This window comes from Sebastes fasciatus, chromosome 13 (genome assembly GCF_043250625.1).
Source record: "Sebastes fasciatus isolate fSebFas1 chromosome 13, fSebFas1.pri, whole genome shotgun sequence".
Lineage (NCBI taxonomy): Eukaryota > Metazoa > Chordata > Actinopteri > Perciformes > Sebastidae > Sebastes > Sebastes fasciatus.
In genome coordinates, this window is record NC_133807.1 from 5,979,166 (window position 1) to 6,040,914 (window position 61,749).

Sequence of the window (61,749 nt, forward strand, 5' to 3'; positions counted from 1 at the left end):
AGCCAACCGTTGGTACAGCACAGCAAGGTGTAGGACATGGTTTTTAGTTTTTTACATCACATTCATGTTCAGTGCTGCTTCGGTGGTTTTAAACAACCCTCATTGCACAGGAAAACCATGAAGGCACTCAATTACAGCAAGTACAGTAGGTAAGGTAAAGCAGGAGGTGCATCACTGCAAATATTGATATAAACAACATGTTTTAAATGCTTTAACGCAACACCTAAAACTGTTGTGGGAATGACATTTTTGCTAATATTGCAGATAAATGGCAGCTAGCCAGATCTGCTATGTTAGCTTTGACTTTTGGTATCTAATATACACACATGAATTCAAAAAAACACAATTACTAAGCTGAAAGGTGAGGACACAGAAGAAAAGGTGATCTTGACCTTGTTTTTCTTGATCTTAGGGGGTCACCTATGTGAAAGCAGATTTGTTTGGCTTTGAATAAAACCTTTATGTTCAGTGTTGCAGGAAGGACTCAGAAGGGTGGGATAGGCACATTTAGATACAAAAAATATTTTAATATGGTGTAAAGTAGGCAAATATATATATATATATATATATATATATATATATATAAACAGTATGCAATACACAAGATTGTCCATGATTAATCGCCATTAATCGCAAATTAATCACACATTTGTTCAAAATGTACCTTAAAGGGAGATTTGTGAAGTATTTAATACTAAGACAAATATGCTGCTTTATGCAAATGTATGTATATATATATATTATTGGAAATTAATTAACAACAGAAATTAATAACAGATATTGTCCAGAAACCCTCACAGGTACTGCATTTAGCATAAAAAATATGCTCAAATTGTAACACGGCAAACTGCAGCCCAACAGGCAACAACAGCTGTCAGTGTGTCAGTGTGCTGACTTGACTATGACTTGCCCAAAACTGCATGTGATTATCATAAAGTGGGCATGTCTGTAAAGGGGAGACTCGTGGGTACCCATAGAACCCATTTTCATTCACATATCTGGAGGTCAGAGGTCCTCCTTCGCTGTTGATACCAGTATCTTCACTGTAGCTTTAAAACTGACAGCCCTAGCTGTCTAGTTGGCAATTTGAATCCCTCACAAGAGTCTGCCACGGGTCCCTATTGATTTACACCTTATAGCATATAGATCTAATAATTTGGTGAGAGTAGGAAAGAATGGTAATGATAAAATCATTGAGCCAACAGATGGTCTGTGTTACAATCAGACATCTATATGTAAATACATTTCCTATTTGCAATATATATGTTCTGAAAAAAATAAAGATACAATGTTTATTTTTTTTAATTATTATTATCATCACAATTTAAGACTACACAACATAACAAAAAAAATACAAATAATATACAGTGCAGGAAGAGGCAAAAAAAACCCACAGGGCTTATCAGAAGCCTCCACCTGGAGACAAGATTAATATAACGAAATAATATGACTACATAATAGTGATAACAAACAATTAGAACAAGATATATATAATAACAACAATAACAATAAATATGTGTGTGTGCATGCGTGGAAGTGTATGGTTAGTGTTTGTGAGGGGGATATTGGTTTAAATATCTACAACGCCTTCTGGGAAATCGTAACCAAACATAACACTGGGAGTGGAAATAAAATAAATAAAAATAAAAATAAAAAAGATAAAAACAGATACATGGACAACATGGGGAATTTTTTTTACAAAACAGCAATTAAATGACCCTTTAAGCAACTTTTGAAACATTTAATAGATGAACAGTTTACTCATAAATGTGAGAAGCTACTCCATAATTTGGTTCCTCTAAATCTTATCGAAAATGTACCTCTACTAGTGAGGAATTTAGGAGGATGAAGATCTAGAGATTGATGGGTTGAGTATGAATGGACCTGACAATTTGTTTTATATAAATAAATAAATAAAATTAAATACATTTTATAAATAAAAACACATATTTGAGAAATATTGATATCATCAATAGTAAGAACAGAGGATTATGTATGTGGCCTATAATTTGAAAAATCTATCTAATGTTATAGCCTACAGTATATCTTTAAACGAAGGTTCAGTACATAGAAAATAAAGGCAATGTGAGCTGCTCTTCATCTCTTCTCTCACCCTCCTCTTCTCTCGCTGTATACGGCCAAAGGGGGAGGGAGGAGGCACACACACACACACACACACACACACACACACTGCTGATGTCAGACTCCAGTCATGTCGACCCTCCTCAGCACCATCAGCACCATCATCTTCGTGGCTTTTCTACAGAGACGTAAGTAAACCGGTTCTATGTGTCATTTTCCCAACTTCCCGTTGTGTTGTGTATCCGCCCGTTATCTACGGTTCTCTCTGCTCTAAACGTCGGTTACCGGTAAAAATAAATAAAAATAAAATAAAAACAGGTTTCGGTGTTTCTGAGCGGGTCAGGCTGGATGTTTTGGTCGCGCTGCGGTGGATGTGGATGCTGTCGGGGGTAAAAAGGCTCATCAGTGACGCTGATGGATGATAGAAGGATACTAGACAGATACAGGTCTACATGAATATCCCAGAGAGGATGTGACTGAGGGAAACATAACATGTCACCATGAGCTCCATAAAGGTTGATGGAAACTCTGCTCGGTCCCGTACTGGAGGAGGATTAGAAGGTACAGTGTGTACCAGTGTGTGCTTCAGGCTCTTCTGACTATAACATACAGACGGGGACATTTAGTATTCAGCAGCGAGGATTTAACACAAAGCTATTATATATAGAGAGAGAGTGTGGACGCACGTGTTGCGTTCAGGTGTTGTCGGTTTTTCTGGAACACATCTATACGCACTGTGGAAATGGTGGGATTTTTTTTTTAGGTCATGTAATTTGGAATGAGAGGAAATTGGCAGCTCAAATGTAACCTCCCCTTTACATGCTACAGCATTAGAGTTAGCATGCATTTGTTTCTCTCATGATGGCTATTCTCTAAAAGATAATTAACCTGAGAACCGGAGAAAAAAAAACCCAAATAGGCTATCGTTTAACAACTGAGATTATTTCAAGAATTCCCAAATCTCATCTAACCATCTGGATGACAAAATGTTCAGCCAAGCTGAATGATAAAAAAAAAGTTTCCCAAGTTGTTGTGATCGACTCTGTTTCCAGGTCGCCTAGCTGGCGGCTGCTATGGAAAGAGGAGCGACTTGGGAAATGGGTTAAAAAAAACAAACATCATTCAGCAGACAAAATATTTTGCCATCCGTATGGTTAGAAGAGAGTTTGGATTCTGTAAAAGCAGGCTAAGAACAGCAGTAAGTGTTTTTGTAAATTACATTCTGGGTTTTTCAAACATTGTCGGTCATTAAAGGTGCTCAATATACCCGACATCAGACCGGCATTATGTCATCCAGAGTAGGCTCTCGTGACCACGCCCCCTTTTGGGGGAAACAAAAAGGGGGCGTGGTTAACATAGTAAACGAAGAAGAAGTTGAAACATGTATCCAAACTTCTACTTTAAACAAACCGTTAATAGTAATAACGCTATGCTGAAGAGTTGCTGTGTAGTTGGTTGCACCAACAATAAATCCCAAAACGCTGATCTCTGATTTGTTCCCCTGCCATGTCCTAAAAAATATCAAACACAGGGGCTTTAGGCTCCAAGCTATACACCAGACCAGCATGGCGTCATCTCCGAGGCTGTGCTCCCTTTTGGTGGAAAGAAACTCGCTGTTGTGTAGCGGGTTAACCGAGGCTTTCACACTGACAATTGAAGAACATACGATACGTAAATATTCACTGTCAGTGTGCTAAATGGCTAAATGGTGCTGGTGACAGTGATTAGCGTGGCTAGCTAACGTTAGCTTGAGTAGGAGGTTGTTGCAGTAAAACAGTCATACATTAACGATATAGCAGCATCAGACTGTCGACTCCAAATAAATCTCAGCCTATAGATCAAACAGTTGGTTATTAACACGTTGGTTATTTACAGACAACACTTAGCCTAACGGGATTCAATCAGATATGTAAAGATGTCTGGATAAGTAATATCCAGCCACTGTGTTGGCCTTAATTTATTAAGGAATCGCGAACGCTCAGGTTCAAGCAAGGTCGCAAAATAATTATCAGACGTGTATAAAACAAACATTTGTATAATAAGAGATGAATGCATAAGAACTTGTCAAATGTACAATCAAAACATACGTCAGATTGCATTGAGGTCTTTGAGATCTTCGGTTTTCTTTCCCCCAAAAGGGACTTTTTGCAAAGTACCCGTATGTGCCGGTCTGATGTATATGGATTTCATAGCATATCTATTGCCTCCACACGGCTCTCAACATGGCAACAGCAGAGCCGGTGGCTATAGCAGCTAAACAGTGCTAAAAACACAAATAGTATCTTTACTTTGCAAATAGATCTGTTTGCGGCAATATTAATGTTCTAAATCCTGTATATTTAGAACCTTTAATCTTTTAGAGAAACCAATGGTCACCTCTGTGATCTGGATATATGCTAATACAAGAGAGGCACAAACTGGGGATAGCATTTAAGGATGAGGATCTCATTTTATGAAAATGAAATACACAGTGATGTTAGAAAAACCCGGCAGGTCTTACACAACACTTATCACTGCTCTGAGGGTTATCCAGAATCCTTAAAGACTTTTCTTACCATCTGGATGAAAATAATATTCCATCTGTGGCACAATAGAAAATATTTCTTACTCAATTTGTACAACATGAACCAAGATTTCAAAAAAATAAATGATTATCATGTAAATTGATATATGTTGACGTTTCTTTTCCAATATTTTAGAATTTCATACAAAACAATGTGTTAATATTTAGTTTGTGTTTTATAAAACGAACAAGGACATGTATTGTGCAGCAGACGGGAACACTGTTTCATCCAGATGGTTAGAGGAGTCTTTTAGGATTTTGCAAATACCTTCAGAACAGTAATACTGTAGGCGTTGTTAAACCAAATTCTGGGTTTTCAAGTATGTCAGGTATTTTTTTTTTTTTAAAAAGCACTTGAACTTAAATGATAAGAGCTTTATAAAGTGATGATTGCTAGCTAACCCTGTGGCCCTGTCTTGTAGAGGAGTCCTGTGTCAAAATATTAAATGACATGTCCCCCCTAACTTTTCAAAATCTTGTTTTTGTCCCCATCACTTATTGTTGAGGTGGATTTTGTTACTAAAATCTCTAAAAATGATTCTCTCTGCACACGGTTCTCTCACTGTTCAGCCAGCATACTCCAGATGAGAGAGGAGAAGAGCTGAGAGAAATGTTGATACGTTCATACACATCGACTCAGAGCACAGCAGATTTTCATAGTCAACCGTGGAATTACAACCTCTGAGTCACGTGATGCCATTGGGCCCAAAAATACTTTTCCCGTAGACTCACATTGGGAAAGAGACGTCTGTAGCTCAGCAGATAATTTGAGGTGAATCAACTTCCCAGTACAAAAACTCTAATAGCCTTTATTTAAATCATTAGGCCCTAAAAGTTATAAAATGCACTAATAGCTGTATCCAGAGTTATTTCCCTTCCTCCGTTCATGTGAATGAGACCCAGACCGAGGCTGGAGCGAGGGCTGGGAGGCGGAGTTAAAGGAAACGCTACTGCGCCTGCTCTATGGGCCCAATGGATGAGGAAGATCGCCGGATGATCCGGGTACTTTAGCACTCGGCAGTTGAGCCATTTTGGCTTCATGTGCCACTGAGCAACTTTATTAGGAATGAACGGGAGCCTCCAACGCTGTATCCAGTTCTCTTTATGCATCCATGTTGTTGGGGCCTTATGGACACTGAAGGGAAGACCTGCAGACACCACTCTGAGCCGAGAAAACTACCTCTCCACATCTGCATGTTTTTCAGGTCAAAAACCATACATTAATCTGTATTATAATTTTTAGTTATAGTTAATATTCTCCTAAAAATATGCTAGAATTGAACAGCCTAGATTTCAAGTTTAACATTGATATAAATGCAATTTTAACTATATTTTAGTGGCATACATATATATTTTTATCAATTAAAGTATTTAATGGCGATTTATCGCACATTTTTTATCTGTATCCCTAAAAGGGAGATTTTTTAAGTATTAATACTTATCAACATGGGAGTGGGCAAATATAATTTCTTTTTGCAAATGTATGTAGGAATTTATTATTGGAAAACAATTAACAACAGAAATTAATTACAAATATTGTCCAGAAACCCTCACAGGTACTGCATTTAGCATAAAACAATATGCTCAAATCATAACATGGCAAACTGCAGCCCAACAGGCAACAACAGCTGTCAGTGTGTCAGTGTTCTGACTTGACTATGACTTGCCCCAAACTGCATGTGATTATCATAAAGTGGGCATGTCTGTAAAAGGGAGGCTTGTGGGTACCCATAGAACCCAAATTTCATTCACTTATCTGGAGGTCAGAGGTCAGGGGACATCTTTGAAAACGTCCGTGCCATCTTTATGATAAGCTAGTATGACATGGTTGGTACCGATTCTTTAGGTTTTCTAGTTTCATATGATGCGTTAAAACTGAGCCTGCTACAAAAATCACAAGTTAATACGTTAAAGAAATTAGTGGCATTAAAACGAATTTGCCTTAATGCCCTATAAGGAAGGAAACTATAGAAATTTAGAATGAAGCTGCTGAGCTGAAATATTTTGTATGATTTCATGATTTTAAACTTGTAAATAATCCTCTGTTTTAAACACTATAGGACCTGTTATGTTACACTTCAGGGCAATGACAGACTACCAGTTTAGTATTTATAAAGTAAATATGCAATGAAACAACTCACACAGTATCAGACTGAATCAGATATGATTTTAATTAAACAGAGCAGCAGGACACACTGGACAACAGACCTCAGATACACTCTCTCTTTATCCCCTTCTGCTGTCGCTGACCTGGTCTGCCTCCTCTCTGTCCTCATCAGTGTTTAGTGGGATTAGTTGGGAGTGAGACAGATGACTTTGTGCAGTGACCTCCTAACCATACTGCTACCTTTGTGAACAGGACGCATCAGCACACACACACACACACACACACACACACACACACAGATCGATTAATGGGCTCTCTGTTAGTCACTGGCTTTCCAGACATTCTCTAACAGCTGCGAAAGATGCGATCGATTCAGCTGACCAAGCCAGTTCTCAATCTGTGTGTCTGTGTGTACGCTGTGTGTTGGATGAGGTCAGACTGTTTTTTATTTCAAAAAAACATTTTGAAACATTCCACAATTCAGACACCGTGTCCCCAATGGCAGCCATGTCGGAGATCCATAGCTCATTAAACAGCTCTTTTTTTTTTTGGCAGAACTGAGAACTGTTTCTAACTCAGTCTGCAACTGACCATTTCATCCCTGATCCATCTGACTGATGACTGACTTTGTGTTTCATGTTGTTATCTAGCTATCTGTAGCTTTTGCTAATTCAAAAGGCTTTACAGGGTTGGACCATGGAGGTATAAAGAGAACTGGATACAGCGTTGGAGGCGGGGCCCCGTTCATTCCTATGAAAGCTGCTCAGTGGTGCATGAAGCCTAAGTGGCTCGACTTCCGCCTGGAAAAGTACCCGGATCTTGGGCACATGGATCATGCGCAGTAGCGTCCGCTCGGTCACATGACTCGGTCACGGGGTCCCAATGTCACGCCGTCATCACGGCTTGGGCTCCAGCCTCGGTCTGGGTCTCATTCACATGAACGGAGGAAGGGAAATAACTCTGGATTCGGCTATTAGTGCGTTATACAACTTTAAAACCTAATGATTTAAATAAGGGTTATTAGAGTGTTCATACTGGGGAGTTGATTCACCTAAAAAAAAATTATCCGCTGAGTTACAGACGTCTCTTTCCCAATGTAAGTCTATGGGGAAAAGTCTTTTTGGGCCTAATGGCATCATGTGACGGACAGGGAAGTTGCAGTACCGCCGTTTGGCCACTATGAAAGTGGCCTGACCCACCTCTCGACCTGGGTCGCAAAGGCGAGTCGATCGACGCGGGTTAACCTTTTCATACACACAACCAACCCTGGTTCAACCCTGGTTTAGTCCTCGGTGTGAAAGGGGTGTACTCTATGTCAATCGTAAATTGCATTAAAATTTTGCAAAACATATACAGTAGCTTTGAGTTTTGGGTTTCTAATTTAACAGCACCCGTCAGGTTTAGTCAGGTTGAGTTTGGGTCTTCGTTTTAGGCCCTCGTAGAACTCTAGCAGCTAGTAGAACGGTTAACAATGACTATAGTCACGTGTTACATAACATTAGTAGATTTGATTAATTTACCTGAATTAGCCGACTACAGCAATTGGTTAATGATATAATGTCCCAGTTGACTGGACCTCAATTCAAGGGACCGTCATGTGCCCAAGATGTTAATAAATGTTAATAAATGTGATGTGTTAATAAATTAATGTTAAAGCTTAGATGCATAAATATTCCATTTTTAAAACACATGTTTTAACACTGCCAGCTGACTGCGTTTTTTTTTTTTAATCACTTCATAACTGAAATTAATATTACATTTTCTGTCAAACTCTGTCAGATGTCTGAAATAATCATAATAGCACAACTGATCTGAAGATTCTCTCTTATCCCCCAAATCCATCCGCAGTCCTCTTGGTTTTAAAGAGGCTGACTGAAACTCGTTTTTTCCTTACCTGTCATTGCTCCTCACTACTCTTTCCTCTCCTTCTGAAAAGCTAAAACTAGCTGGAGGTGGGTGGTCTGCTCAATCATTCTCCGGTACAGCAGCTGGATAAAGTCCAAAGGGGCCAAGAGTAGCAGAGAGCTTTGCTTTACATGTGGTTGTTCTGTAACAGCAGAACTGTTAGTTGAAGAAGGTACAGTAGAGGGAGATAAAAGGGGTTGGAGAGCATGTTTTAAATTGGTATGTGTGTGTACACGTGTGGGGGGGAGAAGGCACAGGATCACCTACTGTACAGTACAACACTACAACGTAGTACATAAAGTAAAGTAAAATAAGAAAAGAAAATCGGTGTCAATTGGCCTAAAATTCTCAGAGTGATGTAGTTGCTACCTATTTTGGGAAGGAGTGAAAGCATTTAAAGGTTGGGTTGGTAATGCTGAGAAACTAGCAAGAGAACAATATATTTTAAAAATGATCCAACCTATAAACTCAGCCCAGTGCTGTCAACTCTGTTCCAATGAAAGTAGCTAGTAGCGCCAGCTCCAAAAGTCCCTAAATCTAGAGAGAAAGTCGCCAAGTCAGCAACACTGACAGCCCGTCCCTTCAGGCCTGCCTCCAAAGACACTCCCCAAAAATGATCATTATGAATGTAACATAACATAATGAATGAATACTACGAATATGATACCAGATATTTATTTTTTTATTTTTTTGACAGAGCATTTGATTTATTGATTAGCGAGAAGAGAATTTCAACAAATATAACAAAAATGTATTTGAACAGCACCAACCCTTCCTTTAATCAAGTTTCTTAAACTTCAGAAATTATTCGTATTCTTTAAGTATTTAGGAGAGTTCCAGAGGTGTCCCGACTAGAGCTGAACCCATAGATATTTATGTACGTAGATGCCGCATTGACCTTTGGATCATAGGTCAATGTCGTCGTCATAGTGGGGGGGTCAGGACTGGCCTGTAAACACATACAAGTGAACGGGGGAGCTGCCGTTTTTCTGGATAAAAAGCACCATAACGTTTACATTTCTCAACCAATTTCAATGAGTCGTTTTATATTCAAGGATTTATCTACGTGGAGAACTGTAGGTTAGAATCCCCCCACAAAAGAAACTTTTGGTGAAAAGGTTCATGGATCACCGGCCGGTCTGTCTGTTGATACGGTATTAAAAAGTTGTACTCTCATAACACATCTTTAAACCCCCACAACAACGTAGTCAGTATATAGCGCTCCGCGCGTCCGTCCTTCCGTCCGTCCGTCCATCCGTCCGTTAGCGTGTCACACTTTCACAAATCAGAAACTATTTAACTTAGGAACTTCAAATTTGGTATGATGGTTGACAGTGCGGTCTAGTTGTGCCTTTTGGGGGTTAGAAGTCCAAAATGTTTGACATTTTGGCCCAAAACTGAGATTTTTTCTACTTCAATTTCGTTTCCGGAGCAGAACTCGGAAACTATTTCACTTTGAATATTCAAATTTGGTTTTGTGGTTGACTGTGTGGTCTAGTTGTGCCTTTTGGTGGTTACAAGTTGAGGGTGCCTAAAATTTTAAAAATTTTGGCCAAAAACTGTGATTTTTAATGTATACTTGAGGTCATTATGTTACCCGCTTGCTAGCTTGGTAAATTGTTAGCCTCTGTGGCTTCTAGACGCCGACCGTAACGTTAACATTGCCGTTGCTTAGCAGCGGTGTTCTCACGACTTAACCACTTGAACGCAAAGCATATCGTGTACACGACTTCCCATGTTGTAAACACGAGCTCACGAGTTTCATTTGAAGGCACCAACTACATATATATATAACAAATACAGTAAATGAAAGCTATGTGGTCAAGATGATGATGAGGCAGTCCACTGGGTTTTGTGTTTGACTGCAGGGGGTTGTGGGTAAAGCGGACCGTTAGTCCATTAATAAATGAAACAGCCATGTGATGAAGACATATGGCCCTGCTCTGATCTGCCCTTGGCTGGCACTGTGTGTGTGTGTGTATGTGTGTGTGCGTGTGTGTGTGTATGTGTGCTCCTGCAATAAAAAGTCAATAGAAGTGAGAGGGAGATAGGCTACAGAGGAAGAGGTGGATAAATAGACGATAGACACAAGCAGTGTGTGGGCTGAATGTGTGTGCGTGTGTGTGTGTGTGTGTGTGTGTGAGAGAGGCTGAGTCTGTGGGCTGTAAGTGTGGGAGTTATCTACAGAGAGATGCTTTGACCTCTCCCTCTCTGTTCCTGCAGCTGCCTTTAGGCCTTCACACACAGAACATGGGAGTAATAGTGTATTAGTGAAGGAGAGAGAGCGAGAGTTAGAGAGTTAGATTTGTGTGTTGCTTCTGTTAAAATGATAGTGTCAATTGTATTATTCTAATCTACTGTACTATGCTCTTCCCTTAACCAAGTCACTGGCCTCAGAACTGGAGGTGCCTTCGAGTACTGCACTGTGGCAGCTGCTTAAGAGGTTTTGTGGTGCACAACAACGTCACACAACGCTCTCATCATTCTGCTGAAGATGGTCGTCACTTAAGTTATTCTGTTATATGGAAAAAAAAATTGCTTAATTACGTGATTATTAAACGCTGTATACTGTTGTAGGGAAGATGTATATGGCCTGTTTTGAACCCATGCTCATGTATGAAATATTAATGTACTGCAGAGCTGCACGTTCCATCCTGCTCAGATCTCCTCCGGCTCAGCATCTGAAGACTATCTACAGTACATGAGGTCTTGCAGATAGGCCAGATGCAGTTTTAATCTTAAATATGTTTACATGCTCACTAATGTTCCACTATTAATCCAAATATGACAATATTCCAAATTTGATAAGGTTCATGTAATCGAATTAGGCCTTAGTCCGAATGGGGCATGTGGGATATGCCGTTATTATTTGGGTTTTAGGAGCATTCTTTGTACATTTGGAATATGTGTGTCTCAGTTGGGGTTTTTAAGGCAGTTTACGACAGGCGGCCCCACAGCCTTTTGCCTGTTTACGGCCAGCTCTGTGCATTGTCATTGTGGTTGTGCGTTGTGGTTGTGTAACCGCAAAATTGTGAAAACTTGCAAAAAGCTCTTGCGAGACTCACGACGACCCATCCTAACCTTAACCATTCAAGATCAATGCCTAACCTTAACTATTTGAGATCAATGCCTAGCCTTAACTATTTGAGGTCAATGCCTAACCTTAACCATATCGTGAGAGTTTCATAATTTGCATGTTACCTTCGAGCCACGACCGTGCGTTGTACACTGGTTGAACACAAACCAACTAGCCGACAGTTTGCAACATGTGCAAAAGAAAAGCCCACATTTCTGGTCAGATTGAGAAACACACCTACTTTTTTAAACATTATGAAAGACTTGGATATCAACAGGTTTTTGGATATGCGCAAATATCGCAACGCCGAAATTTTCAAGAAGTTGGTTGAAGGAATGAAAAAGGGAAGCTGTGTTTGCACGGTCGAAAAAGTCCGTAGCTGGTTACGTTAATCAGAGTATGCACGACTGCATGTAAATGGGAATATTAGTGGAATATTAATTTTCATTACATAGAGATGAAATGTAATCACAGTCCACTGTGTTGTCAACAGAATGCTCAACCTCATTATGATCAAAAAGAAAAATGTACCTATAGGAAAACATTTAATAGGATGCCTGACTGGGCCAATTTAAATTACGAAATTAAAAAGTAGTATGACAAAAATTATTGTTAATTTTATTATTCTGAATGCACTTTGCCTATATGTAATAATATTCACTTGCTACTCGATAATATGACACATTGTCAACAAAATAAAAACTGAAATAAAACCTGCTGCTATGAATGACACACACACACACACACACACACACACACACACATCCCTCTGTGTGTGATGTGTGGATCTCGCTCTCTCTGGTTGACCTGCTGTGGCTCTGTCTAATGGGCTGCAGGTGAGACGCTCTGATTGGCCGGCTGTGTGACTGATTGTGTGAATGGGTGGTTCCAGGCTAGCAGCTTCATTAAGCTGCAGTCAGACCACGTGGTGTGGCCAAAAGCAAGAGAGGACAGAAAATAGCGTGGGAAGGTTGTAAACAAACTCTGGGAGCTGGCACAGCTAACAGCCGTCCACAAAGTAGTAGATTACACAGCCTTTAACACTGTGTTTTCATTAACCTCTGTCATTGCCCTTGTACTCACTGCAGCCAGGCAGAATCCCTCCTTCTCTGCTGTTTGTATTATTCTTATTTCCTGCTACACCAAGGTTACCCTATAGGTCGGAGTGTAACACCCACACACCAGGGATTGCAGTGTTGTAGTTACTGTGGCAGCCAAATTTGTGTTTTTAGGAGTTAAAGGCCCACTCCACTCAAAAATGTGTTCTGCTTATATTTACACTATTTTTGATTGATTGCATTATTGATTAATATTGATTTACACTATTGTTCTCAGTGTTGATTTGATTTGATTTGATTTGATTATATTCAGTAGTCCAAAAAAATTAAATAATATCAACACTATTATTCTCAGTGTTGATATTATTTTTTATTTTTTACACAATAGTCCAAATAAAATAAAATAAAATAATATCAACACTGTTATTCTCAGTATTGATATTATTTTATTTTATTACACTCAGTAGTCCAAAAAAAATAAATAATATCAACTCTATAATTCTCAGTGTTGATTTTATTTTATTTTATTTTATTTTATTTTATTTTATTTTATTTTATTTCACGCAGTTGTCTAAAAAAATAACATAATATCAACACTATTATTCTCAGTGTTGATATTATTAATTTTTTTGGACTATTGAGTGTAATAGGAGATATCTCGTGTTCAGCAGTTACATTTGATATTTTTTAACGAGGTAATTGAACTTTTTTGTGAAAAAAACATATCAGGCACATATTATTGTCCTGTACCTGCTGTGCCTCTAATTTACAACTCGTATATCATCATTTGTAAATAAACACAACAGTTTTATTTTTACTAAAACATCCCTATTTGCACGGCTTGATAACATTCACAATCCATATATTCATATATATATATGATCAGATATAGATAGACATTTACAAATATTTTTTTTACTATTTTCATCATTTAAAAAGAACAAAAAAGACTACAGTTCCATTGAGACCATTTTCAGGAAGTGACATATTTTTTTGAGAGGGAAATCAAAGGAGTCAAGTAGGGTGAACATAAACTGTCACTCATGTGTTGTTGTTTTTTTTCCATGTTTCATGATGTTAATCTGTTTGTCACACTCTTAAAAGTTCCACCCTGTACGGCTAAATTATGAAGAAAGTTGGTCTGATGAAAACATTTTTTTTCATTTTCATATAGTTCTGTTTATGTGTAGAAGGTTAGCTAGCTGAACCTGGATCTATAGACCAGTATAAACCAGTCTACCCATAAGGATTATTATTTGAGTGCCTGAGCTTGGCCAATGTTTTCCTGACAGTTAAACATGTCACTATCTGTGTATGATACAAACAAAGATGAAAATCTTTGTTTTTCAAAAGTCATGAGGCTGAAATGTTGCTGCATAACAGGAATGATCCAGAACCATTAATCCTTATTGATCCCATCTTTTACCGGTGTAGCTCTGAAATGAAATTCTTCCTTTTTTTTTGTGGAGGATCAGTTTTCCACCGTAACCATGGAAACCGTCAGTGAGAGACAGGGCAGGGAAAAGTGAATGTACTTTTAGGCAGCAGATGGGAAACAGCAAACCTTTGGCTTGCAGGCTCAGTCGGCCCCTGGCTGCAGTTTGAAAACACACATACACACTGCGACTCTCACCTCCATGCCAGGACATGGGGCTTGACAGATTGATTGCCATTAGGGCCCCCGCTGTGTGAGGTGGAGAGTGCAAAGCGACTTACTGAGCTGATATGGCTACTAGCCTCTCTGTCTGTCTGCCCAAAGTGTTTGTTTTGCTCTACATTTCCCAGAGATCAACTTCCACTCTTTCTTTCCCTCCTCCTACAGCTAACTGATGATGGATCTATTCCGCAGAGGAGAGCTGGGGCTGCTGGGAGGAGGAGAGGGGCTGAGAGACGATGTGGGCATTCCCGGGATCAGCTGGTCGGCTAGTCGGCTGCCGGAGGACATGTACCCGGCATCGGGATTGGCCCTGGCCGCCGCCTATCATGACATCAAGACCCGCCTGGCTAGTCTGGAGAGGGAGAACAGCAGCATCAAGAGGAAGCTCAAACACTACGAGGTCAAGGTGGAGAGCAGCATCCACACAGTACGCGCACAAAATAAAACATGATTAGATAGAATAGGACATTCATAATGCGTGAATGCATTATTTTCTGTAAAGTCAATGTCCTCTCCTCTCCTCTCCTCTCCTCTAGTTTCCTATGAGCAGTGACTTTGGAGGGGAGAGGATACTGTGCTGTTCCTGTGAGCCTATCATCAAGGATACCAGTGTAATCCAATCAGAGACCACCAACCTCCAACAGAGGATCAACTCTCTCACTCAGGAGGTACTCTGTAACTGCAGAAAGCTGGGAACACGGGGGTTACAGTACTGCTGAGTGTATGAAAGCAGTCAGACAATCAGACACTGAGCCGAAAGTTTAGCTTTTTATTATTATCATTGAAAGGAAGGAAGGAGTGGTGATTTCAACACATACGATCGTACAGAACTGAGCTGTTAGTGATAGATAAAGTAGTGATTAGACTGTCAATCGATTCAAATATTTAATTAATCGTTAATTAATCACACATTTTTTTTATCTGTTCAAAATGTACCTTAAAGGGAGATTTGTCAAGTATTTAATACTCCCTTATAACATGGGAGTGGACAAATATGCTGCTTTATGCAAATGTATATATATATATTTATTACTGGAAATCAATTAACAACACATAACAATGACAGATATTGTCCAGAAACCCTCACAGGTACTGCATTCAGCATAAAAAAAATATACTCAAATCATAACATGGCAAACTGCAGCCCAACAGTCAGTTTGTCAGTGTGCTGACTTGACTTTGTCTTACCCCAAAACTGGATGTGATTATCAGAAAGTGGGCATGTCTTTAAAGGGGAGACTCGAAGGTACCCATAGAACCCATCTTCATTCACATATCTGGAGGTCAGAGGTCAAAGGACCCCTTTTGAAAATGGCAAATGGAGAGTTTTTTCTCACCAAAATTTAGCGTAAGATTGGAGCGTTATTTAGCCTCATTTGCAACAAGCTAGTATGACATGGTTGGGGCAAAAATCTGGCAATACGATACATATCATGATACAGGGTTACGGTTCAATATATTGCAACATATTGCGATACTGTAAGCAAGGCGATCGCGATACTCGAAGTGTATCGATATTTTCTCACACCCTTACTATATAAACTACAGATCCTGTTACACATGCCCGAGAAACGCAAGACGGATTGCAATCAGATTTGTGATCTGGCCGAGAATTTTGAGCTGGAAATCACAAGTCACTTTGATGATTCGATTCACTTTGTTCAGTTCAGAGATTCGTAGTCACTGACTAGTGAACGCAATTGAACGCATCACCATTTAAAGTCACTTCGGTATGTACGACAGTAAGTAAACACATCACCACTCATACAGCCACGACATACAACACTAATTCTGACTGTCCAGCAGTACATTCAGTCCAACCCGTTCTCACTCCCAACTCCTCAAATACCACCATCTGGTAAGTTCCCCCCGGCAACGGAAACCGATGCACGGAGGCACCCTTTAGTGACAGTATGTGACGAACCGGGCTTTCAACTACCTCCAATGTAAACCCACCCAGGTTCTGGCGGATGGGTCAAACAAACACAAGACTTTCAACCAGGAGACCGCTGTTCGTGTCCCGTGTGAAAGTGATTTCTTTTTTCATGTCAGGCATTTGTCACATGACTCGTCGGTATTGTCAGTCATGTGAGTCGCTAGTCAGTCAAGTTAACGTCAACCACGGTCGTTTCCTAACCATAACTAAGTGGTTGTGTTGCCTAAACCTAACTTCCTGTGGAAGTTTATTTTTGAAAGGACACTATGCATGTAACGAGCGAATATTGACACGCCGTCCCCGGTCCATCCAAAAGTAACGCAAGAGGGGGTACCCCGTGCGTCGGTCTCCGATGCCGAGGGGCGCTGACCAATCGGCGGTATTTGACGACTTGGGAGTGAGAATGTGTTGTTATTTACAGCTGGTTGAGAATGTGATTGTTTCTGTGGCTTTCGGAGTCTTTTAATATACTTTTAACATTCTGTGACTCACAGATGAACTGACAGCGGTTCGTACATGTACTGAAGGAGATATATGTGGTAAATGAAAGTGTCTTGAATCTCATCTGGATTTTAGTCGGTCAGTGTAAACGGGGCCTGCAGCCATGTCGCTAATTTAGCAGATTTCAGCAATTACCGTAGCGAGGACTGTGTTGTTCAGCAATAGGAATGAAGGACAGAACAAAAGAAATATAAGAACCAGTTTTGTAGTAAATCAGAATGATCTGTTAAAGCAAGGTCTGAGAGGTTTCTCCTCCCTCGCTCTGTCTCAGCTCCAGAAGAGTAAGGAAAGAGAGGAGAGGCTGGAGGAAGTCATCCAGGCTTATGAGAAGATTCACTTGGAGAAAAGCAACGTCCAGAGAGACCTAGACAAGATGGTAAACATGCGCACACACACACTTTACACACTGTTTCATTGTAATAATAGTCTATCTAGAATTGTTAAGCAGCAATTAAGATTTCAGTATTCACACACTTGTGTTTGTGTCAGACGACTCTAGCGGAGCAGCACGTGGAGCAGATCTGCAGTCTGGAGTCGGCTCTCAGACAGAGAGAAACTTCCCTTCAGAAACTCAGCGTTCAACTCCGCAGCAAAGACGCACTTCGGTCTCAGCTCCACGCCAGCCTGGACGTACCCAGAGGTGGGTTCAGCAAGTAGACGCTGTTAAAACATGGTGGTATTAGCAGCAGTAATAACAATAAAAGTAGTAGTAGCAGAAAGCAGTACCACCAACTCAACATGACTGCAATAATACTAATGATTTAGGAAATTCCTCCATAGAGATCATTGCAGAGCAGTGACTTGTAACCAGGGAGAAAAGATGAAACAGACTGAAGCTGCTGTGTGTCTCATTTTCCCAGAGGGCCGCGGGCCAACGCTGCAGAGCTCCCGCAGTCTGGACGCCCTGTCCGACCTGAAGCTGCAGCGGCTGGAGGCCGAGCTGGAGGGGGCACGGCACCAGGCCGAGGTAGCCTGTCAGAGGGAGAAGGAGCTGAGGGCCGAGTTTCAGAGGCTGCAACAGGAGGTAGCCCAGCTACAGGAAGCACAGAGACGGGTAGGCCTAAAGCTGAAGAGGCTGGATGTTTATACCTGTTGATACTTTCAGAACATCGCAGGACTTTTTGCATTTTGTTGTTCCCAAAGTCAGAACCAAAATGGGGAAAGAAAGCCTTTAGATTTTCTGCACCTACTGCACGGAACAATCTTCAGACTGATCTAGAGCTTCAAAACATAATAACCCTGTTTAAAACTATGATGAAAACCAGGATGTCTATGTGCAAATGTTTTATGTGATCACTTTAATGTTACACTGGATCTGTTGCTTGATGGGCTAAAACTTGCTAAATGTCCAGTTTTTTGTCCAGACTTTCCTCTGTAGCTCCAACATCCAACTTAAACATGAGCAGAGGTTGAAGGATAGTTAAGTGCTATACATAGATCAAATCAATAAATAAAAATAGTTGTAGTGCCAGAGTATATAGACAAAGCTGGAGAAACAAATCAATAAAAATGTCTTAGACAAGTGCTACTGTACAACCCTAACCACAGCTCTGTGTCTCCTTCAGTCACGGGAGCTGTCCGCACACTGCGAGCACTGTGACGTAGAGTGGATAAAGAAAGCCGGGGACGAACAGTGAGTCTTTTTCTGAAACCAGTCCATTGTATTTGTCAGTTTGTCATTTATGTGTATTTATTTATTCAGTCCCTCTCTTTGTGTGACAGAGTGAACCTGGCATTAGCCTACACTGAGCTAACGGAGGAGTTGGGTCGTGTTCGCCGTCTGGCGGTGAAACAGAGTGACCTTCTACGACATGTCTCCCAGGAGCCTGGTAGGACTTTGTGCTATCATTAGATGTTTTAAAGCAGAGGCTGGACTAACGGTCTGGACACACTGGACGTGTGCACAGCACATGAGCAGCGTGTGACGGCTGACTCGCTGAAGTGCTGCGTAACTCACGTGTTGGTTGTTCACACCAGCTGCGTTTCTTCTGCTGCCAGCCCTTTCTTTCTACATAGAATTTGCCTCATAATGGCCATTTCATTTCATTATAAAATGTCATTTAATTTATTTTAGACAGAAAAGGTTAAGAACTGTGTGGTAATTTATAAATAATAGTAATAATCCACAATTAAAAACCCATACTATATTCATTCATGGTGCACTGCAAGTCACTGCATGTTCTACAACACTGTCCTGCAAATATTTCAGTGTAAAAGCCCTGTGTTAACAAATGAAGGAATTCTGTCCACAGAAAAAAACAAAACGCTTGAGGGCTTTTATTTTGAAATGAAAGCAGGAAGTATTGATTTGAAAATAAATCTTCACATTTTTTCATGTCCGTGACTTTCTTGTCCGTGATTTTATCAATATTACTACTCATATCGATCAGCTCAATTCTTTATTGACACTCTTATTGGTTTTCATAACTAAATAATTGCTTTTTAATATATTATTAAAAAACAGAACATATTCAGAACAGGACTAGAATTTATTTATATTTTAAATATAACTAAATATTGTTTTAGAACAGCAACAGTAATGTTTACAAAAGCAAAGTCACTATACAAACTCAATAATCTCACTGTAAACAATAAACAATAAAATAAATAATATTCCTGAGAGCAGCTAAGAAATAATGAAGAACGCAGACATCAGTCAGGGCCTGAGGCCCTTCTGTGTGGAGTTTGCATGTTCTCCCCGTGTTAGCGTGGGTTTTCTCCGGATACTCCGACTTCCTCCCACAGTCCAAAGACATGCAGGTTCATTGACTCTAAATGTGCCGTAGGTGTGAATGTGAGCGTGAATGGTTGTCTATCTCTGTGCCCCCCATTTCAATTCTTGGCTCATGGCTTATTGGCATGGAAAACATACGTTTACATTGCCAAAGCAAGTGTGAAATAAAAACAAAAAATGTACGTAGAATAAGTAAAGATCTACTAGAGTTAATAAATGTGTAAACGATTCCCTGTCTTTCTCCCTTCTTCCTCCAGCCCCTCGTCCTACCCCTACTCCTCAGCATCTCTCTCCCACCTCCCCCCAGCGCCCCTCTCTCTCCCCTGACAGGCTCCTCCCCACCCCTTCTCCTCCTCTCTCCACAAGCGACGGCCCCGCCTCCTACTCCCATCAGCCATCCTGCAGCCGTCTACGAGCCAAGTTCCAGGGTCGCCGTAGTTACTCGGAGGTGAGTCTGGAAAGTAACTTAGTGGGAAAAATAGACGTGTTACTGTTAACATAATTACGTTTTTTAACGTCTTTTTGCAGTGAGACTACAGATTTACTGGTCCTTTGACCTTTTGACCTCTTTTTCCCAGGTATCTGACCCGTCAGGCATTCACAGGCATCCAGCTCGGATGATGAGAGATCCAGTATCCACCCTCCCCAAGCCCAGGCCCCTCCTGGGGGAGAAGCACGGTTACGGCCTAACCAAACCTCAGCTCCGGGCCTCCTTGGTGGGCCTGGTCAGACCGGCCTCGGCTCACGGAGCTGGAGGGGAGAGAGGAGGAGGAGGTGGGGGAGGAGAGAGAGAGAGAGGCGGGGGGAGCAGTCTGAGCAGCAGTCCACATCACTGTGCTCTGGAGCGGGGCTTCCCTCTGACTTCTGAGGTGAGACTGAAAGCTTTTGGTTACTTTTATTACAGCAGTAACCTTTAGGGCTGTTATCAACCAAAGAACATCCACTCAAACTCAACCTACTCTTCAACCAAGAGAAAAAAGATCTGCACGTTCTAAATCATCTCTTCATCTGTAAATCGGTCACAGTGCACTCTAACTGGTAGCCTAAATCAATTATGAATAAACATAAAAAGCTATTTGCAGCATGTTAAATTATTTTAACCTAGGCTAATTATTTTATACATGATAGCAACAGACTCAAAGCCGACCAGCGAAAATAGAGCTGTCGAAGCCGTCACAAGAGGAGGCCTGCAGTTATATTATAAACAAAATGATTAGGCTATTTATTAGACCAAACATATTCAAATATACCAATTCTGATATGCTCAATGGCGCAATCACTTTCTGCTGCCTCAAGATAACAATGTGCCAACAAACCACCTGACACACACCTCATTTTAAGACCAACAAGCCCATGAGCGCACAGATGGGCGCAAGTACATTTTCTACTTACACAACGTGGGCGCTTGGTGTGAAAATGACAACCATGTTGGTCTGAAACCAGCGATAATAGTTGCGCTACGCTGTGCACCGGGTGTAAGACAGGGCCCAAAGATTACCAAGTAATGGTGCACAAGTCTGACTTTTTTAATACCCGACCCGCAAACCGCCAACTTTATGCATTATAGTAGCACGCTTGTCCGGACTGAGGACTGAGACAAGGACAGATACTGAGGTTCTCCTCGGAGCTCCTCCTGCATGCTGGGAACAGCTACAGCTGTCCAGAGTGCTATCTTCCTCCCCCCCCCTGTCCACAGTAGTGGGAAGATCTCTGCTAAATAAACACATGAATCGTTCCAAGCGGTTTTCTGTACTGTTCAACAACAGCAAAACAAGTAACCCTTCATTAAAAACATGAACTCTCTTTCTCTCACGTCCCTCCCACCCACAGAATATAACAGTATGCAATAACAAACATACCGGATCAAGCAGAAGGTAAAGGAAAAGGTTTTATTTCTCTGTAGGGTCCTTTCCATAATTTTGTCAGACACTTATAATAACAATCTAAGCCTGTCAGTGGCAAAAACAAGCACTGTTAGTGGACGGACATCGACGGTGAGGAGTTGCCCAATATGGTTACATTGCAGTCCGTTTCAGCACTCTCCCTCAGTACTGGACCAGATTCAAAATTATTGTCCCCATTAGTCACTTAGACACAAAAACATGAGGAAATAGGGTCCAGGTTGAAAAATACCTAAGTTACCCTTTAAGTATTTTTCTGGGATGAAGTTACACGATTGGTCGGCCGAGCGTTGGAGTTCCCTCATTGGCTTTTTTTCAAAATGAAAAGGCGGAACAGTTCTTTGTTTACGTTTTCAGGAGGGGGGCGTGTCAACGATTCCACTCACCTGTGCGAGTGATCGCCTCACTTCCCAGCATTGCACGCTTGATGGGCTGCCACTAGACACAAGGCACCTGATTGGACGAACGCTTTCCCTCATGGGCTGCTGCTCCCGGCTTTCAAACCGGAACCAACATGGCGGCTCGTTTGGAAACTTTCTTCTCTTATAATCACCGAAATGTGTTTCTGAAAACATGTTATGCCAGAAATAAGCCATGCAGTTCCTAAATCTGTCTTTACTTTGGATCGACAACGCTTAGTTTAAAAGTTTTTAGGGAGTTTCCAGAGGCGGCGAGTCATGACGAACGCCCTTGATTTGCATAAAGTATCCTAGACCTCAACTTTAGGCAAATGAAGAGCGGCCAAGCTACCAGAATGCATTGCATTACCAACCAAATTGTGATACAGTTTCTGCAACTGATGCATAAAACTGGACCATAGCATTCTTGAAACTTTATGAGCTTCCTCAAAAAAATGTGTGCACCTTAGCAATGGGTGTGGCTGACACAGCTGAGTGTGCAGAAACACACCATGTCATACAGTACATATACAGTACTAAACACTATAGTAATCCTCATGCTCTCCTCTGCCCCTCCTCTCATTCAGGTCCACCACTTCTGTCGCCGTGATAACCCTCCTGAGCCCACCCCACTGGTGACACCACCACAGTCCTCTGACGACGAAGAGGTGATGACGATGAGAACGATGTGTGTGTGGCTCTTATCGTGGCTTTTGAAGCCGGGTTATTCATTTGGAAGATGTGTGTGTGTGTTGTGTAAATTTACAGGACGTATGTACATATCTATCGCCGGCCGCCAGCCCGCCTCGGACGCTCGGCGCAATCGGGATTGGCTCATTGTCGCCTAGGGAACAGCCCCTACACCCCTCGTTCTCGTCTCCTAGGAAACAGCCCCACCATCCCTCCTTCTCGTCCCCCGAGGGCCCTGCCACACTCTCCTGCCATCTGCCTCCCTACATGAACACTGAGCATGCTCAGTCATGGCCCTCCATTAACGTGAGTAGGAGACAATGATGAGAACTACATAGAGCAAATACTAGATTCCCTGCAGTCCTTGCGGGGAAACCAGCTCATTGTAGCAAAATAAAAAGAAATGTGGTGTAGAACACAAAAGACACAACCAGAGGACCAAACACCACTGCACTGTAAGTAGAAATGTATAAATCAACTAAAGGATGAAGAGGGTGTATAGCATGCTACCATTCGAACTTTGTGAGGCAGAGAAAAACTAATTTTGTGTGAATAAAAATGAAAAATAAATACGTAAAATATGACAGTCCATGTTGAAATATATATACAGGAGGATATATATAGTTCATGAGCCAGGGGGTTAGTCGTGCCACTTTGGAGGGACCATGTCTCATAGATATTTTATTAAAGGTCTATGTCCCTAGTATTGGAAAATGCATGATAGCATTGCAGCCATGGTAGCTTTTATGTGCTATCACTCCTTTTTTCATCCCTCCATCATTCAAATATTTCCATATTTTTTTGCCATTTTAAACACAGATCCAGTATAAAAGAGGGTAACCAACACAGAATATCATGAAGTCATATATCGTTGTAAAGCTTAGACTATAATCTATCCATCGGTCACATTGTCATGACACTGAGGTCAAGAGAATTTGACCTTTGCCCTCTAATGTTGGAAACGGGCAAATTCTGAATGCCACTGCAAATGCCCTTATAATTAACTTCATATTGATCCATTGCAAAGTTCTGAACATTCTATCAGATACAAACTGCACAAAGGTACGTTTATTCTGATAAGAAATGTTGTTATTCATGTAATATATAATTTTAAAAGCTCTTTTTGTGCTCTTTATGCTGGAACTATCCATGTGCACATCAGACAGCACCACACAATTCGAGTGGGGCATAAATGATGACTGAGAGAGATTATTTTTGTATTAGTCTATACATTGTCTTTTAGGAAATTGTTGCATATGATGAAAAAAAAATCAGTTTGTGTAAATTTAGGTAAAAACTAAAATTATATTCTGTGATTTTTACTTGATTTGAGGCTCAGTCATTTGACAGCTGTGTCTTCCTCTGTCGCTAGCTATGGATGGAGTCGGAAGAGAGTGCTGTTCGGAGCTGCCCTCTGTGTCAGCTGACCTTCCCAACTGGTTACCCTGACGACGCCCTCATCAAACACATCGACTCCCACTTGGAGAACAGCAAGATCTGACTTTTTTTTAAATCAAGCATTTTACATCCATAGTCACCTGAGATGGACACCAGGCCCGTCTTGATTGTTTTCTATTTAGGTTTTATCCAGGAAAGGTTTGATGAGCCTGCATGCTTCTTTCTATGGAACTCTATGGCCCAGTATAGCCGCAGTCTTCTGGTATACAGGGGGGTTACAGGCCTCGCTCAAGAAGGGGCACTTCCTTCCATCCAGATTGTGGAATCTAACCAGCAACCTTCCAGTTACAGAACACGTCTGTTATTCTATAGCCTCCAGGCTCAAGGGTTCATCATTTTATTTCCAGTTTGTAAATCTCTTTATTTTGTGTTCACCGTGGACGTACCGTACATACATCGCCTAACATCTCTCACAAAGCTCCGTATCAACAATTCTGTATCAATTGGTGTTTTTTTCTTTCACAACCAAACTCATCATTTGTACATAGACCTGAGTGCTAAAGAAATAACAGATGTAGAAAAAGAGACAGGGGCTGCTGACCCTCCATTGTTAACGTAGAGGACATCCTGGAAACATCTGACACGTGTGATGTCAGAAGCACCTGTTGTTTTCATGTCCCAACATGCATCAGACCACCTGCATGTCACTGCTCTCATGTCATGTGCAATAAACTATTGTGAGGTAAAGTTATTCAGAGGTTAAAAAAGAAGTAATTGTTTGGATGTGATAACAAAATGAACACTATAATATAGTCTACAAGTCTAATAGCCAAATACAGTATATGACACTAGGCTGGTTAAAGGATAGTTTAAAGGATACAGCAAAAAAAAGTCATGACAATGATCAGAGCTAGTGGAGTTCAGAAACAAACTACATGTAAACTTGAGAGTGTGAAACGCTCCAACTGTAAAAAGTAATTTAAAGTTACTGTGAGGAACTTTGAACTGGTTATGAAACAGTCTCTGAGTAATACCGATGCCTCTATCTGACCTACATAAATAAACCAGACCATCAGCAAGGAGATTGGCTCTTTCGCCTCGCTGGGAGCCAACACTGACACCACGCTGCTGGAGGCCCAGACTGTCAGACCCTGCTGCAGTAAGATGAGAGGTTTCCTAAAGGGACTCTGGTTCTTGGAAACACTAAACACCGCCAAAATCAACTCAAAATTAAAGTTCATCGTAGAAGCTTTGATGAAAAAATGAAAACTATACAGCAAAAAAGCACCTACTGCCGTTTCTTGGTGTGGTAATGAAAGTGCCTTGGTTAAACCACAACCTTTATTTTGAAAAAGCAGAGATCTATGGAAACCATTTCCGCGTCTTGAAAATAACAATATACCACATACGTTTTGTTTTTTTTTCATTTTGAAATGTTTTTTTCTCATAATTGTTACTTATTTTATGATTATAACTATTGTATTGAATGATTATGGGAATATTTGTAAAATGAGATTTATCATAATCATTTATTGTTAAGATTTTTGTCATTTTCATTTTTCATTGTTTTTTCCCCTGTCAATTTTATGAGAAATGATCTCATAATCATGAGGATTATGATTACTAATTGTGAGAAAAGTTAAGACTTATACTATCGTATGATTATGAAAAACTTATGAGGTAGTAGCTTTAGTTATAAGAAAAGTAGACTTATAATTTATGACATATCTCATAATTATGGGAAGGTTTCTTATAATTATACAAATTTTGAAATTCATAATCATGAGATAGTATCTCATAATTATGGGAAACTATTATTAAATATTAATGATGACTTAACTTGTGATTTATGACCTATCCAGTAATTATGACTTAGTATCGATAATTATGTGATAATATCTGATAATTATGATGTAGCATCTTATCACTTAGTGTCTCATAATTATGGGGAAAATTATGACCTGCGAGGAAAGAAAATTCATAAGAATATATAAGAGTATTTGATCACATAATTAGAGAACTCTGACTTATATTTAATGTTTCTCATAATTCTGACTTAAGAACTCATAATTATGACTTAATATTATGGGAACATGTATCATAATTATCAAGTACCATTTTCAAATAAATATTTGAGGTAGAAACCTTATAGCTTAACTCTAATAATATATGGCATACCTCAAAATGATGACTTAGCATCTCATAATTATAAGCTACTAATAGATACTACGACATAATTATGACACATTATCACATAATTAGAGATAGGAAGTCATATTTATTAGTTTTTCATATTTATGAGAAATGGTGTACGACTTAGTCCAGAATTTGAGAAAGGCATAACATAACATAAGGCATAATATGCTCTACAATCCAGTTTGACATTACATTTTACACCTGAAATATCACGCTTTGTCATCACTTATCACATCTGGGCTACTATGCTGAAAACACCTGGACTCATCTTGAGAAATTATGGGCAGATATTTAACTGACTGAAACTGATTTTCTGACTCTTAGCTGTTATTGTTTCTAGGATGAAAGCCAAACTTATTAAGCAAAAAAAAAGAAGAGAGAATCTAATATGAATCAAGCAAAAATAATCTTCATTATATCGACACAGTGAGTCGTTCCTTTGGACAGAAGGGATTTTATACGTTTGACTCTTGTTCAGATGGATTTATAGTATGATGAGAAAGCAGCAGGTCAGGGGCTCACTGCCTTGCTCAAGGACACGTCACCAGAACACTTTGCTGTGGTTGGACACACACTGGTTGTTGGAAAATCAAACCAGAGGCGCTTCTTCCATTACGCCAATACAGAGCTGTGGGAGAGCAGTGTTGACTCCAGAAAAAAAAAAAATCAAACTAAATGTTTATTTTATACCTTTTTCTAGAGCTTTCAACCATTACACATGGTATTCAAAATCGTGTGATACAATGGATGGATTTTGCTAACTCGATCTGCTGATGAAGACCATGTAATGTGGAGAAAAGCTCCAGAAGAAAAAGTGGTTCTTCAGTTGTTTTCATTTGATTTTGAGATATTTGTCTCTGATATTGTTGCCTCCACTTCATTAAACAGACAGGTAATAGAGAGTGGTTCCTTGAGCTAACATCAGAATGTTAACATGCTCACAACAACAAGCTCTGTATGAAAACTGTTAACAGCGTGTTCTACGGATTATTCAGGAAAACAGAGACATTGATTGTTTTTCCAATCACCTATTGGGGTGGAGGCTGAAATCTCTGAGACAGATATCGGAAAACCGTCCAAAAAGATTTGCTATTTAACATATTATGTTAGGTTGTAATCTTAAAGGGATAGTTCAGGTGTTTGTCAAGTGGGGTTGTATGAGATCCCTATTCATAGTAGGTGTATTACTTACAGTAGATGACGAAGGAAAGGGCTGTCTGACAGAAAGATAACGTTTTGAAAATATTCTAAATATAGCGTACACTTTAAACAGATATAGATTTTTTTAGGTGAACCTTTCTTTTAGGTGTCTAAAACACGTTTTTCTGCCAGCCCCATCCACCTAAGCACTGCGTTGCTTTGCTATGGTGTCGGTAATCTTGTCTGTTTCTCCAAGCTGGGGACACGCAGACCGTCATTTACTGTAAGTAACACACCTACTATGGATACAACCCCACTTCAAAACTACTACTTTGACACGGCCATGTGAATCAAACCACACAGACGCCTTCAAAAAACAAAACCTTATTACTTAAAAAGCAGAAGCCCAATGGTTGTTTTAATATGCCTCAGTGTGGCGATCTGTCTCCACCTTGTGAAGGGACGAGGGATTACAACATCTGCAAAAGACAACACAGCTGGATGTGATGCTGTTCCCATGGTCTGCATGACAAGTTTGCCCTGGATTTCCTCTTAAGTGTGTCACTTGTTTGGCACAGATCACATCTGTGGTTCTTCTCAACACTGCATTCAGTATATTAATGAGGATGCATACGTTTAACGTTTTCCACAGCAGTGGAATTACTCTACTGATATACTGGTTTACTGGTTTACTGGTTTACGTTATCCCAAACTGAAAATGTGGACTTGACACATTGATTTTTTTAAGTGCAGGTGCACTGGTGTACATAGTAACATGTATGTACAATATTCCACTCATTGAACTGCTATATTGTACATACAGTACAAATGCTAGGTTAGGGCTATAACATGAGAAATCATTTCAGGATATTCTTTATGGAAACATTTGAATCTTTGTCACTTTAACTTCTCTGAAAAAACGTCTTGGAAAGTGAAGAATCTCTCTTTTCTTTCTGGTAATGTTTAAAGAGAACTTTAGCAGTTGGCTCTGTTACTTTGGGTGCTATGTATGTAGCTGCCTCCGTCTTGAACGAAGGCTCCATTAACACTGCAGCTGACACTGTTTTTAAGCTCTGGTTATCTGCCATGTGTGATTTAGAATCGTTTCCTGTGACTGCTTCACAATGAGAGTCACCCTGTGTTTCACCAGTTGGATGCGTTTAATGTGAAGTAGCAGCAGCAGTAGGAAATGTTGGGCAGCATTAGCTAATTTAATTCATTAGTTAACTTAATCCAGCTCTGACAGGGCCGTGGATAATGAACAGTGAGGTTGATATCAATAAAACTGAATAACAAACAGTGGCTTGGTTACATGCTGTGTATCGTTTCCTGTCAATCCCTCGTGCATGAGAAGGCAATTTGAATCCAGTCCCATAACGGCGGACCACGCCATTAACAATGAAACGTACTACTGTAAATAGAGAGGTGATTACGTAATGTAAATCAGTGATTCTCAAAGTGGGGTCCGTGCGGTGGCTCTCTGTCAGGGGGTCCGCAAAATAATTAGCTATAAATTATAAAATTGTGCTGTATCATTAAAAAGTGCATATCTCCAGATGGGGACTATTTGCGCCAATAAAACAAGCATATTGTGTCTGTTACTACCATCCATGTGAGCTTTGGGCCAATAGAAACTCTGATTTGATTGTGACACATTACGTCACTCTGTCAAGAATCAGCCACTCAGGGCGCAATATAGGCGATATAGTAGGATATCCTGTTTTTTTTTACATATATTTATGAGAAAAAAAAATGTGTTTTTTGAACAATGAAAAATATAAACATGTTCTAGTAGAAATCCAAAATCCAAATATGAAAGCATATGTACCCTTTAACATATTAAGCTTTAAACTGGAGCACCTCTGTTTAAATTCTCCGTGCACTATTCCCATCCAAATACTTCTGGACAGTCTCTAACGAGACCTGATGTCTCTTGGGGTGTTTGACACTGCTTGCGCCGTTGGACCACATCAGTCATTGTCAAGTTATATTGTTCAAATTATGTGCAGTATCCCAACTTGAGAGATTGAAACATCCACTCGAAGATTTTTAACTGGAATCCACTCAATGATAAACAGCTTTTCCTTTTTCCCTCCTTTATTTTGCAGGTTGAGTTGAAAGTTCAGTTCATTTAGGAATTATTATTAGCCATTAGGTGGAAAAAAACCTTTGAAATAAAAAAAAATACAGAAAAGAAAATACACATTATTAAAAAATAAGTGTTAATAAGAACAAATCCATTTTTTGATACTTTGCATCATTAATCCTTATTTAATTTAATACACACACTCATGTTAAATGTTTCATGTTAAATGCAAATAAGCAAGTGCCCACTGCTGCCATAGCTTCTGCCTTAACATAAAAGTAATATGTATGTGTATTATATTATTTCATTTAATTACCATTTTTAATTATTTATTTAAACACAAAGTATTTTATAATTACGCAGTGCTGTTTGAGTGACAGCACCGCTTGTTAGCGCGGTGCTAACTTTTCCAGACCCTTTTCACTGTGACACTGACAGTGTTGCTATTCTAATGCTCCGGGCGTAATTAGGTTAATTAGTTCCCTCCGGTTTACTTCCTGAGCACTCAGCTTTTGCTAGTAGACTTATTAATTTATAAATTACTTCCTGATTTTTCTCCTTTTCTATTTCTATTATTTTCTTAATTTCTATTTATTTATAGTTATAAAGCTTAATTTCCTGGAACCTTCAGTTTGACTTGACAGTCATTGACAAAAAACAAGTAAATGCATAATAACACAAGTTAGTTTTGATTTAATATTACCCTTTAATCATTTATTCCTTCTTATTCCAGATCATTTACAGCACAAAACCCGTCTGCCGTTCTACCGTGTGATTCATTATTGGAAAAAACATTCACTCTGCTCTCTTGCTAATGTTGTAAACAGCGAAGTAACAGTGAGGTATATCATGACAACGGTGAGTGGAACGGACAAAAAGCAGGCTGCGTTCAGATCCTCGTTTAACACATTTAAAATGAAGTGCATAATCAGAGTAAATCATTATCAGTGAAGCTTATAAGCACAACTTCAATCTACAATGAAGTTAACTGCAAAAAAAAGTATATTTCGTCTCACAATACAGTTGAAAAGTAAAGTAGTAGTATGCTATGGCTGATCGGTGTATATGGTGATGTCATATTCAACAAGACTTGAATGAAATAGCTTGCGAGTGAACCTTAAGCTAAGATAGTCAAAGTGAGTGAACAAAAGCTGAAAAGGAGGCAACTCAGGGTCGATTAGGGGAACCTTTAATTTGAAACAAAACCATTAAGAAAACACGTCACTGGGTTTTAACAGTAGTCTCTTTTCCTTATTAAAATCCATTGCTGAAACATCGTTAAAAATACTTCACTGCATCAACAGAGCGCAATGGGCCAAGAGGCGCAATCCTCATCTGTCGGCTCATTCTGGACATCAATAAATCATACAGGCGAGAGAGAGAGAGAGAGAGAGAGGAGGAAGGCTAGGTCTGCTAGATTTAGTAAAAACCACGTCTCACCAATGTGTCACGATTAAATGTCAGAAAATGAAATACACACCTACTTTACAAATGGACAAGTTTATAGAGTAAGACCCACTGAGAAAGAGAGCAGGACAGCACCAGTTCACCTGTAACACACCCCACAAGGACCACATTACCCCCCCCTCCTTGTGTTCTGGATCCCTCCACAGCAACAAGCAACCTGCTGAAACTATTTATTTCTGATTTCCCATCACAACTGTCATACAAGTGAGCCTTACTAAAAAATACTATTATTAACATGATTAAACTAACAAAAGTCTAACATTATTTTCTGATATTTCATCCCACCAATACACTTCACATACAGCCTCAATCCTGACAAAACGATTTTCTCAAGGGCTGCGATAAAAACTGGATTTTAAGTTAAGATTTGTTTTGAATCGTGAATGATTATATGTAAGAGCTCCATCACGGCGAGATGTAGGCCAAAGGCTGAAAGGACATCCGGCTTCATCTATAATCAGTCTTCATTTGTTCCATAGCGGCACCTCACCTCTACTTGGCACAGAAAGACTCAATTAGAGGTTCATTTGTGCCTTCAAACGGCCTTCTCCTCTACATCCCGACAGTAACGGGTAGCAGCGGAGCTCCGAATCTCTGTTGACGAGTCACTACAGTGTATTCATGCATACGTTATTAGACTAACATGGGGCACAATTCATCATTTTTAATAATTAAGGGGTATATTATTCCTCTTCGTTATATTATAATGTTTTTTTAGCACCTGGCTAAGGTCATGCCATAGGGTCATTAAGCTAAGTGCCGGGTTCTACCACAGGTCCAGGTTTTCAGTGTTGGCGAAGCCCGGCTCTTTGCGGAGCTTCCAGTAGGTGTCGTTGAACAGCCACACCTCTCTGCCGGCTTCATCCACAGATTTCCTGAGAAAACAGACAAGAGAAAACTGTTGCTGCCGAGCAATTATTTTTGGAAACATGTTGTTCTGTTACCAATATTTTAAACATTAAACAGGAATAGTTCGACATTTTGGGAAACATACTTATTTGGAGAGAGTTGGATGAGAAGATTAGCTCGCATGTCTGTATGCTAATTATAAAGCTACCACCACAGCACAGTTAGTTTAGCATAAAGACCAGAAACAGCTAGCCTGGCTCTGTTCAAAAGCTATCAAAACCCTCATACTAACATCTCTAAAAGTAACACAAATAAAAAATGTTGGTAATTTACAAGGCTACTTATGTTTTATGTATAAAAGTGAATAAAAATCAAATTAAAAAGTATAATTTTAATGACCAGTTATGTTTGTATATCAACACATCAATCGCGCGATCCAGTCGCCAGAATAAAATGTTGCCATTGTACAATTCTGCAAACTATGGATGAGTTGAATCTCTGCGTTTCTGAACCAAAAACACATTTCATATCAACATTTCTATAGGCGTGTGTGTCAATGTTATAGTGTTTGAATTAACGTTTAATTAACGTTAACGCAAATTTGTTTTAACGACACTAATTTCTTTAACGCAACTTGCGATTTTTAGGTTGTAGCGGCTCAGTTTTAAAGCTAGAGTGAAGATACTGGTATCAGCGAAGGAGGTTAAATAACGCTCCAAACTTGCGCTAAATTTGGGAAAGGACAAACTGCCATGGCCATTTTCAAAAGGGGTCCCTTGACCTCTGACCTCAAGATATGTGAATGAAAATGGGTTCTATGGGTACCCACAAGTCTCCCCCTTTGAAAAAGGTGAGGCAACATTTGCTTGTGTGAATTGTTAAATCTTCCTTACCTGAAGAACCTGGGGGTGTGCTCCTCCCCTCTCTTGGCCATCTCCTTTCTCCTCTCCCTCTGCTTCTCCTCTACCTCATCCTTCATTTTATCTGCTTCTGCTACCTTCCCCTCCTCCAGGAGCCTGATGGAGACAAGTGGGGCAGGGATTAAACAACTGCTCAACATGGAAGATGGTGCAACAACTGGGGTGAAAAGTTGTTGCACCATCTATACACATATATACAATACATATATTTCAGTTTGAATAAATAAAAACCGAGTTTGTACCTCTGGTCTGGTCTGAAGCGTGTGTCTGTAGGCGGGAGGACTGCACTCAGCTCAGACGTCAGTTCGTTTAGTTCTCTGGCGTAACGTGAGAAGCCGTAGAACTGGGGGTGGTCATCAGGCTGCACAGCTAAACAGGAAATGACATCATACATATCAAGATTGGGGACATTATAACATATACATATACATATACATCCATGGTCAGCTCCATCGGGGCCGTTTGAATGCATTTAACATAAATGTCAGTATATGGGTGCTCTACGGTTGTAGCGTCGGAACATTTGACCCCGGAGATGAGCGACGGCCGGCTCGACCGCACAATACGATAACGTTTCCTGTCCGTGACAAAGTTAGCATGCAGCTTTAGCCGTGATGTCTAGCTCTGCTTTTCCTGGTAATGTGTGAAACCCAAAGTGTTTCCATACTTTACTTGATGTGTAGTGTTTACCACTCTGGATTTAACATGTGAGGGTGCAGGTCGTATCCACGCAGACCCTCCAACGTTTTCTACTTTCTGCTCGCTGTGGTTTGTTTTTGTTGATGGATACGGAACTGATGTGACGTCACGTTACTCAGACTACAACAATAAAAGCTGTAACTTCCTTCTACCTCAGCATAGACTCAAAATTAAGCAAATGTATCTGGCATTTAAAAAAAAAAAAAATCTATTTCAAAATCGTAAAAAAGTAGCAATACAAAAGGGAGGCGATCTTTTCCCCACCCCTAATTATTATCACAATATGACACTATAGATGAGACCTTTAAGGACTCACAGGAAGGGATGCTACTTACTTGGCTTCCAGATGCACTTTGGTGTGGGTAGGGTATCACAGAAAATGCCCTCATGCCAGAGGCCTCCAAAACGATGAACCACTTTTCCAGCCCGGTCCAGAACCACACCCTGCACCTCGTTCTTACTGTTGTCGGAGCTCCAGTAGCGAGACTGAAATATGGGGAGGAAAGGGTTGAGGTGGTTAAACGGGACAAGAGAAGTCCATGTGCATTATTTGGACTTCCAGCTGAACTAGCAGTAACAGATGCAAACATTAGAGAGGCTGGTTAGTGAGTGACCGTGCATGTATATGTGTGTGTGTGTGTGTGTGTGTGTGTGTGTGTGTGTGTGTGTGTGTCCTGACCTTGACAAAGGTGATCTTGCAGGTGCAGACGTCGCTCTTTGTGCTTTTGATGACCACCTCACCATAGTGCTCAATCCAGCGCTCCTGACTCAGCACGTTGTGGATACAAGTCACTGCCTTGTTCCATTCATAGTGATCATCGTACCTACACAGATATTAAACCACACTTAATCATTTTGTGCATGTTTTCAGACTTGTTTTTTTTAGGGTTTTAAGAGTTTGGGTTAGGCTCATCTCTCCCTCAACAGGTCTACACTGTGTGCAAGTTTTGGTTGATGAACGCAGTACTGAGCAGCTCCAGCAGATGGCCATGGTGTGTAACACAATCTGTTCAAAACAATCCAACAATGTCTCCAAAAGCTCTCTAAACATTACCACAGCACTGAAAATAATATATCTAAATGTTATGCCGACTATGAAAAATGATTACAATACTTAGAATATTGTCATATTTTGAAGTCATGTCTCCATTGTCCATTAAAACAGGTTTTGTTTTATGTGGATGACTGGCTCTGATTATAATACAGTATATACCATATATGTATAGGAAGTCAACTTTATTGGCTGCAATCCCTGAGTGTTTTCATGCTGCAGAGTTACTACTGGATGCATCTTACTATCAATAAAACCCACATGGCTTTGTGATTTTATGAATGGATGACTAAATTGTCTGGTTTACCATGCAGAACGGAAAACTACGAATTTCAACTACCTTATTCCTGCGATTTTTCGGTTTGGTTTGGACATAAATGAGCTGGATTTGATCAGTAGACTTTTGTTCTATCTTTGCAGAGACTCAAATTAAGCAAATATATTAATTCTAGCATGAAAGAAAATCGATTTAAAAATTGTAAAAACTTTTTTTTTTTAAATCGCGATACATAGGTGAATAATTTTTTTTCACGGCCCTCAAAGATACAATTTCACGCAGGAGTATTCAGTCGGTTGCAATCAGCAACCACACCCCTAGATGCCACTAAATGCTACACTCTGGATCTTTAACATATAAAAGGAAATATATATAAATAAGTTATATCAAAATACAGATTTGTTAACTGTTACACACAAATTGGGGTCCAACCTGGGCGTCACTTGGTTGGAATACAAATTGTGTCGAGTATCGTATGAGCAGTTGTGCTGTATGGTTTATGTTACTACTGTTGTACATCTAGCTGTTATCTGCTGCATTGTGTGGCTGACTGGTGTTGTTAAATGAAGCAGTGGCTCACTTGGGCAGGGTAACATTGACCAGTCCAAAAGAGAGAATCTCCAGCGACTTTCCCCAAAACTTGTTCTTCCATCTCTGATCTGAGAGAGACAGACAGACAAACAGAGCATTAGGTTTACATCTACTCATACAGTACAGGTGGATCCAGCACTCATCACTAGGCACGCAGCTCCTACCTTGACTGAAAGTGAAGTTTTCGGACTTTGCGTGGCAGGCAGAGATGGGTGGGTGATGGCTGACCTGAAAGCACGACGTATTAACGCAGCATTACAGTATGTTCAAAACTCAGATATTGAGATTTGGTCAGCATGTTTCTATATCCTTCTCTGCTGGTTACCTGCTCGCTGACGTAGCGGAAGCCTCGGTCTTCTCTGTAATTCTCGTACGTTTCTCCAAGAACAGGGTTGAAGGGTTTGTATCGATTCCTCCAGGACGCCCAGGCATATCCAGAAATGGAGAACACTGCCACGTAAACCTGGGAACATGCATATTGTTTTTTTAAATTATGAATGTACTCAACTCATCTCAGCTCCTGCTGGTTTAATCCAAGTTAACCAAACTCACCATTCTCTCATATGGATCATCGATCTGGTTGGCGGTGTCCAGCAGCTCGGAGTACTCCAGCTCCTCACTGACTCTCTGCAGCAACGACACTGGCTCATTGAGAGCGACTGGCATGGAGACTCTGGACAGGTCCTTGCCGATGTTGTTGTACAGGATGGTCATGATGCCAATGTGGCTGTTGTCTGTTCCGGAGGCGGGGAGGACAGTGCGACGACCTGGATCACAGCAACACAAATCAATGTGACTAAAGGACATCGAAACAAATTTCCCAGATACAACATTGTGATATTTGGAGTGGATGGTCACGTGTTCTGTGCTCTATGATTGGACAACGGTGTCGCGTGTTCATGCATTATTCATGTTCTGCCTTCGCCGTCAGAGACTGTAGGTGTTGAAAGTGACCAATCAGAGGAGCGGACACATCAGCCACTGTCTATTCCATCCCATCCCCGCCGCCAAAGTCTCAAAAGTCTACTTGACAAGCGAGCGAGTTGAGCACGCGGAGCAGAAATGCTCCATCGTGAGGATGCTTTTCCGTTCACGGATTTTGATACTAATTAAACGCCATACTAGTGTTTAAATAAGGGATAATGTACAGCGAGCCGGTCATTGTTGTGAAAGAATCTTTACTTTGGAAGATATCTAAATTAATCCAGTACAAATGTTAGATTTTTAGCGTGTATGTAGTCAGATGTACTGAAGTAGTGGCATTTACTTTTTAATTTATAAGACACATGTAATGTTTTATACTTCTGGTGAATATAATCCAATCAATATTATTTACATATGTATTCTGTATAGTTCCCTTTTTTAACACCTTAATTTGAACACGGGACGTAGTCACACGTGTATACTTCCTCTAACTTCTTCAAGGTGGTCTGTAGCTCTCCCGTTCTCTTTATACATCCATGTTCAGCTCCATCGGGGCCGTTTGAATGCATTTAACATAAATGTCAGTATATGGGTGCTCTACAGTTGTAACGTCGGCCCATTTGACCACGGAGAAGAGTGACGGCCGGCTTGACCGCATGTGTAGCGTTTACCACATTGGATTTAACATGTGAGGGTGCAGGTCGTATCCACGCTGCCCCCTCCGCCGTTTTCTACTTTGTCGTCTCAGCTCACTGCAGCCGGCTGCCGTTTGTTTTGGTTGACGGATACGGAACGGATATGACGTCACTTTACTCAGACTACAACAATAAAAGCTTTAACTTCCTTCTACCTCCACAGAGACTCAAAAGAAGTAAAGAGATAGATTTCAAAATAATAAAAAAAATTGCGATACATGGGTGAATCAATTTCTAATCTCTGGTCTAAAATCAGTACTGAAGAGCCAAGACTGTTGACCCTGCTGTACACAATAGACATAACTGCACTTATTCACAATATAAACGAGACAACACAATGGTGGCGTTACCAGTATTAGTGGGCAGTGGGCTGGGTGCGTCAGGAGCGTTGCTCAGACTGGCCCGGTAGTTCAGGGTGGCAGTGGCTGAGGAGGAGAGAGGAGAAAGTCAGTTCATCTTGGAGTGGTGGTTGGGCAGCGTGGTTGGGCAGCGTGGTCTGACTGCTACTGGACGGTAGGTACACTCACCGTGGCCCTCTTCGGGCTCCGAGTTGCTGGTGGTGGTGATGTCACTCAGGCCCGACTCATCCGAAGCCTCGGCCTCCGATGAGCTCTCGCACAGGATCACCTCGCTGGCGTCAAAATACTCTGCCATGGAATCTGCCACCGAGGGCGCGCGATGACTGTGACGACCCATAGATGGTGTCCTCTGTGAGGGAGCGCAGAGAAGAAATCAACAGTTTGTACAAAGTAAGAGTTGGAGCCAGACCATTAGCCAACAGGCATGTTGAAGTAGCAGACACAGAGGCAAGAAACATGCAACTCCCGCCACCGACCTGAGCCATAGCAACCACATGACCAACACCGTCATTCATTTGCATTGTCTTGTAACAGACTGTGTCGTGAGGGAAGAATCAAGATGTGCTCTGCTGTGATAGCTTCTGGGAGAATTAGGTCAACATTTTCTCCACATTTTTTTAACGAATTTCATATGCAAGATGAAAAGGAATGCATATGAGTGAAGGCAAGATAATGAAATTGACTCTCTCACACACAAACACAGTACACACCTGGTCAGGACGGACGGTGCAGAAGGATTCCTCAGTAGAGTCAGAGGACAGGGAAAGCGAATGGACTTTGGTCAGACGGGACTGTATGTCAAACTAAACACGCAAGGACATACACACGCGCACACACAAACCAGCCATGCAACACAAAAACACAAAAAAAATCAAAAAATAAATGGTCAGATCATCATGCAGACTCCAGAGCATTCACACAGCACATGGCGTTGATCAATGTGTCACTCTACTGTCTAACTGTTAGCAGGGCCAGAGGACAAAACTGTATCTATGTAGTGGTCTACAGCTATTAAAGTGGCAGCAGACAGAAAATGTTTTGGCATCATTGGGAAGAAATTCCTTAATAACCTTTCAGCATATTGTAATTCAAATGTTCTGAGAGAAAACTTAACTTCTGCACCTCCTGTTTTCAGGCTTTAGAAAATCTAGCCTTTGACGGGAGACTTTGGCCAATCACAGGTCATTTCATTGAGAGAGAGAGAGCGTTCCTATTGGCTGTTCATTCAACGGAGGCAGCGGTCAATCACTCGCAAACTCCGATCAAGCGGTCAAACTAGGCAGCGCTGATCAAATCATATTTGCTCCAATCTGCCTACTCCAGTTTTGCTGTATTTAAATGGGTAGGCTGTTCAGAATAATTACTATGTCCACTTATCATACGATATATGGACATTTGCTGACCTCGATATTGCCCGTTGTGTTTACATAACAATGACACCAAACCTATAAGGTCAGACTTCAACTGACTTGATAGAATACTTTAGGGAGAATGTAATGTGGTTTATATTATGTGTATGTGCTATAAATTAGGCCACTTAATGCATTTAAAAACCAACTCTTTAACCATTTATATTTATGTATATATATATATTTTATTTTTTATATATATATATTTTTTTTTTTTTTTTTTTGTAATATCTAAGGTGGAAGCTTCCCATATTCAATGTTCAATTGTAAATGATTATTAATTAAGAAAAATTCTGGAGGAGCCAGGCTGTAAAATGGTTGTCAATTGTACTGCATAATGTTTCGTTTTAAATGTGCACAATGTTAAGTGAATTTGTTGGCAGTAATACTGATTCTGTAATGTGAAATGAATGCTTTTCCAAAATAAAAAATAAAAAACAAAAAAATAAAAAAATGCCACCAACTTTTTCACCAACATGTTGCCAGAATAAACTGCAGGGTTTTTCCTGCCATTAGAGGACTTGAACATTGCACATTTTTGTTAACACAGCCCGGTAGTCATTTTATTTATTGTTTTGGTTGTGTGGTTTTATTTTATTTATGGTTTCTTTATTTAGGATATTTTAATATTTTTCACAGCCAATAGGAACGCTCTCTCAATAAAATGACCTGTGATTGGTCAAAGTCTTCTGTCACGGGCTAGATTTTTTTAAAGCCTGAAAAAAGAGCCATGAGGAGGTGCAGAAGTCTAGTTGAACACTTGAATTACAATATGCTGAAAGGTTATTATGGAATTTTTGCCCAATGATGCAAAAAACATGTCGACTTGTGTTGCTCACAGTGAGAACGTAGAGGGACACCCAACTGCCAGGCAACCAACAACACAATAAAGCCCAAAGTCACACCAACTGATGTCCCATTGGTTGGAAAAAGACAAGTCCCATGCAGCATGGACAGAGACAAGCAGGCAACTAAGAAGAAACCTCATGCAAAACCAAGCAAGAAGGTTTACTGAGCGCCGTCAGTTTGACAGCAGGAATTAACGAGCCACTCGACTGACAAGACTGTTGGGTTTCAGTGTGAGGCAACGATCCTGCTATTCGTGTCTTTGTGTGTGCGGAAGTAGGGAGAGAAAGACTTGAGGTGTGTTCCTGTGATAACTTGTGCCTGTCCTGCCTAAAAACAGCCCAAACCTGCTTAACAGTTTCACACGGCACCTCACCGACAGACTGTGAGGGCTTGGCCTCCGTAGTCTTTTTGAAGGCAGATACTGGGGCTGGGTGATATGGAGAAAACATCACGATATTTTTGACCAACTACCTCGATGTCAATATCGCAACATTATTGTAGGGTTGACCATCGCTTTCACAAAATATTTACACAATGACATTTTTGATAAATAATAATCAGTAATGCGGATATAGTGACCAAGTGTTATTGGGAGAAAAAAATTCTAGAAATTTTATCTGCCACTTTTGAAATGTCTGCGCTAAATGAAGGAATAACATTTGAGATCTGAAGTCATTCAATGTTCAATATATTTTACATAAAACACATTATATGCATGGTAAATTACAGTGTTCGAATTACACCGTAGAGGAAGGGTAGCTTACACAGTACTGTACTTTCTTTTTGTCATCTATAGCGGTTGCATAAAAACACACAATTTAAATGATTACAATTATTTAAATATTTGCTTTGATTAAAAAAAATCGTCTCATAATAACTGAATGGCACCTCCGTTAACGTTAGTAGCTCCGTTATCTAACCAAGCAGGACTGTGCTGCCCAGTTGCTGCTAACAGTTAACGTTACTAACTCTCGTCCTGTTGATTTAAACACAGGTTTGTTGTTCACAGTAAAGCATTATCAGGGAAAAAATAGGGTGCGTCCCCTCAGGTTTAGTTTCGCCATGCTGTTGAGCGCTTTTTTTTTTCTCTTCACCGTAACTCCGGTCCCAAACAAACTGAAACATGATACAGCATGCGTACGCGTCATTGTGCATGCGTAACTGTCTGAAAGCATCAATAAGAGGAATCGATAGTCACGGAGGCATGAGATGCCAAGAAAGCGGACAACTACGGTTCTCCAGCGTTTCCCCTGCCTGTCAAAGTGGCGGGCGTCCTGATGATTTCACCCGCTACTGTAGTCTAGTCTCATATCATGATATAGATATAATATTGATATATTGCCCAACCCTAGCTGATACTAATATTTTGTGCTAATAATCAGTGTTTTAACTCTGGGACTCCGGGAGGAAAGGGTTAAATTCATGTCAGTCAGTCTTTGTTGTCGTCTGATTTTCAGCTTCAGGAAGAATGAGGATCGTTTTGAGTTTTGTTTCTATGTAGTTCAGCTCTGTTCCTAGTGTGTGTGTGTGTGTGTGTGTGTGTGTGTGTGTGTGTGTTGGTGTGTGTTGGTGTGTGCGTGTATTACCTCAGACAGTGTGCTGCAGAGTGTAGCGAGCTGCTGTGAGGTATTGTCCCTCATGTCCGGGCCGGTCCACGCCTGCCTCAGTCGCTCCCTCTCCAAGGTCAAGACCTCATGAACGGACGTAAGAGACGCATGAACTGTAACACAACATACAGAAACTTTATGAATTACAAAGACAAACCTGTTCATGAACATATGATGCTACCCGTAATAAAGACACAAATGTTGCAGAGAGTAGTGGATAAATAGGTAAGGCATTTTTCAATTCCAAATTCATTGTAGTTTATAAAATGTCAGAAAGCACTGACTAATGTTATTAAAAAGAGTAACCAGAACCTAAAGTGACACTTGAAATAGCTAATTTTGAGTAAACAATATTTTGCTGAGCGCTGCCGCCACAGCGGTGTGTGAGTGTGAGTGTGTGAGTGAGTGAGTGAGTGAGGCGGAGGGAAGCCGGAAGGTGTCAAAAATAAAGAGATTTTGAGTTTTTATGTTTATAAATTACATTTGTCTCGTCTTTTTTCGTCAATGATACTGCATTTGATATCGTCACTGTTAGTGTTTAATAACGTCGGTGCCGTCTCGTCTTAGTCATGGAAAAAAAGGACCTTGACGAACATATTTAGTCATAGTTTTGTTAATGAAATTAACACTGGGCCGCACCCTTCTGAGAAGCAGTGCAGATTTCCTGGTGAAGCTTCTTGGCCTCAGGTGAGGAGACCTGAGGGTTGGACAACTGAGTGTAGACGTAGTCAGGGATGGACTGAACAGACGCCCCCAAACCGGGGTTACCGTTGGTACTCAGGTGGCTGGAGGTGAACTGAAGAAGACAAGACAGAGGAATGGTATAATATCGAACTGAGCAATTCAACTTGTTGAAAAGAGGATGCAACTATATCACAGAACAAAATTAAGATGATTGGCATCACTGCATAGAGAATAAAAGTTAGTCTTACCAAACCCCCCATGGCTTCAACGCGGGACAAAGTCCTGGAGTGACCAAACTGTCTCCCGACCTTCCTCTTGGGTTTCTCCAGGGAGAGATTCTAAAACAGACACCAACAGGGTTACAGCTTCTCTCAAAAAAACAACATTACATTTTTCAACAGTCCTTGTAGACTGATATGTAAATATTTTCCGCCATCTTTACTTCAAATGTTTTCCATAAGACCTAGTAAAAATTAAGAATATCTCATCCGTCTTTGATGCAGCCCCCTGGGGATCCACTAAGGCCTGGGCCACACAGGAAACGCCAGCAGCACGTGGCGGCTGCGGAACCTGTTTTTTATTTCAGCGTCCGTGTTAACAGGTTAGAGCAGCCACACTGCCCGCGTGAGCAGCGTGGCTCGGCTCTCTTCTAGAGATTCGAGGTCTCGCCTATTTTACCGCGAACTGTGCGGTTCACAGCAACAACAGACAGTGAAAGTGATCTATTGACATTATATTGACATCATATACTGTATGTCACAGACATGGAAAAAAATATTTATTTTGAACTCAACACTTCCTTCTTCCGTTTCAAAATAAAAGCCCTCTAGCATTTTTTCTGTGGACAGAATTCCTTCATTTGTTAACACAAGGCTTTTATTCTGAAACATTTGCAGGAGTGTTGTGGAAAATGCAGTGACTTGCACGGCTCCATGAATGAATAAAATACCGGCTTTCAATTGTGGATTATTACTATTATTTACAAATGAGCACACGCTTCTTAACCTTTTTCTGTCTAAAATAAAGACAGTCGGAGAGCGCAGACCTCCGCAAAAGCAGGTTTCATGTACGTCGCTGACCCCCCTGGATCTCCACCAAAATTGAATGGATTGTTCATTGTGCCACACCCCACCCTTCCAAAAAATTTCATTCAGGTCCTCAAGAGTTATCCTCCAAACGGACAAACCAAAAAACAAACCAACGCCGGTGAAAACATAACCTCATTCCTAGGCCTTCGGCCTTGACGGAGGTAATGAAATGAAATGGCCATTATGAAAGGCAAACTCTATGTAAAAAAGAAAGGGCTGACAGCAGCAGCAGCAGAAACGCTGCCAGTGTGGACACCACACGCGCGAGAGACGCAATAGCTCAGCGAGGTAGCCACCCCGCGCTGCTGACGTGACCCATCTAGCCTGGATGCAAGTGTTACAGTATCTTATTCAAATCAACATTATGTCAGTTGATTCATAAAAGCCTTAAAACTACTGAGCTTGCATTAAACACAAGACAAATCCTCTCAGGCCACTGGTTTTGTTCCAGTGAAATATGATTTGAAGCTGTAACCAGATGTTGAAGTTGTTACCAGAGGACTCACCTGCATGCTGATCCTCATCTCCAGGTCTGAGTTCGTGATCGGCAGGCCACCCTCCAGCCAATGGAGTCGCTGGATGAGCTGGGCCAGTTCTGTCAGCTCTGCCTGAGAGCGAGCCAGGTCTGACAAACAGAGGGTCAAAGGTCAGTTTAGTGATTAAGAGAACACGCAAAAAGGTTTTGCATCTGTTCCTATCAAGACAGTAAAATCAAGTCAACATGTTTATTTTTTTGTATTTCAATATTTGTGTGGAGTCGGTCACTGTTGAATATAAGGAAATATGACTGTCAGCCAGGCAGTGGTTCACTCTGTGATTAAAGATTACAGATGGTTCTCACCGTTGGAGGTTGCGTCGATGTCGTGGGTCTGTTGCAGCCACGCCGACACCTTGCTGGTCACCCCTGGGTTAGAGGCGACGGCAGGGGCGGGGCTCGCCATCTCTGGATGGTACATGGATGCTGAGCTGGCGTAGTGAGCAGGCTGGTCGATCAAACAGATCACAGTTAAAGTCAGAATTAAAACCAATGACTCACATTTTCTTGTGTTTTTCTTTTAAACGACTGTTACCCTGGGTGACACTGTAAATAATAGGTTAACAATAACAAACATTTGCTGGTCACTGATTCTCAAATGTGAGATCTCCATCTCAAACAGTCAAGCAATAATTGAGCGATTGATGAACAATTAAAACAGTTATTTAAAAGCCTAGCGGTGACCGCTTTTGTGACAAAGAAGCCATTTCCAAGGTCTTTAAACTGATAAGTTTTGTATGTAGAAGGTTAGTATGCTAATTTTGGTTGTATGAGTAAGCATATAATATACTGGTGGTGAAAAAAAAAAAAATCATTAGTTTAGAGCTGATACCACTACACTATCAACCACCTCCCACAATTATTTGTGCTTTGTGGTTGTTACCATAGAAACAACCCCATCAGGGGGCTTTCTCTGATGATGATAAAATGTGTGACATTAACTTGAGCGGGATTCTCCACTGACCGTTGCTCTGTTTGTCTGGGAGAGAGTGGACATGGTCTGCGCGGTGTTCGGGCCCAAGGAGAGAGCATGAAGGACGCCATGGTGGACGCTCATCGCCTCGTTCTTCCTAAATACACGGTGGGCACACAGCTTGGTCAACCAGATGTAGAAGATGTCATGGCTCTTTGCCTAACATGGAGGAAAGGAGAGAGAAAAAAATAAATAAATGAATAAAAAGAAGGACACATGGAAATTAAGAAAGAGAGGAACAAGGAGATGCAGGCTGAAGTTTATCCAGATGGAAGCTCTAGATTTCACTGATGTGAATTATGAGTAACTATTTTCTCCTAAAGTTTAGTTTTGCAGATGGCAATGTTGTCGGTGTCGTTAATCGTTCTGCAACCACCTCAGAGGTCCTGAAATCTTTCTGAACTGTGCTGCGTAGGTTACCTTGAGGTGGTAGAGGTTGTCTCCAGCATCCAGGTCTATGCCTTTGGACTTCTTGTTGATGGACATGACAGCCAGGCTGACGTCCAGAGAGCCATGGAGCTTCCCTCTCTGAATCTAAAAACACAACATTTTAAATTCAAGCAGACCACACTGGAGCCAACAGAACAAACACAACAGAGGTCACGTGTAGTGTTAGCAGCTGCATTTTTGCTCATGACTTACGTCTTGCTGCGTCTTTGAGTACTTGAGAAGTCCTTTCTCCAACAGGAAGTATCTCTGAAAAAGACCAATCACAGTGAAGGTTAGAAACAAAAGGCTCACTTAAAAAAAACAGCATCAGTTTAAGTGTACGCTATATATAGAATATTTTATGCGGTTTAACGGTTTAACCACCAGGCTCAGTGATTTTACCCTGCAGAACACAAGGTCTACCGCTGCCTTGATCAGTTAGTGGTTTGTAATCTCTATAAACAGATTCTGCATTCACATGTAGAAGCTGTAGGCAACGGGACAGGATATTGGCATCGGAAGCATTCTGGTTTCCGTTTGCAGTCCCGAGTTGTATTGACCAATCACGTTCAAGCAGGCTTTGGTTGAATGCAGGTAAACAGTCCGTGTGGAAAGCAAAAGAAGCGGAACGTATTGGCAGATATTCAATCTCTGAATCCACCAGCTATCGTCTGACAATGATTTAGCTTTTTATTAGTTTAAAATTAGCTTGTAAAACTGGCTACTCGTAAAACAATCGGTACACGTCGTCTCTCAACTCCAACTCCAGTCAGTTGCTAATCGGACTGTAAACAATGAGCAGCGCATGGAAAAGGAAGTCTGCCGGCTACACCGGAACCCCAAACTAAGCGATCGAGGCAGCGCTCGACCAGTCCGGTAAAATTACTGTTTTTTCAATGGAGTCTGGCGGCTTTGGCGAGAGCATAGAGGGTTACAATGGCTTCCCTGTTGGAAACGGCTGTCCCACGGCAAGGTAAACCGCCGAAAATATTCTAAATATATAATAAACACCTTTTTTTTTTTTAGGTGGCTTAAATATGTTTTGGTGCTGCCCGCGTCCACAGCTAGTACATTGCTTTGCTCCCGGGCTGGTACCTTATACAACCCCACTTCAAAAGACCAGAACTATCCATTTAAGAAGGTAAAACAGCTCAGTCTAACTATCATGTTTATGTTGAATGGACAATGATTTACAGCAATAACATTGAAAACCTGAGCAAACAGAGCAGAAAAGATCCTGTACGATGTGTGCCATCCTCACCTTGTGCCAGCCTTTGAGCGGGTACTTCCTCTTCTTCATCAAGTATCCCTCACAGATCCCAGGGATGCTGAGGTCCAGAGTGGAGCCGGGAACTGAATACATATCTAGTTGCTGCAGGTCGTCCATCACCTCCCAGTGACGAGACTGACGCAGACGCAGAGGAAACACTTTAATCAGTACAAAATGACATTGATGAGATGCAATGTATATAGAAAGGTATTGATAAAAACAGATGTATATGTATTAATTATTACCCAGCTCTTATATGACTTTCTGTTTAGGCTACAGCTAAGGCTGATGACATAATAAAATATCCTCCCTACTTTATTGGCAGAGGTGTTACTCTTTGAGTAACTAGAAGACAGCTGAATACAGCCAGTAGGGAGTTTAGCATCAACTTTAAAGAAGACCTATTATGCTTTTGTACTTTTTTCCTTTGACTTTAAAAAAAGGTAGGGCTGGTAAAGATTTTAGAAACATTTGTTATATTAGTTGAAATTCTCATTACATCCTGACAGCAACCAATAAATCAAATGCTCTACACAAAAAGAAAAAAAATACAGTATCTGTGGCTGTCGCAGGACTGTAATAAGCACTTCCAAATCATTTCATTCGGGCTGAATGCCTACCTGCCAGCGTGCACTCGGAGGAAATATTAATTTCTGGCAGATGCCAGATGTGCATCCCTACTAAAAAAACACATTACAGTCAGATTCTGTACCTGTGAGGTCTTGTTACCTGTTTTGAATATTTGGAGGAGCCGGTGCTGCTGCTCCGCGAGTGGCCAGGTTTGAATGTGCTGGCTGGGGATTTGTCAAGGCCGCTGATCAGCGATTGGCTGCTGCTCAGGGGGGGCGGACACACCTGAGGGTCCATTGGTGCGATGTGATGAGTAAAGCGTTGCATGGAGTTAGAGGACCTTCAGGACAGGTTGTGTCGCATGGCAAAGTGCACGGCACTGAGGAAGTCAACAAAAAGTGTCAACAGTGCAGTGATAAAACATTGATAAATGTACTGTAACGCAATCAAGTTCAAATTCCAAAATGAGATGAGAGGCACTTTGCTGATGATGTTATTAGCCATCTTTAACATCTTATTTATATTTTCTTACCCAGCTCTTCATCAAATAAGATATGCCTTAATGGATGCACTCACTAAATGTGAAGGTGTCCATTAAGGAATTATATATGCCTCTAGTTCTAAACCTTGGTCGTCTTATATTGGCTTGTAAAATTCAAACAAGGCATGTTAAACAGAAAGGCCAGTCATATAACATCAGGCTGGACACTTAAAAAAACAATACGGTACACACAGTTATACAAGAGGAGTAAAAACTACCTTCCCCTTTCATCAGTGGTGATGTAGGAAGTCTGAAAGTCACTAGATCAATAGGTGAAATAGACAATGAAACGCATAATTAGGATGAAACCACAGTCAACAGATGGCCCACTTTCTCCTTCAGCAGATGAAAACAGCCGAGAAGAGGAAGTGTTCCATGTTGAAATTACAAGACGAACGATTCAAGAAGCCTGACCAGATTCTGTTGGCAGATTGTTGCAGATGGCTGGCTGCCATCATCACATGACGGTGTGTTCAAAGAAAATCTGATTTATTTTTTTTCCCCACTTTAGTTCAGGATGAATAATTACACCTAAAGCCCTGGATTACATTAGGACGATATGACAATATAAATGCAATTATATGAATTTGTCAACCTTACTAAACCATTTATACTGTAGTATCGGAGTGAATTGGGGCATTGCAGTCATGTTTAAATTTTAGAATATCACTACACTGTATATCGACGTATATATTTATATACCAATATGTAAAATGTCATATCCAGTGATAGAAGCTTTTATCCATATCGTCCTGTCCTACACTGAACGCAAAGTGCACAACTACAGTAAGTGTTAATACTGATGACAATGTAATAAAACATAACGAGGCAATTTAAAGCAACTATTAAAATCAGAGAAGCCTTGGTGACACAATAACAAATAAACCACACCTGTGTTGGCCTGATACCTAACAAGCTGCTCCCCAAATAGTCCACGGAAAATTCCTTTAACTTTCCCTCGAGAATAATTGTAGAACCGCAAGAATCCCCCTAAAAAGATCCTCTTTAAAAAGACAAAAAAAACACACCATAAAAAGAAATCCTTCAGCATCAAAATCCTCTGAGAAACTGTGTTACACTGAGAGCAATGTCACAGCTGACTAATGATGCACTGGTCAGACTGGTGCATATCAGTGCCAGTGGGTATCTGGGCGGGGCTGAAAGTAGAGCAACACTCTACCTGACCGAACAGGCCTGCCGGCTCTGTCATCACGAGGATGAAAAGATCTAGAACAGATTTCTTTCAGCATTAGAAACATACTGTGCGAGAGATCTGAACTGCATTCAATAATAAATTCTGCCCTACAAAAGCAAACAGTAGCAACTACTGTGTTAAATTATGATTTAAAAAAAAAAAAGGTGCAATGTGTAAGATCTGGCCACATGATCCAAACGAATAGGGTACAGCATTTCACCTCTTCTACTGGGTCCATTATATCTACATTTACAGTCATCAATTATATATAAAAAAACAACTACTAACTAACAGCTGGGCTTAAGAATATGCAATATTCAACCAAACTGCTGAAAGTGAGAGCCAGTCAAAATAACACTGATATCTTATAATCTTCACGTGTGGTGTCAACCTATAGTTTACGTTAGCCATCTGTGTGTTTACTGTGACAGTGACCTATATTACAAGACAAGACAGGCCGGGGCTAGCTGGTTATCATGCTCATTTCAGTAGATATCTCTGCAACACAACACATAGACGTCTTTGACATAACGTCAACACTGTAACCTCTTCACATTTTGTTGATAATATTAATGTTTAAACTAAAAATTCTGGCCAGATCTTACACATCGCACCTTTAAAATAGCTCAAAAATAAATAAGGGGGTTAGCCTACATTTCATAGAAGGCTAAATCACTTTTAAATGTCATCAACATTTTACTTTTGCAGCAGAACTACTGTTGTTAGGAAAGTTACATCAATAGAATAAAGGTTTAGGGATAAGTCTGGTAACTTTATTTTTCTTATCGTCAACAAATTAATGTGATGAAATGCACCGTCAAGCAATTACTTCGTAGTAGTCAAAGATCCAGTAAACCATGTGGTTCTTGGAAGGAGTTTTCCTGCTTGTTGGAACCAAAGAAGACGAAGAAGGATGGAGCAGAAAGAGGGCCAAAACATTCCCTGCATACTTTGCACTACACATCACTGTATGATTACATCTTAGTTACAGACTCATTGTATAAAACATTCCAAACACAAAGTGATAAGTGTATTATTGTTGATGCACACCCATGTGAGGGACATTGTTGACAGAATTGACATGCCCTCTTTTTTCTTTTGTTTGTTTTGTTGAATGAGTCGATGACACATGAGCTCCTTCCAATAATGATTTGAAGCTGCCATAATTACACTGCTAATCATATGGAAGAAACGTCGGTTCATTATACATACTGATTTTTTTTCATTTACCTCTAATGGTGTCTGACCATGCACACAGCACAAAACTATCTAAATGACTAGAAACTACTGGAAGTGAGATCTAACTCTTTAACATTGACATGAAATGAAGATTTTATAGCCAAGAAAAAAATAAATCAATAAATACATGCCGACAAACAAATAATTTGCATACTACACAGCTGTGTTGAATACTCGATTCTGATTGGTCAATCACAGCGTTCTGTAATTTCTGTATAACAGACCGTTGCTATGTATAACAGACCGTTGCTATGGGCGCGGCTCTGATGTCAGACTCTGGCGGACCGTTTAGGATTAGAATTTATTTATATTTTTGAATATAACTAAATGTTTCTAGAGCAGCAAATCACTATACAAACTCAATATCTTACTGGAAACTAATCTATAATGTCGATAAAACAAAATCATATTCCTGAGTGAAGTTGATACAGAATTAACACAGACATCGGTCAGTATCAGTCCTTCCTCCTGTCCTCCTCCATCAGTCAGTATCAGTCCTTCCTCCTGTCCTCTGTCCTGAGGGAGGAGGGGCTGCTTTGTATCAGCCAGCTGATCAGTTAGTTTACAAGAATTTTAAGATACGTGACAAACTAAGCTAAACGGTTAGACTACATACAGACCGCTTTAGTTGTAGCTTGTTTCTAACTATTCGCCAGTAGCCGAGCTAGCGCGCTGTGCTTGTGTAAACGTAGCAGCGGTGGATGAGACTGAGGACAGAGCAGATTGAAATATTGTTTTTCTACACGATAACATGTTTATGCTTGTTGAACGGGTGCATTGATAACGTTCTGGCTGGTTCAATACTCAGGTTTCGGTACCCATCTCTAACGATCATTCAACCAGAAACAGTGAAAACTAAAAGATATCTACAAGGTAAACTGCGGCTGCACGTACCAGGGATTTAATGTCACATCTTTTGACTAGGGGGTAAACATCACAGAGGACCATTTTTGGAAGGCACAGCAGCATCTTTATGAGCTCAGGAGGCTATGGAAAGGTAGCCTGACACTCAATAGCTACAATACATAGTTGAAAGCATAAACATCATGTATCACAGTGAGGTATTCTAGCTGTAGGCAAAGGCTGTATAGGACAATATTGTGACCTACAGGTTATTGAAGGTATTTAGAACTCAGGAGAGTGGTTATCACCAAGGACTCAACTCTCCTCTCTCTCCTTCAATCTCCTACTATTTTGCAGCAGATTCAGAAAGAACTCTCACACATCCAGGTTAAGAAACAGCTCCTTCCCCCAGACTGTCACTCATGTACAGTGCCCCCCTAACTGTCCTCCATCTGATGTCACAGCCCAGCTATGATACGTGTATGTCGAGTCATTAACAAGGACCGAGGAGGAAGTTTGGAACAACCATGAGAGGTATGTGGTCTGACCAGCCTCAGCCTTGGCTGAGATGCAGCCCTGACAGCAGTGTTTAACACACTGTACCAACAACTGTATCCTTGCCTGGAGCAGAAAACAAGGCCATGTGTCATCTGTAGAATTTCTGTGAACTCCTTCAACAACATGTTTCCCATAGTTCACTAGAGATGCTGTCACCAACAAGATCCTCAGCTTCAAATCCAGGGGTCTGAAACATTGCCACACAGTGGCTACAAAAGGCTAAATGTTGTGACTCTGGAACATTCCAGGCATTTATAAGCCAATAGTGTTTTGTCCCAAGGCTGAATGATAACCAGATAGCCAGTTTGAGCAACAGACCCATGAGTTTGAAGTAGGGCGGCACGGTATATCGGTTCATTATCAACATTGCGATGTGCGCACAAGCAATAGTCACATCGCAGGACGTGCAGTGTCGGCAAGTCAACTCAAACACGCCATCTACATCTTTTTTGCGGCTTGATACAAAAAGGAAAACTTACGGTTTTCATTTTCCATGACTGATCCAGTGTTTCCCATTAACTACCTACAGTCTAGGTAGGCCCGCCACAGTTTCATAATGAAACTGTCAGAGACGGCTGCTCGGTGCGGGCGCATTTCCTCCATGGCGGTGCTCTAGTAGGTCGGCATGGAAACGCCCAGGGTAAAGGTGGCCCGCGTCCCACGTCTGTGAGCTTTAAACGTTACACCATGGACTAGTGTTGGCTGCACCCTCTCTCCCTGCCGAGAGGGATGGGGCTCCCAGCACGACTGTCGGCAACCCACCCGACCTGATTTGAAACATGGAGCCCGTGGTGTTAACCATGCGTTGTGGGTGTGACTTTTTTTGCCGTCTTATCAACATTCATATCCATACAACCAATGTGTTTATGATGTTTACTAGAGCATGAAATTGTTTATCTACCATCTTAAAATTGCTCCTCAGATGATGCATTTACCTTTAAAATGTACAAAACTTAGGGGGATTATTCCTGTATCTTTTTTTCAAATGCAATATTCATTGCTGAACAAAAAAAAAAAGATTGCAATGTCAGTTTTTTCCAATATCATGCAGCCCTAGTTTGAATGCTTATCAAATTCAGGATTATCCTCTAAAACGTTGAACTTGGTTCAACTGTTTTTAGTTTTTTTTGCCAGACACCTCCGTGCATCCCCACTGTCGCAACTCAGTAGAGTCATTGAAATTACTGAGGGCTTTTTTCACACATTGCCAGCATCATTCGGAGTAGGGTTGCAATTAACGATTATTTTCATTGTTGAAAAATCGATTAGTTGTTTGGTCTATAAAATGTCAGAAAATGCTGTAAAATGTCAATCAGTGTTTCACAAAGCCCAAGATGACATCCTCAAATGTCTTGTTTTGTCAACAACTCAAAGATATTCAGTTTATTGTCATACAGGAGTAAAGAAATCAGAAAATATTCACATTTAAGAAGCTAGAATCAGAGAATTTAAACTTTTTTATCTTAAAAAATACTCAACCCAATCAATCGATTATCTAAATACATAACTAATTAGTTAGAATGACAACTAACCGATGTAAGCACACTATCAAAATCAGTCAATTGGAACTTGCCCAGCATAGCTAATGCATCATGATGAAACACACGTCGGCACTGGTTTATGTTCAAGTTACTTCATTTCAGATTTTTAATAGTGTTAAAATGGCGGAGTGGTCTGTGAATCCTTCCTGGCGATGCATTCATGCGCTGAAGTGAAGGTCTGACAACAGACCTTTGCCATTCAGCTGCCACATGGCACTGCATTCATAAGCTATGATGTTTAACTCAACACAGAATAATTAGCAGACATGAATTTCATTAAAACTTGCACACAAACTGACCGTTGAGTAGAATGGTCTAGGGAAACAATTTCTAGGTGGAGGACAGTTTTAGCTTCACAACAGCACAAACAAATTCCTCTACATCAAAATCAGATCTGCGCTACCATTGGATGATCAGGGCTGGAAGACCTTCATACTAACTCAAAGACGTTACTGTGTAAAGTAGTGACGCTTTGACAGGAAAATGTCAGACGACGACTATCACGATGAGCTGCTCCGACGAGGAGACGATTACACATTATACATAAAGACTTTTGTAGCGTATCAGTTAATGAAGCTGAGGTGAGCACGGCAGGACAGGGAAAGGGTAAGAAGTGGAAACACTGCAGCTATCGATCAGATGGCAGATGCTGCTGGAGCTGAAAATCTTTCTGATGAACGATGAAAGTGGTTTTAGATTTCCTTTGTTAGTCAGACTTACAGTTATCACAGATCCACTATTTTTAAAGCTGAAGTAGGCAGATATGATTTTGAAACAGTCACTATGTTTGAGTATGTCCGGTGCTCCTAACGGCATCTACAGGACCGGAGGAAAACAAACAATCAGAGCCAAGCTGGAGCCTGGTCGTCTCTGAGCAGCTGTCAATCACTCACAAACTCTGATCAAATGGTCAAACTAGGCAGCGCTGATCAAATATGAATCAATATTCTATTACAGTAATGCCTATTTCTCTCACCAAATGTTTTCAGAAACACCTTGTAGTGTACTGTTAAGCTGTAAATTAGGAAAGTTTGCTCAGTTGCAGCACTTACAGATTTCAAATAAAAGGGGTGTGTGTGTTTGCTTCCTGAAAAGGATGTTGTCATATACAGTACCCCTTGCTCATGCCTCGTCCAGGATCCCTCCTCTCTCCTCCACATAAATAAGCGAATTGAGACAACCTACATGATGGCAGACCAGACCAATTTCCAGGTCAAGAAGCTATGACATAAGGTAAACAAGAAAAAAATAAAAAATCTACAACTGACACTACCTACAGTAGTAGCTATGGGAACCATGGTACAACCTGATCCAACCAAATATCTGATTCATTAACAGATGCAGATTGTATCGCGTGTTCTTTAAGGGAAGTGCCATCCCGAACAATCTGTTCTTTCACATTCATGTCCATGTGATGTCACCTCAGACAGAGACGAGACCTGACCAGACAGGTTCCTTTCTCGCTCTCTATCCTCCATCTTTCACCCCCCCTCCTTACAGGAATGTGCCAGAGCAACATGCACAGGCCGTTTGGTCACATGTGACTCAAGGGAGTTCTCTTTAGGGTTACAACACAGTGTTTACAACCCAACTCTAGAGTTTTGGGTGCAGTTTTGTTTCAATATGTAGAGGAAAGTGAAGTGCTTAAAGCTGTCTAAACCTGTAGTTTATTACGGCAAAGACAAGCAACACCAACGATGTATGAAAGAGAGAGGAGCACTCTGTTTTTCAGACTTTTGTGACAGTCTCCAAACTCTTTCTTATACCACCTACACCACACTAAGGTAAACAAAACACAACAATTTGTATTTTCAGGTGATTATACACTAAAGAAAACACTTATTATATACTATTTCTGCCACTATATCCCCCTACTTTACATCAATTGGCAGCCATTAGAGCTGGGTTTCAAACCTCAATTTTGTTTTGTTACAGACTGAAATGTGTGAGTAACGAAAACTGTTGAGTACTATTTTTTCCAGTCAATTAATCCTATAGTTGTTATTTTTTTTAATTAGTCAATTAATTGTTTAGTGTATGGTATGGTATGTCATGGAAAAAATTAAAAAATGCTCATGACAATAAGAGCCCAAGGCAAATGTCTTGTTTTGTCTGACCAACAGTCCAAAACACAAAATGTGCAATAGTATAGAACAGATGAAAGGGAGCAACTCCTCACATTTGAAGAACTGGACTCACCAAATGTTTGATATTTTTGCTTGCCAACTGCCTTCAACAATGAATTGATTACCAGAATTCTTATTTATTTATTTTCTGTCGATCGATTAATCGATTAAATGACCAAAAATGTTTCTGCACTAGATCAGATAGTCTTGATTTAAATCACAATTTGCGCAATTTTTTTGGACTATTTTATTTAGGCAAACTTTGGCATCTTTTCTCAAAAAAAAAAGGACCAGTGTGTTCTTCAGAGTCCACCTTCTTTCACCACCATGTTTCTAAAGTAGCCCAGAACAGACAAACCAAACCAAACCAAACTAGAAAACCTAAGGAATCCATTGGTACCAACCATGTCATACTATAGCTTGCTGTGAAGGAGGTGAAATAACGTGATTTAATTTAATTGGATCAAGATGAATTATTTTAATCAATTGAGAGACCTAGTTGTTAGTGAAATGAGATGCTTCGCTCTCTGTTTCTAATGTAAAAGTAATACATTAGTTCAGCAGGAGCCCAACAAAACTTTTTCTGTGTGAATTGAGCAGCAAACACAGCAGTGTAGAAATCTACCAAACACACCCAACTGGAACTGGTGAGAGGAAGAGCATCCAGTCACACGGGAGGGTGTGTGTGTGTGTGTGTGTGTGTGTGTGTGTGTGTGTGTGTGTGTGTGTGTGTGTGTGTGTGTGTGTGTGTGTGTGTGTGTGTGTGTGTGTGTGTGTGTGTGTGTTGGGGACAGGTAGGAAGCTTAAACAGGTTTGGTTTAAAAGTGAACAACACCCCAAACACCGCCATAGGAAGGAACAGCATGAGGAACACTATAGGAACACATTACATATACGGTCCATAAGGAGATTTTTTTGCTTTGAAAAAGTTAGGCTTCCTGTTAAAACATTTGGCACTGGCTTGTTTCACATGGTAAAAAAAAAACTAACGTTACACACCCAAAATGCTGCAAAACAGCCACAATTAATAAAAACAAAGAGAGATTACCTTGCAAACACCGTGACAACACGCGTGAACACACTGCAGGCCCCCGACCAAACCAACCACCAAACCAGTCCTTTAAAAGTTTCTTTCTCTTGGAAAGTAAAACATTTAACTTGTCGTCGAGCGTGAAACGATTTAATTGTCTATTTTTGTGAACTCACCTGTGTTTATTGCGACGTACTGGAACGCACCGACTGAAGTGATGAAAACCTCTGCTGCTCGCTGCTCTCCGCTCTCTGCTGACTGACTGACTGGTGGTGGAGCCGCCCTCCTCTGCCGCTCGCTCTGCTCTCGCTCTCTGCTTGCGCGTGGCGTAGATGACAGATTTGCAGGTGGTGCACCGGCAGGCCAGGTGCATCATGGGAACACCTTTTCTTTTTTTTTCGTCATACTATACTATGACTTTTTTAAAAATGTTTACACATACTATACTATGTTTTTTTTTTTTTTTTTGACATACTATGCTATGACTTTTTTTTATTTTTACACATACTATACTGTGTTTTTTTTTATTTTTCGACATACTATACTATGACTTTTTTTTATTTTTACACATACTGTACTGTGTTTTTTTAAATTGTTCGACATACTATACTATGACTTTTCTTTAATTTTTCGACATAGTACACTACGACTTTTGTTTGACATACTATACTATGACTTTTTTTATTTTTACACATACTATACTGTTTTTTTTTTATTTTTCGACATACTATACTATGACTTTTTTTCGACATACTATACTATGACTTTTGTTTTTATTTTTACACATAGTATACTGTTTTTTTTTATTTTTCGACATACAATACTATGACTTTTTTTCGACATAGTACACTTCGACTTTTGTTTGACATGCTATACTATGATTTTTTTTATTTTTCGACATAATACGCTATGAATTTTGTTTTTTAAATATTTAACATACTATACTATGATTATTTTTTCGACATACTATACTATGACTTTTTTTCATGAAATTTTTGATATACTATACTATGACTTTTTTTTCATGAATTTTTCGACATGCTATACTATGACTTTTTTTAATTTTTTCGAGATAATACGCTATGACTTTAAGCAGAAAATTTAAGATTTACAATTGGAGAACATTATCACACTGTGGAAAATTACAACAATAAAACATCAGTGTCAACAATAAAAACAACACACAAAACATCCATAAAGAAAAGAAAAGGCAAAACAATAAGTGACAGTTAAAATAAGATAAAATCAGAAATATACTTATATTTTAAAGGGACTGTATGTAAGTTTTTACACTTATAAATAATTTCTTATTGCCAATGTGTGAACAGGTTGAAAAAAAAAGCAAAAAAAAAACGAGACCCTCCATGACTTTCTGGATTTCCTCTATCAGCCTGTAGACTGCTTTTAATGTGAAGAACGCGGCCCGTGTGTTATGTGTTTCTGCTTCAGGGTTAACAGTGTGCAACCATAGCTAATGTTTGGTTAGAAATGGTGTCCGCTAAACGCTAAACGAACAGCCCCCCCACCACAACTCAAGACTCCAACACAAACTCTACACTGACTGTCGTCGACTTAACAGCCACCAATGTCACTGTTAACAAACAATTTCTGATTCTTAGAGTCCCCTTAAGATCAGATTTTTGATTTCATCATCCTCAATGTTTCTCCATTTGGGGCATTCCATCAGAAATCAGTTACCTTCTGACCTCACAGAAAGCTCTTTCCTACATTAGACCTGCAGTAGGCAGTATATTTTTTTGCATCATTGGGCAAAAATTTTATAATAACCTTTCAGCATATTGTAATTCAAATGTTCTAAGAGAAAACTAGACTTCTGCTCCTCCTCATGGCTCTGTTTTCGGGCTTTAGAAAATCTAGCCCGTGACGGGAGACTTTGGCCAATCAGGTCATTTCAGAGAGAGAGCGTTCCTATTGGCTGTTCATTCAACGGAGGCAGCTGTAAATCACTCGCAAACGCCGATCAAATAGAATATTGATTCATATTTGATCAGCGCTGCCTATAGTTTGACCGTTTGATTGGAGTTGGCGAATGATTGACAACTGCTAAGAGACGGTGGCCTCCAGCACGACTCTGATTGGTTGTTTTCACAGAGGGGACACAGAGGCTTTTTTTCAGATTACCTGTCTCATGCACTACTGTCAGGATATAGTGATCGTTTTATAAAAAAAAAATTAGAATTATATTTGCTCCATTTTTACACACTGCAGCTTTAAGATGGGGCATTCCATCAGAAATCAGTCACCTTCTGACCTCATAGAAAGCTCTGTCTTACATTAACCTATGTATATGAGACAGTGTTAGAACCTTAGAAATGTTGTTTTATCATAACTTGAGTTAATCAACCAGGAGTAACAGAAATGTTAGAAATCCAATTTTTACATACTGGTATATGTAAATGTAAAAAAAACTTAATGTAAATCAGCTTTTATTGTCACACATTGTATAAAATGATGACGTATTTTGTAGGCCAACCAGAAAGTTAGTGTCACCCTGGTTTCCTCGGGAAAAAAAACAATGGGAATGTTCCACTGGGTTTTGGATTATTGCAGAAAATAAGCTCTGTGGAAAACACACGTTTATGATACTGGCATGTTTTGTTCAGCAAGATAATCTTAACAAATGAACACCACTTTATGATTTATGAGGTGTGAATGCACTCGCCATAAGAAAAAGCTAACGTTAGGCTATAAACGAACTACACCACGGTCACATGAGCACGAGTATACACAACGAGGATGTAAAGGAGGACGAGTCGGCGTGATGACGTTTAGTAGTCTCATTTAGCCACTTGTTAGCAACTGCCTTTTTTAAGACACAAAGGCTTCAAAATTGGAGTATTTATTGATGCATTTTACATCGTAGAACAAAACGTTAAAATCTCTTCAGCTTGTGTTAACCACCGCCGCCCCTCTCTCTCTCTCTCTCTCTCTCTCTCTCTCTCTCTCTCTCTCTCTCTCTCTCTCTCTCTCTCTTGCTTCACCACTCACTTCCCATGTACACACACACTCTACTACTGGCTCTGCTCCAGATGGCACTAGAGACGGCCTTTCACATTTTCGCGTCGGCCACATAGCTCTCCTACATGCTTGGCACACGGGAGAGGCTGCAGTTGGTTGCAATCTGCAACCTCACTGCTAGATACCGCAAGGATCCTACACACTGGACCTTTAAATGTCATAATATATAGGCCTACCATACTTCTTCAACAGAGGAAAGCATATGACAGAGACAGTACATATCTTTGTGGACAATGCTCTCAGGCTGGTTTGTCTCCTGTAGGTTCCACCACCCCGAGTCCACCACCAGGAACTAAAGGGGAGCTACACTACAAGTCAGCCAAGTAGGTACTATGCAAGTGTGCAAAAGAGTTAGACAAAGCTCTCCATCTACTGGACAAAGAGAAAAATTAAACTTCCACATTATGTTAACCTTGAGCTCAGTGTTCCCTGAGCTCAGCCTTGCAGGTAACATTTCCTCCCTTCTATGTACTGCTGTCAGCATGCTAATAATAAAATAGATTTTCTAAAGTCTGAAAACAGAGCCATGAGGAGGTGCAGAAGTATAGTTATCTCTCAGAACACTTGAGTTACAATATGCTGAAAGGTTATTGAAATTATGGAATGTATGCCCAATGATGCCAAAAACATTGTGCCTACTGCAGGTTTAAGATAGTAGATGGTTAACTTTAGTGTTTGGATCATGAAAGTGTTCGGGTACCTGCCAATCATACTGAATGGCAGGTTTACAGCATGCAAGGAATTGTTGCCTAGCAAGCTTCACTCAGGGAAATAATACCTCTCATTACATCTTCACCTCAGACTTGCACTGGTCCAACTTCCAAATCTGGACATGAAGAGTGAAGTTGTGAGGATGTGACAGAAAAATAAATTATATTATTTTGAAAGATTTTCTCTTGAAAGTTGCTTAAAAACCTGTATAAGCCTGTATTAGACAATGTGAAATCTATGGATGTAAATGTTTCAGTTAAAACTCTGTAATAGGGACTTCTAGTGTGAAGAAGTGTGTGAGGTTTTATATGTTTTTTTTATGAGATGTGTATGACCACATGAATTTCCCCTTGCGGGAAAATTAAGGTGACCTTTAACCCTCAGTTCCCTTTAATTTACTTCCTTAAATGTAACTTCTGCTGATGTAAAGCTGAACAGTTATTATTATTGCACATAATATAATAATAATAATAATATGTTATAAGTTATGTGCAATACTGCCACACTGACAGTTGAACGTACAAGAGATTTTACTTCTCATTTACTTCAAATTATGTATAGTACATACATGCCACATGACTAGAAACCATAGTCCAAGCATGTATATGATCAGAGTGGGGAAAAGGAAAAATCTGTGAAGTATTCTAACAAGGCCTTACTCATATTGGTTTTCTGCATGATGATATAAGTTTTGGGGTCCCCCAAGAATTTGAATATGTTGCACTTTCACCACTGCTTAACAGATTTGTGCATGAAAACAAAGCATCTACTTAGTTAGCATGCTAAGATTTCATAATTAGCACTCAACACAAAGGGCAGCTGATGCTGATACATCAGACCGGCACATCCGAGTACTTCACAAAAAGTCAAGGCCACGCCCCCTTTTGGGGAACAGAAAACTGAAGATCTCATAGACTTCAACGCAATAAGACGTATGTTTGGATTGTAATTTTGACAAGTTCTTATGCATACATCTCTTGTTTACACACGTCTAATATTTTTTTTGCGATCTTGCCTGAACCTGAGCGTTGGCGATACCTTAATAAATGAAGGTTGATCCCTTCAGTCTTCCCCCATCCAACACAGTGGCTGGATATTACTGATCCAGACATTTCTACATATCTGATTGAATCCCGTTAGGCTAAGTGTTGTCTGTACATAACCAACGTGTTAATAACCAACTGTTTGATCTATTTGCTGAGATTTAGTTGGAGACGACAGTCTGATGCTGCTATAACGTTAATGTATGACTGTATTACTGCAGAAGCCTCCCACTCAAGCTAACGTTAGCTAGCCACCCTAGTCACTGTCACCAGCATCATTTAGCCATTTAGCACACTGACAGTGAATATTTACGTATCGTATGTGCCTCAAATCTCAGTGTGAAAGCCTCGGTTAACCAGCAACACAACAGCATTTCATGATTTTCTCTTCTGTGACAGCGATTTTCTTTTGGAGATCAGCGTTTTGGGATTTATTGTTGGTGCAACCAACTACACAGCAACTCTTCAGTATAGCGTTATTACTATTAGCAGTTTGTTTAAAGTAGAAGTTTGGAGACATGTTTCAATTTCTGTTTACTCTGTTACCGTCTATGAGGAACACGTGATTGAGAGCCTACTCTGGATGACGTATTGCCGGTCTGATGTATGGGAATGTCATTAGTTTTGCAGGTATTTGGTCATTAACTTAAATATAAAGATCATAAACAAAATGATTGGACCAATTAAAAGTTAGCCCTGATGATGGCGCTAGAGAAGTCCCTGAATCCTTAAAGTGGTTACAATTCACCCTGAGGGGACCATGTATGCCTGTTGCAAATTAAATGACAATCCATCCAATAGCTGTTGTGACATTTCACTCAACACCACATTACAACCTCATGGTGGTGCTAGAGGAAGTCAGGGGATGAGTTCATTCCGGTTCATTTGCTAGCTTCCATGGCGAAGGCTGTGTTTGCCTGCCAATTTGTTTCATATATGGCAACACGGTGTGGAAATGGTCCTTTAACTTAAAGAGTAACTTAATAACACCCCCTAGAAATCATGTCTTTGCTGACCTCCAGTGGTTTAACTTCTCATCTTGCTGCAGGGATGTACAAGTGTACTTCAGGACCCCGTGACATCACTGTTGGGTGTGGTTACAGAGCACATTTCTGACCACACCGATCAGTGAAGCTGGCTGTGTTCAGAGATGAAACAGGCCTGAAACACTTTTTGTCATCCTTGTGTTATGTGTTTTAGTTATAGCAA

The 61,749-nt window shown here is 40.3% G+C and overlaps 2 protein-coding genes across 4 annotated transcripts; one reads left to right on the top strand and one right to left on the bottom strand.

Moving 5' to 3' along the window:
- Positions 1 to 2,040: 2,040 nt before the first annotated feature.
- Positions 2,041 to 25,670, top strand: LOC141780047 (TANK-binding kinase 1-binding protein 1-like). 2 transcript variants are annotated; one of them, XM_074655112.1, is made up of 13 exons: positions 2,041 to 2,270; positions 14,614 to 14,848; positions 14,985 to 15,116; positions 17,157 to 17,261; positions 17,375 to 17,525; positions 17,746 to 17,939; positions 18,451 to 18,518; positions 18,608 to 18,714; positions 19,877 to 20,067; positions 20,198 to 20,488; positions 22,506 to 22,586; positions 22,687 to 22,914; positions 23,981 to 25,670. In XM_074655112.1, the coding sequence occupies exons 2-13, from the start codon at positions 14,621 to 14,623 to the stop codon at positions 24,107 to 24,109; spliced, it is 1,905 nt and encodes a 634-aa protein (XP_074511213.1). In that variant the 5' UTR covers positions 2,041 to 2,270; positions 14,614 to 14,620; the 3' UTR covers positions 24,110 to 25,670. The 2 variants fall into 2 exon arrangements, with proteins under 2 accessions (XP_074511213.1, XP_074511212.1); XM_074655111.1 differs by having other exon boundaries at positions 2,045 to 2,270; positions 14,614 to 14,854; positions 23,981 to 25,669.
- Positions 25,671 to 30,600: 4,930 nt separating this feature from the next.
- On the bottom strand, positions 30,601 to 56,075 carry LOC141780048 (oxysterol-binding protein-related protein 7-like). 2 transcript variants are annotated; one of them, XM_074655113.1, is made up of 23 exons: positions 55,924 to 56,075; positions 46,834 to 47,053; positions 46,096 to 46,239; positions 45,048 to 45,101; positions 44,826 to 44,939; positions 44,397 to 44,564; positions 43,739 to 43,880; positions 43,404 to 43,522; positions 42,058 to 42,147; positions 41,765 to 41,921; positions 41,105 to 41,238; positions 37,971 to 38,063; positions 37,429 to 37,609; positions 37,252 to 37,326; positions 35,835 to 36,049; positions 35,608 to 35,745; positions 35,447 to 35,510; positions 35,272 to 35,350; positions 34,043 to 34,187; positions 33,699 to 33,849; positions 32,907 to 33,033; positions 32,638 to 32,760; positions 30,601 to 31,770 (listed from the first exon to the last, which is right to left on the bottom strand). In XM_074655113.1, exons 2-23 carry the CDS (start codon positions 46,999 to 47,001, stop codon positions 31,662 to 31,664), a joined length of 2,790 nt encoding a protein of 929 aa, XP_074511214.1. In that variant the 5' UTR covers positions 47,002 to 47,053; positions 55,924 to 56,075; the 3' UTR covers positions 30,601 to 31,661. The 2 variants fall into 2 exon arrangements, with proteins under 2 accessions (XP_074511214.1, XP_074511215.1); XM_074655114.1 differs by lacking the exon at positions 37,971 to 38,063.
- Between the last annotated feature and the right edge of the window lie 5,674 nt (positions 56,076 to 61,749).

Bases quoted from the DNA above. Each gene is read 5' to 3' on its own strand.
- LOC141780047 (XM_074655111.1), top strand. From the start codon at position 14,621: ATGATGGATCTATTCCGCAGAGGAGAGCTGGGGCTGCTGGGAGGAGGA. The intron at 17,262-17,374 runs GTAAACATGCGC...TGTTTGTGTCAG, and splicing joins AGAGAGACCTAGACAAGATG to ACGACTCTAGCGGAGCAGCA. The intron at 20,068-20,197 runs GTGAGTCTGGAA...TCTTTTTCCCAG, and splicing joins GTCGCCGTAGTTACTCGGAG to GTATCTGACCCGTCAGGCAT.
- LOC141780048 (XM_074655113.1), bottom strand. From the start codon at position 47,001: ATGCAACGCTTTACTCATCACATCGCACCAATGGACCCTCAGGTGTGT. The intron at 46,240-46,833 runs GTAACAAGACCT...CGTCTGCGTCAG, and splicing joins CCTCCAAATATTCAAAACAG to TCTCGTCACTGGGAGGTGAT. The intron at 33,034-33,698 runs GTAAGTAGCATC...TTTCCTGTTTAG, and splicing joins AAAGTGCATCTGGAAGCCAA to CTGTGCAGCCTGATGACCAC.